This window comes from Medicago truncatula, chromosome 5, assembly GCF_003473485.1.
Source record: "Medicago truncatula cultivar Jemalong A17 chromosome 5, MtrunA17r5.0-ANR, whole genome shotgun sequence".
In the NCBI taxonomy this organism is placed as follows: domain Eukaryota; kingdom Viridiplantae; phylum Streptophyta; class Magnoliopsida; order Fabales; family Fabaceae; genus Medicago; species Medicago truncatula.
The window spans coordinates 15,480,103-15,552,191 of NC_053046.1; the positions used below are offsets into that span (position 1 = coordinate 15,480,103).

The following is a 72,089-nucleotide window of genomic DNA, read 5'->3' on the forward strand; positions in this document are numbered from 1 at the left end:
CAATGTCACTCAAGCATTTTCCGTATTCTCTACGCAAGTAGCCGTAGAGACTAGTCTCTCGAATCTCAGAAATTTCCTAAATACATTTACCATAATAATTAAGTTCGTTTTTTTACGCATCATGATTAAGTTCCTCAACTCATAAAATAGTTTGCTTAAAAAAAAACATATATTTTATAGCTGCAAAACATTATGCTATGTTACCCATGACTTCTTTTATTGGATGGAGTATAAATATATCTGGTCAATAAAATTACAGCTGATTTAAGTCCTCCCTAATATCTTAGAGGTAAACTAAATATCTATCTATCTTTCGTAAGTATTTATTGAGCTGTTTTTCCCATCATCATTATGACAAAATAAAAATAATAATTTGGAGACAATGGCAATAAGACCAATCAAAAGAAGGGTCCTTCATTGGACCGACTAGCTATATATATTTTATATAACACGCTAGTGGATGATTAATTATCCTAAACAAAATTCATTTTTCAGTCAAGAAAAAAAACACATTTGGTTTTTATTTTATTATAATATGAAAATGGTCTAGAATGATAACGTGGGACAAAATCTATATAAAATTGTGACTAAAATTGGAAAGCAACTTAATGGATTTATTTCAAAGCAAAACATAAAACCATCCATCTAACTTTTTAAATGATATAAAAGTATCAATTGAAGGGAAACTGCTCTTCCAATAGATAATAAATATTTATTCCCCCTTTAAAAAAATCTCTATTCCCTTAATAGGATTCAAACCCTAGTCATATGGTTAAAGGGTTCAAACTACTATATTGCTAACCACTTGAACCCACCTTGTTTGGCCCTAATTCTAATCTTAGCTATCAGAATAATTCGGTCCAAGCTCAATTTGAGTTATACTCCCTCATATTCTATTTACAAGAGAAAGTTGACTTTTTAGATACATTGAATAATGTATATATCTAATCAAGAACATAAACCAAATACATAAATTATTTAATGTATCTAAAAAGTAAATTGTCTCTTGTAAATAGGACCGGAGGAAGTATAAATCATGTAGAAATATATCACTTAAATAAAAACCATAATAAATAGTTTTGTTTTTTTGTGTTAACCTTCTGGTTTTTAGATAAAAGAGTCATGGTAATATGTAGTTCTTGATTGAAGGTAAGTAAAATGTGACAAAAAATTGTTTCACTCAGGAATCGAATTCAGGTTCTCCAGAATAATTCATCTTTGATGGAGTTCATTAAGCACTTGAGCTCAATTACTTGATTAAATAAGTTTGTTTGATGTGTGTCAACATTTCACATAATCCCTAAAAAAAATACTACACAAGATAAACAAATTATTTATTTCTCACTTTTTTCATTACAATGTTACATATTTTAAGTTTTTGTTACGGTTTAACATTGACTAATCTTCATAAGATAATTTGTTGGGTTCACGTGATAGATTTTCTTCTCTCAATCATTTTAATCATACACAAGAGTTTGAGATTAAATAAGTGATCCCTTACTTACTTGAAAGATCCAAATCACTTACTACTTTAATCGATTTATTTTTGGTAACTATATATTCAAAACACAATACAAGTGCTTCCACTACAATTTAAACTAATAAAAAGCTACACATAAAAAAAAACATTTCAACTAATAAAAAATACAAAAACATTCCCATGAGCATAACTCAGTTGGTAGTACAATGCATTGCTATATGTAGGGGTCGGGGTTCAAACCCAGACACCCCATTTATTCACCTTATAAAGTAAATTCTAGCCACACGCTACCTGAAAAAAAAAAAAAACATAAAAACAATCCAAAAAATCCTCACTTTTTTTTTTTCTTTTTAGTTATTATACTCCTAATTTATTTTGTAAATTATTATTTAACTCTATTTAATCTTTCTCTTCTGACTAAAATAGGAAACAACATAAGAGAATGTGCGGTTAATAATAAAATTTTTTTTTGGGTACAATAGTGTGCAATTACTATTTCTAATTGCGTGGAAAGTAGTGTACAAAATTTTAGATGAACGGTGGTGCTACAGTTCAAGCCACACATAAGACTGGAATAACACTTATAAAGGATCTATATCTACCTTCTTCTAAAAACATTAATGAGTCAAGGTAGCACATTTAGCTTGATCTAAATAGATAATTTTTGGAAGATTTCTATTGTGTGCAATTAGAAATAAATAATTTTTAATTGGACCTAAATCAACTTTTAAAGAAATAAAGCTCCATATAGATCATTGTGTTCAGCAACATGTGAACTAAAAGTTTTCTCACTCCGATAAGTCGGTTCTAGATTTTTCTCTTTAAAGTTTTTCTTCCGGTTTCTTTATTAAGGGGTGACTTTGAGTCAGTTTTTGACTTGAAATCATCCCTCTTCATCTTTTTCTCTATAATTCAATCTAAATATTTGATTTTTCACATAGATGTAGGTTTTTTCTTTGTGATTTCGTCACCCGAGTGTGGTGGTGTGTTGTTCGTCGTCTTATGCGGTGTTGTTTGATTCCCATATTGTTGTGGTGTTCATTTGATTCATATTGAAGATCTATTATTCAATCAAATAATTGGACGTTAACGTTGCACATCCGGAGTCATGTGTATTCCAGTCACTTTAATTTTATCATATATTTTTGTAGGCATTATGTCGTTATATGCTATTAACTTGGATGTTGTGAGTTTGTTCGCAGATTCATCCATTATGTTTTTAGTGGTGTTGAATGATGTAATCTATGGATTTGAATGAATGAATATCGTTTTGTTTTGTAAAAATTAAAAAAAAAAAAAAAAGTAATTGCATATGCTCCTCTGGCTGACCCTAGTTTTCTAGTGAGAGAAACTCTAACTTCTCTCCAAGCTTTCTTTCTCCTTCATTCATCGAGGAGAAATGGTTTTATGTCATTTTTTTGACCTAGAATCATCCATCAACATCTTTTTTCTCATTTCTTTCAATCTAAATAAGTGGTTTTCACATATATCAAGTTTTTCCTTTTGTAATTTTTGTGATTTCGTCGTCTAAGTGTGGCGTTGTGTTTTTTGCCATCTTGTGTTACGTTTGATTTCATGGCTTGTCGAGATGTTCGTTTAGTTACTATTGAAAGATCGACTTTAGTAAACTACAAATTCAATCAATGATTTGGGTGTCAACGTTGCAGATCCGGAAGCATGAGTAGTTCAGTGACTTAAATTTTATCATATTATTTATAGACATTTTTCCAGTTGTATGCTATTAACTTGGGTGTTGTGAGTTTGTTCGTAGATTTGTCCTTTACGTTTTAGTGATGTTTATATCTGATGTAATGTATTAATTTAAATGAATGAATACCGTTTTGTTTTTTTCAATTTTTTTTTCATACGCTCATTGAGAATTGATGATGAAATTTACATATGATTTAGGTCCAACCAGCATCAACCGCATCCAAGAGTATGCTGCTTTTCAATATGTTAATACCATGAACAAATTTTTCTATATATAAATTAATTCAATTATCCGGTACTGACCCAATAAAGGAAAACTTTACTATCCACTATATTTCAATATTCAAATAATATTAGAAAAGACGTAAATAATTGACTTTTATTTTTCTTTTCCAGTTTCCAAGCTCTTCATTTTAAAATTCACTTGAATTAATCTTAAAAGCTAATAAAATATCAAGAAATAAGGCCGTTCAAGGCATGTGTGTGGCGGCTGGTTATTTAAAAAATGATGAAAACATTGAGAGCTCTATTTTGTCTTCTAGTGTTTGACAATAAAAATATATATACGTGTGAAATATTTTTCTTTTGATCCTATGTTCATGTAATATATTCTATTAAAATTGAAAAAAATATTTTAGATAGTGTTTGGACAGCGTCTTAATGGTTAATTAAAATACTGACTAATTAAATTAAGGATCTAATATAGGGTTAGGTTTATCATGTAACCAACATGCATGAATGTTTCCAAAATTTCATTTGAAGCAAATAATCAAATCAAATCAAATCAATTTCAATGGTAAAAGCTTAGACTAGGTTTCTTGTTCTAGTAGCATATGGAACCCTAAAATAAGGCATTAGTTCCACCTATATACCATGATGCAGCGAATCAATAGTAAATTCTTGGTTTTAATATCAATGAATAGGAGAAATAAGACAAAACAATTAGATAGATATTTAAATGCTTATAGTATAATATACATGGTGTTTGCTACAATGAGAGTTTGCTTGTAATTGTTAATTGCTTGTAATGTAATTGTTAATTGATGATGAATGGGAAGGAGGAAGATGCATTAAAATATTAGGACATTAAAAATGAAGATATGGTAAGCAAAAAGGAAAACCAATATTTAGGTTAGAATAGGATAAGCACTATGACAAAAAGAAAATGATGCTTTTGAGCCTATCAAAAACAGTAAAGTCAAATTAACAGTAAAATTTATTTTTTATTTCATATTCCTATGTATTTCATAATGTCAGTGAATAGTGACAATGTAAAAGAGTATGATTAATCCCCTATTAAACTTCTTATAGTGGTGAAGCTTATGATCACATGTGTTTATTTAGATGAATTCCAGAGTAGTTCAGCCATGAACTAAATTACTCAAGATACTGAAATTCATTTATTTAAGAAATGATATCTTTTGGCAGATGTTTTTTTTGGTACAAAAGAAAAAAAAAACTAAGTTATACATAGATTCCTAAACATGCAAGTCTTAGAAATATCATAAATAATGAGACTTTGAAGTTTACTAGGTGGAGACTTCAAAACAAACACATTTCAAGAATCTAAGATAGGCTAAAATTAGCTAGTTAGTCAGTACATTCACGCCAAATGTGAATAATCTGAGTACGTAAATCTTACTGAAAGATCTCCTTAATACGTCTAACCAGAGAAGGGATGGTTTACAATTGTTAATAACAATATCAAGAAGCACTTTCGAGTCACTCTCAACAATTACGTGAGATAAATCCCAAATAAAAACCCGTCTCAGCATGTAGAGCATCACAAGCTCCGTAACTAGATTTTCTATAAAAGACTTGCTAATTATCTGCATGTTGATAAAAACAGGAGATGTCACCCCCAAATTAGACTTGGTAGTTAGTGAAAATTCAATAAGAGACTAAATTAAAGTTTGATATATAATGATGATTTTTCATGTTCAGAAAAACAATTTAATGGTAGTTACGTACTTTCCAAAGTAGGAATGCTTGAGACATTTGAAAGTTTGGTATACTTATCCAAATTAATTTGATGTGCAACATCATTAGATACCTTTAAATTACACCAGAATGTAACTGATTCTAATGGTTTGCAACAAGAGATTTAGATACACAATTGTGCCCTAACATCGAATTAATTGACCACATTCAATTTTAGATATCAGTTGTTAGCTTTTATTTATTTTTGATAGGTACTCATTGGTTAACTTGTTTTCTTAGACAAGCAATTACACATAGGAAAATTATTTCTCAAGTGAAATGATACTATAGGACATACCAAAATATATTAAAAAAAAAAATCATTATTATCACAATAGTCTCTATTATCATCCTACCTAATCTAACTACTCATGTAATGGAGAAACCTAATTTTATATCCCATTTTTATCACCATGTTCCATCTTGAAATATATACTTGTTTTCAGAATTTGACAGCCATATATTTTCATTCAATATGCTCTATTTAGTTTCCCTTTGAAGTTAAATTTGTTTCACACCTTTGACATGTGACATATCAACTAGAACTAATTTTGAACAGCCTATGTGTTACTTTATCTAATCAAATCATTGGTGAGTTTACCCTTTCTATCTGTGTTAGTATATTTAGTATTTTTTTTTTATGGAACTCGATGAAACAAGGACTGAATCTCTGTAGATCGTGACAGTAAGGCCGCTCTCCCAAGTTTTTATATATAATATGTATTGTGAAGATAAGTTTGTATCTGAAAGAAAGAATAAAGGAGACAAATTGTAAATGTAATATGAATGTATAAAACATTGTATATAATTGCCAATGGCTATATACCATAAAATAAATACACCATAATTAAGAATTGTATATATTAATGTCTGAACAATCATTGGTCAGTAGGGGCAAAGTCATGACAAGCCAACTCAAATGAATAGTGAAATTTTTTCTTCTAATTTCCTTTTCCTTGATGTTTGAGAATTGTTCATAATCAAACAATATCAAGGAAAACAATGAAACTATTACTTTGGATCCTATACCAAACTACGACCTTTTCAAAGAGCTTCTTATTGTATTTGACTGCAAATTAAGACCTAGTTGAAGATCTAAAGCTTTACTATGACTTTGGTTTGAAGAAGGCTTATCATCGTTGGAGAAAGTAAACATGCAAGTATCTTGTTGGGAAGGAGAAACATGAGAAGGAAGAGAATACCAACTAGAGTTAGTATCATGAACATTTTTTGACTTGAAACTAATTTGAGATTCTTCACTCAAAGAGAATTCAGAATTATAAGAAGAAGGGTCATAAAACCAATGAGTATGATCAGAACCATGGTAAGAAAAACCATGATGATTTTTTTGAAAAGGTTGCAAGTAATAGTTTATGCTAGCTTTCCTAGCTTGAAGTTGCAATCTTTTTTTCTTCAATCTTTCTTTCTTGTGTGCATTTTGATGGCCTCCTAATGCTTGTGAATTTGCAAATTCTTTGAAACAATATTGACACTCAAATTTTCTCTCATCTTGGTCTTTAGATGAATTTTTTTCTTGGACAATTTTATCTCCTCCAGATGAAATTGAGTTAGAGGAATTCACACTTTCATCTCCTTCATTAGACTCTTTGGCAACTCCTTCATTATTATTCTTTGTTGGATTTAGCTCAAAACCAAATAGCCTAAGCCTCTTCTCAACAGAAATATCACACATTTCCTTTTCCATGTTTTTCTCTTAGATAATTGAAAGAAGTATTTTTTTGAGGTAGAATTGCATTGATTAGTTGTTATGCATATCTTCCTTTTATAGTATAAGCTCTTAGGTTCAAACATGCACAGTACTTTTATTAAAAAATATTAATACTATAGTTTTATGGCACATTGGACAGCATAAGAGAAGCTAAGGTCAATAAATATATATTATAATACAAGCTTTAAAAGAAAAATGGGATAAAATGGAAGCAGTCTTACATGCAATGTTTCTTATTAAAAAAAGACTATTTAGTATTTATATTGGTGTAGTATACACCTCAAGGTTCTCAAATATAGGAGGAGATTCATTGTACTCCTCATCCCACAATAGTTGAGCTATTTGTAAAAAATATCAAAATCATTTTTAATTTTTAAGATAATATACATATTAGTTTTATTTTTTTTTCAACTTTATAATACTATATATGCTTCACTCCTAACTCAATATTTTCCACCCTAATATTATTTAATTTCTCGTATATATATATATATATATATATATATTCTCTTTGTTTTTCCTTTTTCCGTGTGAAATGGTCAAAATGTCGATTATTGTGTAACATTGATTAATTTATTAAAAGTATAATTAATTAGTGGGTCTATAAGCACTTAATAATATTTATATAGTTCCACTTGAATTTCTTTTATATTAACAAAGTAATATATATTCCTTGCTTAAGACATGATTAAAGTAATTTAACTAACTGTAGCTACAAAAAGTCAAAGGAAAAAAAGATGTGATCATCTCGAAGGAAAGATGCACTAACTTTATAACGTATCTACTATTGTACTAAAATTTGCATATCTAACAATATTTTAGTGACCAGCCAATGACTTTATGCCTTAATGTATTGTCCTCTACCTAAGCTTATCATATATTAAGAAAAAGTTTGCCAAATTAATATTGCTATAATGGGTGCTAAGCTATAGCCAAGTCCCATCTACTAGAGTTATTCAATTCAAGTTATTTATAAAATGCTTAACATCTGTACAAATTTGATTATTCAGCACTAAATATAGTTTCTTTTTATAATCTTCCCACCACCCACAATCACATTAAAAAACAACCTTAATATGTATTTTTTGACCATGTTTTTAATAACATTGTTATAGATACAAAATATCCATTACACCATTTATCGGTGACTATTTAATCTTTGTCGAAAATTTTACTGTATACACAAGATAGTTTCTTTCTCTTCAATCAAGTTTTTTTCATGTTAGAGTTATGAATAGAACTTCTAACAACTTATATAAAGACCCTAAAATCTTTGCCAATTGTATTATTTGATCGTTTAACATGTTTTTATGAATGATTATGAAATGGGGAGATTTTAAAAAAAAAATAGTAGAAGAAACTAAATGATGGAATATAAGAAGTGGGAAATGATGCAAGCATATATACTAATAATAGTCTTCCATAAGATCTTGGCATATCTTCATAGAGCAGGCAAAGCCTATATTTTATACAAATTATATTTTTCAGGTGAATCAAGTCATCAACTATAGTATTATTCTACAAATAAAAGTTGGACAGTTGTTCTAGTTGGGCCTACATTCTGTTAGCTTTTGGGACAATTTAGAAAAATCATTAGATTGTGTTTTATTCTAATGTCTTTTAATTTGATCTCCCATTGGTTGACTTCTTCCACCAATAAATTTCTCATGCTCATCAATTCCCACTCCTTTTTATCTATTTTCATGCTTTAATTTATTTCAAAAAAAAAAATAGAATTGTTGCTTTTGGAGGAGAATTCCAAGTAGGCATGCTGTCATCTACCATTTCATATTTCATTATCCTAACATGTGGAATAAAAAGAAGCCATGTGGGAGAAAATTGGGTTATGGTGGCTTAAGTGGGTGGGTTGGATGATTGATTGATTTTAGCCAATTCCATTTTCATTTCACTTTGGTTTAAGAATATCAAATCATGGTCCTACCCATCAGCTTCAAAAACTTGCTCTCTAACCATTGGATATACTTTTTTTTTGAGGGAAAACCATTGGATATACTTCTTCACCTTTTTTACAATGAAAATATTTTCATAAAAGAGGTAGGAGAACCAATATACTTAGCCGAAATTTACTATATAGTTCATGTACACTGGACTGCTCCCTCCGTTTCTAAATATAAACAAATTTTATTTTCTAGATTTATTTAATTAATGATATATGTGGTTCATATTATAAACCACGTACATCATTAATTAAATGAACCAAAAAAGCAAAATTTGTTTATATTTAAAAACGGAGGGAATAAGTCCTAATCCCTAATAGACTTCACAATAAAGGCATAGCTAAACAGAGGTGTGAATAGACTAAACCAAGCTAGACATCGAAAGGTTTAAGTTTGATTTGTAAATTTATTTAAGGTTTAAATCTAGTATGCGGTTTGTTAAATGCTTATTTTTTAAGCTTGAATTGACATTCTAAAAGTCTCATGTGACATGCTAGTTTGTTTAAAATCATATTTCATATGAACATTTTTAAATAGGTAATGTGATCTAAGTTTAATTAGTCTAGTTAACTAATAACTCAACAAGATTAAACTCCTTTTTTTATATTTAACATGAATTTTTAGAGAATTTGACTATATATTATATCATATTTCAATTCTAATTATAATATGTGCAAAAAAATTAATGTATATTAATAAGCTTAAATTACTTAAAATGTTTAAAAATTTATAATTAATTTAAAGTAAAAAATATAACATAATAATATTAGTAATATACAATATTATTCATATTTACTTAAATAAGCCGGTCTGATAAGTCTAAGAGGCTTTTTTTATGGCTCGTGGCCTGATACTTTTAACTAAATAGGCTTACAAAAAATCCTAAGACTTCTCTAATTAAGATAAAGTCTGATATGGCCTAATTTGTCGTAGGCTAGGTCGTAGACTTATGTAGGCAGATATAGCCTTATTCCCATCCCTAATACTAAAATGTTGTACCGCCAATGTACTAAAGTGTATCCCTTTTGGTAATCAATCATTGCATGAGCACCATCAGACTAGGATCCATCGATTGCGTCGAAAATCTCTCAACTACTGTAACTCACTCTAATTCGCCTAAAACTCCACTTATAAAAGGACATGTGCATTAAGAGAAACATACACAATTAATTCTTATAAACCTCCCACTATATTCAACCTCTCACTATATTCAATCAAATATTGAATTAAACATTGAAGTGTTTACATATACATCAATTTCTTCGAGAAATCGCGTCGCCATACTCAATCAAAACCACCAACTTTGAACGTTTTCAATCTAACTCCAATCAATAGCCTAAAAACAAATGATTTTTTTAATTCAAACCTAAGTTACGACCAATGAAGTACGATCATAAACACAAACAAGACACCAACTCATAGATACAAGTTAAAATTAGATAAATTAAAAGTGATTAGATGTATTATAAATGTCGATGTCATGTCTGTCGAGTACTAAACTTGCCTTCAATCTAAAATATCAATACTTCATAGCCCGAAGATTTATATCAGCCCTCACGATATAAGGATATAATAGCCTTCACTTTTGGAGAAATTCATATTAGTGGTTTTCTAATATTTTATGGGGCTTAATCCTTATAGAATGCCAAAACTGACTGCAGTCATATATTATAATATCAAATAACAAATAACAAAATACTATATATGTTACTTCTGAGAAAGAACATGTTTTGATTGAAATATTTGTTTATGCCAAATGCGCTCATAAATCAAATGAACTTGGGCGTTAAAAGTTAATGTAGCAACAAGGAAGATTCAACCATATATCTCTATTTGCTGACTCGCAGGATCGTAACTTACAAGACTTGTCCCTAACCTCTGGCAACATGTGGAGTTGATCAAGGAATTTTTGGTCTAAAGTGTTTAGAGTTAGGACTTGAAAATTTATAGGATAAGAGTATACTATATAAAAGATCACATCAATACAATTGTGATTGTTTAAGAAAAATAATACAATTGTGATTATAGACTAGGTATGTGTCTAGTTTAAATTTTCCAAATCATTTAGCTCGTACCAAAAATAAGTACATATTCTTTTGACCAATTATTAGAATTTTTTTTTTTTTTTTTTTATATAAGACAAGAGTCCAAAGACATAAAAAAGAATAGAAAACAGTCCAAAAAAATGGAATGTCTTACAGATTCCGGTCTATGTCAGAGGTACTCATATATATTATTAAAAAAAGGAAAAAATAAATACAAAAAAGAACTGGGGGACATAAACCTAACCTAGTCAATCCACACAAAGTATATATTATTAGAATTAATTTTAATTAGTGTTATAAATATAATTTTATTTAAATAAGTACATATCCAAGTCATAAGTGATAATTTGTGTTTCTCTCAAAAAAAAAAAAAGTGATAATTTATGTTAGTTTGGAAATTTATACAGACTTTACATCAAATACTTTTAAAATAAAATCATTTAAACTAAACTCACTTTCAAAAATAAATTTTAAGACCAAAAAGAAAAACAATTTTGTTTCCTTTTGATTTATTGCACTGCATTCGTTTTTCTTTCACTGTGATTTTATTTCATTAGGTTTTTTCATTAGGTTTTTGAAAAAGTTAAATTAACCTACTTGAATTGGTTTCAAATGAAATCGAACTTGAGATCTTGAGACCTTAAGAGTGTGTTTGGATGAGGGTAATTAGGAAATTTTAAAAAATTTAAAATTCTAGACAATTTAAATGATTCAATTAAATTCCTTTCATTTCTCAATACTTTTTGTTTGGATGGAGTAATAAAAAATTACAATGTCATACTTTTGAGAAACTTTTATAAATTTTAATTTTTTGGGCCAAATTTAAAATTAAAATTAGGGTTAATTTGTAACATACCACCACAAGTTTCACCAAAGCTCCTTTCAAAAAAAAAAAGTTTCACCAAAGCTACCACCATTTGAACATTAGTTAAAATTCACGGCAAATGGTTATTGACACGCAAGATTTTTTCATCGATCGTCAAACCAAACAATCACTTGAGTTTATATTTGGCATCATAGTGGGTATGACAGAATCACAATGATCCACCGTAATTTTTCAAAAGCTACACTTTATACCTTATACAAAATCACGATGGACCACCTTAATTCTAGCATACTCACTGTGATACCAACCATAATCTCAATAAAACGGTATTTTATATTCACTTAGTGCACTATAATATATACTCGCTTCTTATTACAACATATTTATCGAGACGTTGCAAAGAATAGCTTATAATTTTATAGGTGTGAATATAGTTGGGATGCCTTCTATGTCTTGTGATATTTTTGAACTTCAAAATTTTGCTTAAAAGAAATATGTTGGCAGCATTATTTTATTCTTTTTAACAATCTTCAATTATGTTTTAGGATACAGTCATCAAGAGCAGTAAGCCAAGCAAATTGTGTACCATTGTCGGAAACTATTGGGGTAAGACCACCTGGTTGGTAGGTAGGTAGGTAGGGGAAAACTACATGTAACACACCAAAACTATTTAAGGGACAACTTTAGAGCTAACACACCCCTGACAAATGATGATAAATTATGAAATTTAAAATCAATTACAGTTTTGGTACCTTAGTTTTACTTGCTTACAAAATTGATCCCCTCTTTTAAAAAGATATTTTTTGGTCTCTTATTCAGAATTTTGGATGCATAAGTAGTGTTGTGGCATAAACCTGGATACTATAAAACCCCCTAGATAATTCCAAAATGAAAAAAAGCATATATCCTGGTTCATGTTTTGGAACTAGGATATATATTCTTTGGTCTCTTATTCAGAATTTTTTGGTCTCCTAGTTTTGGGACTCTTAGTTTAATTATCAAATATCGATCATATTAATTCTTCTTAAAACTGTATTTTGCACGGATAACAAAATGAAAAAAAGCATATATCCTAGTACATGTTTGAAAACTCAGTGACTCACCTCCACCTCAAGGCCATTCGCACTGTTGAAAACAAGTTGGCATGATTATTCTGTCAATAAAAATAGTTGCCATGATTATGAAGAGAACCAAACACATATTTACTGTATTGAAGTAAACATAAGATTGAGTTAACCCTACAACGGTTCCTAAAGAAAATGAGCTCTAGTAATTCGGATTCAATCAAAAAATAGATAAAATCTATCTAATATTTGTTTAACGAAAAAATTAAACTTATATTCTCTCAAATAATTTGTTCCTTGTTGAAGTTCATTCACCAATTGAGCGCAATCATTTGGTTAAGATACATGTCAATCTAATAATAGTATACCCCATCAATTTTTAAACTTTTAATCTAATAAATATCTTACATTTTAATGGATTGGGTGTAATTCACAACCCAATTTAAAAATATGAGACAACGAACTAATTCTTAGTTTTAGTGCCATAACATGTGAATGTGACGCACCAAAAAAGAGCACAACGTTTTATCAAGAAAACACATGAAAATAATTAGTATTATAACGTCACCAACATTTTAATAGACAAAAAAAAATAAAAAAAAATACGACTTTTACTACCAAAAAATCATTTTCCGTATCTATGACCAATTGGGTGATTACCAACACGTTTTTCATGCAATGAAAATATGAATCAATGTAAAGAAAAAAGCAAACATTTGCAGATTCGCACCAAACATTAAGATCAGCAGTAAAGCTCAACATTCTTCCAAGAGCATCAATGAACTAGGCAGAAAATCTTCCAGACAAAGCACAAACATTTTTTTTTGAAGGAAGTCAAAGCACAAACATGTTTTATTATTTTGACAGAAAAGATAAACATGTTTTTTTTTTGTTCAAAAATGCTACTTTTTTATGTTTACTACAACCCATGATTTCTGCTAAACCAAAAATCCGACGCTCATAAACTGTTCGTGATAGGTTTGTGATAATAAATTTCGCTGTAAATAGCATTGCTGTTTATCTTTTTAATACTTAGGCAGACTTGTTCTGAACCGCAATAAACAACGAAAATAAGGCAAGGAAAAATGACAAGAAAATTTATCAAAGAAGAAAAACTTAGATATCTTAATACAAATCCTTCCTATGACAATATAGAAAAGCAAGAAGGCACTAATAACACGATTAGAGTTAAATTGATTCGGGTTTCTACTTCTTTCCATTAAAATAAGTACCGACTATATTACAGACCAATATTTCCAACAAAAAATTCAACCGATACTTAATTGTTCTTGAATGCAAAAATGTGACTGTGAATACAAGGGGCATTCGAACCCCAAACTGAACAAGACATGTATACTACTAAAATTTCTCAGATGTGTAATTTACCATCACCTAATATTTTTTATAAAATCCTGAGCTCCAACAATTGGTCAATTTCAGCATCAAACACAATAGACAGTCATCACTGTGGACGTTTACGAGGCAAGAGTGCAAGAAGAAGTTTTTTCCTTGGACCCTGCAACCCAAGCAGCCTTTATAAGTTAGATAACAAATATCTTCTAATAATCAAAGAGTGTTATCAACACATGCGCATGAAAACAACACATTCTTTTCGTACAAATTCACACCATTCTAATCTTGTTCTTGTTACAGGCTAATATAGAAGCAACTACACAGTCATAAAGGAGTGAAAACAACAAGAGCAAAAAATTTAAAAGCAGAATACCTAGATTGTCGACTTTCAAAAGATTCGGAATGCAAAACTTAAAAGGCTGAAGGTAGAGAACAAACAGAAGTTGTTTCCGTGGGTTACGCCATAGCAGAAAATAAAAGGGACAACATGACAATACTTACGGGGTGTCTGTTTCATGGATTGCAAATTTATACCCAGGAATATGACATTTGAAATCCTAGGTTCCCATGTTTGTTTTAAGTTTTCATAAATTATGCCTAGGGGAGGTACTTTTATTCCTAGGAATATAATTTACACATGACTTTCCTACTTTTTATTCCCAGTTAAAGGAAAAGAACTGTATAGTCTTTGGCTCATAACAAGCCTTGCCTAAAAGTTGTCATCGTATTGGAACTTTTCCCAGCATCAACAACTTGTTGGACACACAGGAAACATGCTAAAATTAGGGCAATCCAGCTAGAACTCAACCACCATCAGAACCAGAATTTCCAAATTCCAGCTGTGGAAAAGAGGGCTTGGGAAAATTGAGAACAGTGTTAATTAAGCTTCATGCAGTGGGATCCTGGAGGGACTTTTTGGTTTATTCAGCAGGTTCATATTGAGGACAGGGCAAGAGGAATGTTCAGTGGGAATATTGATAGGTAAGCCATTTACATGGTTAGTTAGTGAGTTTGGTAGTGGGTTAGGCAGTGATGTATATAAATGAGAAAGGGATTAGAAAATAGAGAGATGGGCATCTGAGACAGCTATGGCACAGGGCATTGGGATGTGAACATTGACATTGTTCTGCAATCCATACTTTTACAAAGGAAATTCAACCCTGAATTTTCTAATATGTTAAAGATACTAGTTCCTATCAGAAGGAATTGGGTGGTATTGAACAAGGCAGCTAGTACTAAGAAGATGGATGCAAATTTTTTTTTAACAAAACATAGCCAGAGATCCTCCAATGCAATTCCACTAATGGAACCCGTTCCACATTGTCTCAGATATGTACAACAAAAGAATACAAATGCCTAAATTCATATATTTAGTCTACTGTTCAATTCAAAACTTAAGCCTCATTGAACAACACCTGAATATAAGCCACAAATTTAAATGAAGACAAAAATTACCATAGGAATTCCAAGCTCTTTGAGGTCGTTTTCACCCATCTGCCTCAATGCAGTCATATCCACCTGCGAGGACATATTAGTATATAAGATAACTGGTAGTGCCAAATTAAAAATATTCATAGCAGAAATGTATAATAACTTAATAAATACCATACCATATTTTGGTATTTAATTATTCATATTTCAAGACTAATACAACACAACAACAACCAAGCCTTATACCACCAAGTGGGATCGGTCGTATTTCAAGACTTATATTTAAGAATTTTGTATGACGACATATGATCACTTGAGAACTCAACAAAATAAACTTCAAATTTATCTATAGTGAAGTTCAGTACAGGTGTATGGAACATCTAAAGTCAATTGAAGCTAAAAGCTTATTAATCACCAGCAAACAATAAGAATTATCCCTCACTGTTATTATAGAGGTAAGTTTTAGTTAGGGCAACATTCCCATGTCAGGTGGGGTTGAAAGCCAACCCAAGAAAGAAGTGAGCAACAGGCATTTAAAGTGATAATAAAACTTTTGAAGTAAAGTTTCAAAAATTAACACTTTTCTCCTCTTCATATTTTTGTTTCCTAAACAAAAATATTCTGTTATGCTTATAGTTTAACACTAGCGCAGATAGCATACACACACACACACACATGCAAGAGTATTAAACAAGTAAGTAATTTCTTGAAACATGTTTCCTGACAAGGAAAGAGGAAAGGAGGCTGAATAGATCAAACCATCTGAAGTCAAAACTCAAGCAAGAAATAAGTCAAATGACAAAATATTGTGTAAAACTATCCCTTGATTAATAAATTGTCTTCCCCAATAATATTCCAGGTTAGAATTCCTATAGCAGCCAAATGAGTAAACAATTTTGACATTTCATTCTACATATCATGTCACAACATATTCAAATACTTAGAAAGAAAAAAAAAAAAAACCAGTATTATATAATTTCTTATCGGCATAAATAAAGCATTTACATACTTCCTCAGCCTTGAAAAGAATTTGATATTTTTGTAATCCCAGTGCTTGTAACAAGCCATCAACAGTTTGTGGTTGCTGTTCATTGCCCTGCATGTAAGCAGGAATACCACAAGTCAGAATGAACTGCACACATAATTTGTTCAGAGAATTAAATAGAACAGAGAATCCATCCTCATCTATACATCACAACCTTCCATGACAAATCATAGAGACTATGATAGCTATAAAAGTAATTTACATAAATTTCCAGTAGTTCAGAATATTAGTGACCAGACTCCAAATACCAACAGTAACTCGGACAATGTTGCTCCAATTGTTTAATTGGGAAGTCAAGAATCAGTATTTTTAATACCAGCATCAACATATCTAAGGATACTAATTGGAAAGAGTAATTTTTCTTCTACATTACAGAAAACACAATGCAATTTATACATACATATCAATGGAATATAAAAAAGGAGAGTTTCTCTACTAGAATTCTTCCAGTTTTAAATAAAAAATAATGTTAGGCTTGCACATCATTTATCTTTAACATCTTCAATTCAACCAAGGATGTTACATAATATCAAAGATTCAAGTTAAGTTCATTTAACATGAGTATTATAAGCATTTTGACTACTTCTAACACTCCATAGAATAAACATGTAGGTACTGTACGGGGCTATAGAAAATCTAAGGGGTAAACCAATATAATTTTTTTAATATATATATATATATATATATATTTATATGAATTTAATATTTTGTATAAGCATGACCAAATTGTATACAGACGAAAAAAATTGAGAGGAAAAAGAACTTGAATTATATGAAGGGTCATTTCCCTTATATGAATAAGAGGCTAGAATTGATACAGAAATGTTTTATCAATTAAATCCAATCACTTGAATTTACACTAAATTCTGTACAAAATTAAACAGTTGACTATAGGGATTAATTATCTAAATTATTGCCCATAATCTTTCGAAATTTAATACATCACAAATCATAAAAAAAAAAAAAAAAAAAAAGATCAAGCAATGTATGCATTGAAATCAGGAAAGAGGATATTTACATAGCAAACAATAGGAAAAAAAATGTAAATAGTAGAAAATAGGTAAAAATGCCACAAGTAATATAGATATTATCAACAAAAAGAATGTAAAAACCTAGTTTTGTTATAAAATAAAAAATTAGTGAACAACAATTTATTTCTCAGATACAGTACACACCCAAATTGAAAACCCAATTATTTTGTTTGAAAACTATTTTTGGAATGAGACCACAAGTACCCAACACATAACAACATACCCAGTATGTGCACGACTTGAATTTAGGAGTACCCATGATAGACTATGATACTATTGAATGGCTAACTCTGACTCTTTGTTCAATCAATTTATGACTAAATTTTTCACACAAACTCGGAAAATAAAATAGCAATAAAACTCAAACAAGATTTGACATTAATAGGCAGAAAATTCATAAAAGAATCTTAGTACTTAGGTACAAGTCAACCCAACAAAATCAACTTGTGAAGTGAAGATTGCCTAAGCTTTGTAAGCTCCTAATTGTAGGCCACATCTCCAGCCAATGTGGGACTTGAATTTTCCCAATACACCTTTCATGCCTAATTCATTCACTGAAGCAATCACTAATTTATCAGAAACTATGATTGCCCAAAAGAGACCTTATGAGTAATCAGAATATCCAGATTGCAGAGAAATCACAGCTAACACGGTAATATAGTTATTATAAGGCAGATTGAACATCCAGAGTTTGTGAAAAATCAGCCTCCAAAACATTCCCCATAGTGGAATATCATGAATTAGTGATTTCATTTAATTACCCCCCCAAAAAAAAAAAAAAAATCTAATTTGCCTGTCACCATTGCTTTAGAATGGAATTCTTGAAGGGCATGTGATTTGGACAAAAGTGAAAAACAGATTCAGCCTATACATCCATCAGATGGTCATGGGAAAGTTTTCTACAAGCAACACAAAACAATAACGTTTGATAGAATGAATCTGGAGATAAGAGAATAAGTAAAACTCACCACAAATGGAGGCCTTTGTGGAACACTGCCTGATGGAGGAAGTCGACCAGGATGGGATGGTACAGGCTTGGCAGTTACTGGAGGCAAGGTAGACATTGTGGATCTTGGCATGAAAGATGAAGGTGCAGCACTTGGAGGCCTTGAAGTTTCAAGAACATCCCTACCTGCATATTGAACTGGTCTGACACCATCGTATGTCCTGTTTAATGGCCTTCTCTGCGGGTCTCCAGCATTTCTTTGGGGGGAAATCCCCCTGGAAGTACTTGGATACTCTTCAGGTGATCTTTGCCGAATTTGATCCAGTGTCCAAGGAGAGTATGAGTTTCTCATGGATTCCATACGCATTATATCATCAGAACTTCTAGCTGAAGGAACTGGCCTGAACAAGCTTGGTTCCCTTGGTTCCGGCATGTGTTGCTTTGAATTAAAACTGTTTGTCGGAGGGTGAGCTGTCTTTTTCAATTTTTCACGGAGATCGACATTCCTGTTATTGTCATTACTTTCATCTCTCCTCGACGCACTTTTTCGCATGAGTTTCAATCGGAGATCATCTTTGCCAATACGCCCATCTAAGCAAAGTAAGGAAAACGAAATTAAAATACAGAAGTCATTGAGTAACATAAATTTGGAAGGGTAAATTCACTGCTGAGCGAGAGTACTACCGTCAGGTCCATTTCGCATGCTTGCATCTCCTCGCTGTCTGCAGAGAATCCAAACAACATAAATCATGAAAGTTAACTTTGATTGCATTGCATCACACCAAAAACACAGGCAAACTGTTCTGACTCTAGCACTGATCATTTCATAGTCAAAAACATTATCCCTGGTGAATTTTCTGAACAAACTGAGAACCTGCTAGGGGTGTGTGTGAATGTGCCTAAATATAATGTTGCAGGTTCAATGACCAATACCACACTAGCTATAAATACCGAAAAGTTACAAACACACCGTTTATTGCCGCTGACTCCATTTCCATGCCTCATGGAACTATCTCCACTATATCCAATTCTGTCTCGTACAGACCGCTTAGTCCCAGCCGAAGACATAGAAGAAGAGTAAGGAACATCCACCGCAGTAACATCCCTCTTCACAACCTAAACTCAAGTGAAAAATATAATGTCATTCACACGAAAATCCCTTTCATCATACATCAAACTAAAACTCTACATTCCAATGTTCAAATCCATAAGCAGTGGTAAGAATAAAAAATTATACTCCATTCCTTTAATTCTCAACAAATAACTTAAACAAGGCAAAAAAAGACAGAAATGGAAAACATTGAACTTGACGTCAACAACAAAAGAAAAACTAACAACAACAACCATCACCAAGCCTTATCCCACTAAGTAGGGTCGGCTACATAGATCAAACGACGCCATAATGTTCTGTCATATACCATGTTTTTATCCAACTCATTTCTCTCTAAATCTTATAATAGTTTCTCTTATAGTTTTTCTAGGTCGTCCTCTGCCTCAAGCTATGAAGCACAGACTCAGACACTGACACCAGACACGTCAATCATAAATCTATGTAAATATGTAATCATACATGTTTGTGTTGTGTCATGTCGGTGTCAAAGACACGATACGTATCCGACACCACCGGGACACGCCTAATCTGAGAAGTATATGTGCTGACTACCCTCCATCTGATCTACTCTCCTTATTACAAAATCCAAGTGTCTTCTATCTACAAACCCAAATCACCTAAGCCTAGTTTCCACCATCTTTTCTTCTATAGGTACTACCCCAACTTTCTCTCTTATGCTATCATTTCTAATTCCAAAATGTCTTACTCATCAACAAAAACTACAAATACTATCATCAATTAACAGAATAAAAAATAATCAACCACTGTTTGATCAAGCAAATTCAAAACCCAAAAAAATACAACAAAACCAAAAATATAGCAAAATCAAAGTAGCAAAAAATGGGTGAAAGAAGTTAATTGAATAAAAGCACAAATTTGTTTGTACCTGACCACTGCGTCCAAGAGTAATGGTAATTCGACCCCTCGAAGAATTAGACATTTCACCTAAAAATCAAACGACCCCAAATGCACAAACCCTAAATTAACAATTAAGCGAAAATTTCTGCAACTACAATACGAAGTATGAAGAGAAACGGTTTGAGGATTGCGAAGTGTTAACCTAACCCTAAGCCTAATTTCATTTCCGCGAATTTGAGGAGGTGTGGCGGAGTTGAGAGGGTGCGGTGATGAGAACGGTGGAGAACGGAGTTTTTGGTTTTTTGAAATGGGGTTGGAAGTAGTGTTTGTGCGCAGGAAAATGGTGACTGTGTGATTGAACTAGAACCGTTGGATCTGTAATTCTGTATATGTGGTGGTGGGGCCAGATTGGCTTTTCAATTATTTTTGTCATTAAATAAAAATTGATTTTAAATGAATTAACTCGTTAAAATTGAGTCACATAATTATTTATTTATGTTTGAATATATTAATGGAAATGACGGTCATATGAAATCCTTATTTTAATTTATGGTAGAGATTTAGAGAGCTAATTCGTTGTTCATATGCTTGCTTAGTCGTGTTATTATGTTTGGTTCATATAACTATAATTGATTATCTCATTGTGAATGGATTGTTTGTCCTTTATTTAATGTTGAAATTTTTTTACCTATGAAATGTGAGCAAACCCCAAAAATTGAAAAAGTTGTAAGCAAATATGATAAGGGACTAGGGGTAGACACTAAAAGGAAATTTAACCCTCTAAGAATGGTGACTCTCAACCGGTCATTTCTATTAAAGATTGTTGATCCTTGATGTCTGAAACGTAAAAGACAACTAAACCCACTAAGATTAGTAATCATCACCTAGTTAACTTCTTTAAAGGTGGTTGATCCCCATATGTCTTAAAAAATCTAAATGATGCTCAAGAAAAATGGGTTGTAAAAAGGTAACGTGACATTTCAAAACAAATTTCTTTTGGCCAAAAATCCAAAACAAATTTCAAGATTTATTGGGCCACCTGCTATCAAGTTTCCGCTATCGGGCTACTCACCATTTATGTCCACGAACCAAACCCAATAGTGCTGGTCGTGAGGGGGTGTGTTAAGAGTCTCACATCGAATATGAGATGGTCTGACAATGGATTTATAAGTGGAGGGCAATCCTCACCTCACAGGCTGATTTTGTGGGGTTGTGTTAGGCCCAATCACGATAAATAAGAGTGAGGTTCTGCTAGGGTTTCATAGGCATCGTCATTTAACATCTCATCATTTTTCATGATAGTGGCTATTTTGTTAGCTACTGTGTAATTCATTATGTGCTTTGTTAATTGGTTTCCACTCCACCATTTGGTTCTCACCCTTGGAGATGAACAATTAATATGTGGTTCATTGCTCATCAAATTCCCAATCACAAAATCAACAATCTCCAACTTGTTTGGTTTGCTTTACATGTTTGGTTAGCTTATGTTGGTTTTCTTGGCACCCATAGAAGTTCCACCGTGCCATTCAATTTGGTGGCTTTGGTTTAGAGCACTGCCAAATATTGACGTTATTCAAGGTTCTACCCATCATGGTGGTGCCGCCTCTTATATGCGAAGTTTATTTCAATATATCATGTTTCGATTCCTCACTAAACAAAAATGTCAAAAACACTATTTCACACAAGGGGTGACAATTAAATTTGATGATCTTTTTTATATCATACAATTACCAAAACCTTGCAACAAAGGGTATCTGATTTGCATAAAAATCTCATATGAGGTGTATGATTGAGGTGTGGAAGCTTGTAAGAATATGGTACGTCACTCTAATATGGTATTATGACCACTCTTTATGATGTTTCCACCATTCTAACATCTTACTTCTTCAAGGGCATAAAGTGTAGAAAATGGATTCTTTTATTAAGATCATTCTTATTTTTAAAGAGACTATTATCTTAATAACACTCTTATTTTCGAAAGGGAAAAATTTATCGAAGTGACTATCTTCTTAAAACTATTCTTAATACCGAAGGGACATTATAAACTGAATGGACTATGACGTTAAGAACACTCTTTCAATTCGAAGGGAAAAAAAAAGAAAATAATAGATCGTTAACACGATTTAAAGGAGGGAGAAGAGAAAAAAGTTATTTGTTAACTCAAAAGAACTTTTGGGATGAGTGCAAGTGAAGAATGAGAGCTCTATTTATAGGTGAGGAGACAAAGATAAGTTACAAATCCAATGATTAGGATTAGTTGATCGCTACAATATCAATGACATGATCTCGCCTCATAAATGAGCACTCAATGGGATAGTCGAGTTGAGAATTTTTTAATTCACATATATGTACACATAAAAACAGTCTCCCATCCAAGTATGGATAAAAATAATCGATATTCCCCAAGAATATATGTTTCCACAAACTTTGTTTATGAAATTGAAATTGGGGTTGATACTCCATTGATGGTTGATGATGCAACGAAGAAGAAAGCTTTTGGTCATTATGCACGCATTTTAATTGACATCGACTTATTTAAGAGAATTTTTAATGATGTAAGGGTAGGACGTGAGGGCTTTGAATTCTATGTTGACAAATATATAATTTAATTAACGTAGTGTTAACTTGTGCCTTAAAGGCAAATGTTAAAAAACTTAAAAGAAATTATTTTCTCTAAAATTTTGTGCATTCAATTCATTAAAAAATTAAAGATTAAAAGGAATGCATACATCTCAACAAACTATTTCTATATTTGATTCATTAACTTGTGTCTTGCCTTAAGGGCACAAGTTAGCATTTCTCAATTAATTATTATTATTATGTAATATTGAGCTTGACATAGGGGATGATAAAAAAACTTGTGGAAAGAATAAAATAAGAATGTTATATCTTCATGGTAAACATTTAAAACCATCTGTTAATGGGATGAAAGATGATCAAAAAACAAGGAAATAACTTCAAAACTGATCGAAGCATAATTGATCTTATAATACCAATTACTTACTGTATCCATTGTCATGTTCTTCAAATTTGTTCTCAAGAAAAGATAAGAAAGTGTTTAGGGGTGAGGAGTTCTTAGAAATAAACGATATATAAACACCCCCAAATAAAGAAAAAAAGAATATCATGAATGGAACCCTACTTGAAGAAAAGGAAATGCAAGCATGATGATGAAACTGGGGTCGCAAACATTAAAGTCTAAATTCTCTACAGTATACAAAATAACAGTTTGGAGCAATCCAATTAACCTTAGCACTTTTATGAAGAATTACATTTATTATCTTACATAGATATGGAAATCCAGATCTATATACTTTCACAACTCACAAGTCTTCAAATCAAATTTACAAACAAAAGAAGACACAAAGTAATAAAGTTAACAAACAACCAAAACAATTTTTCATCCTTTTGTTACTTGTTGCACACTAGATATATACATATAAAATCAATCCATATATTATAATGAGCTATATATATATGTAACACAAATTCAAAGCTTGAAAAATAATAGCAAAAAATAAAAAGAAATCCATTTATATATATGTAGAGAGAGTTGTAACGATAATAGACTTGCTTGATCTAGCAAATAATCGGACCATTAAGCTTCAATTCCCTGAGAAGAGAAGAAAGTAGCATGATGATATTGATAAGCAAGAAAATAGAAGATATCACCCTTGGAAGCTAAGCTAGGGTTTCTTCTTCTTGTGTGAAGCCATCTTCTTCATCTTCTAACCTTTCTCTCTATCTTTTTTCTTTCTTGTAATTGTTTTGGTATTGACCTTATTAGAGATGGATGATGGCTTTGGTGCGGTTGGTGGGAGGTAGAAGATGCCGTAGTGATGATGACAGTGAGAGAATAATAATAATGATGAAGAGGACATGATGATTACTGCGGGTTGTATATGTGTTTGTTGTTTTTGCATTGAAGGAAGAGATAAATATCACAATTTTTTCTTCTTCTTGTAATTTTTTTTTTTTTTTTTTTTGCGCAAAGAGATATATGTGTGTCTAAAAAATGGTCTAATTTTTTTTTTTATACCCATTTTTGATAAAAATAAATAAATAACAAAAATAATATTAATTATACTTCTTAAAAAAAATATTATATTAAAATAAAACAATCCACGGTTTAGTCGGATTAATATCATGGTTGAGTCATGCTAATAACAAGTGCCTTTAGAGTATTATTTAATAATTCTAAAATTAAAATTATTTTTTAAAAGGTTAAATAATTTAGTTTTTTATGTACCAAATACACAAAATTTCATAGAAATATACTGTTTAAGGTATTTAAAAAGTGCTTCCGGAAAACTCATTAACATTTACTATATTTATATAAATCATTGAATTTTTTTGGTGAACACTCCAAAAAAAAAAAGACCAGAGTTTTTATTCTTGATGAAAAAGTTGAGTGTTGTTGAGCAAGATATTAAATCTCCAGCACTCAAATGTTATTTTTAATTTTTAATTATTTTAAAGTGAGTTTAAATTTAGCAACAAAATTCTTGGATACAAAATAATTCATATTTCGCTTGTTTTTTGGTTATTTCGCACGGTGTTAATTAACCTTTTGGGAGCCACCATGTTAGTAATGTCTTTTTAGTTCATAAATCATAAGAATAACGTGGGTGATGGGAATTGACGAGAGGAAGATCATTTCTAGCTAGGGAGGTGATGTAGGTCAGCCATGTTAGCTTTTACTATCTATGAATATTATTACAATGGAGATTTTCATCTCATATATCAACGATTTTAAAAATAAAAAATAAAAAAACTCATATCTCAGCAAGAAAATTATTATTTTTTAGATACGTGGTTACTTTGAAGTTTGGTGTCATGTATTTGGCACGAATAACAAATACAAATTTAGTACCACAAAAACAAATTTGTTTACTTTAAAGTATTATTCGCGACCAAAAAAGGTCTTTTGTTCTTGGCCAAAAAAAAGTTTTTTGTCCTTGACCAAAAAATTATTAGGGGAGCGAAAAATATTAACATAAAAGTCATATACAAGTTTACACGATTGGGATGAGCCAAATGAAGAAGAGTTTAATAATTTTCTTCAAATGTGAGATGCATTTTGGTATCTTCCTAATTTTTTTTTAGTGGGGGAGCCACTTCTTCCTTGGGTTCCTTAAGATCTCCGCCTTGTCTCTCCTTCTTCATCTATTTGTTTCCCTAATCCCCAGCCACACCTCTCTCTCTCTCTCTCTCTCTCTCTCTCTCTCTCTCTCTCTCTCTCTCTCTCTCTCTCTCTCTCTCTCTCTCTCTCTCTCTCTCTCTCTCTCTCTCTCTCTCTCTCTCTCTCTCTCTCTCTCTCTCTCTCTCCCTCCCTCCCTCCCTCCCTCCCTCCCTCCCTCCCTCCCTCCCTCCCTCCCTCCCTCCCTCCCTCCCTCCCTCCCTCCCTCCCTCCCTCCCTCCCCCCTCCAAGTTAGATTTTTTTATTCAAGATATTCAGGAAAGAATCTACTAATAAATCAAGGCTTGCATGGATATACTAGATCGAAGAATTTAGTTTTTTTATCTATGATCTTTGTTTATGTTAAATTATATTGTTTTACGTTGTTGTATTTATTTTTGTTGAATTATGATGATGGAATTGTTATGTTTATTTCTTTTTTTTTTTTTTTTGTAAAATTTGATTAAATGACTAATTTTTATATTTTATGTGGTCTGAACATTGGTCAAATTGTATAATTCTAAACATGCAAAAACCTTAAATCACAATTTTGAAACATTCTATACACATTTGATTTCACTCACTAAGATTTTATTATTTTTAAATAATCTATGCACATTTGATGTCACTTTCTAAGATTTTTATTTCTTCATTATTTTATCCCGAGGTTCATACCAGTACTCTAACAAAAAGAAGGTGTATATATATCCTTTAATTTGAATAAGGGTCATGCTAATTTCTACCCATTTGACATAAGTCAAAGAGCTTCAAATATCTTGACAAAAAAAAAAAATCTTAAAATATAATTAAGAAATAAATTTTATATTGAAAAAATAACTTTTGAAACTTTTAGACATTGAATGCACAATTTTAAAGAAAAAACTTTTATATTTGATTTCTTAACTTATGTCTCAAAGGTACAAATAAATATTTTCCTTTGATAAATGATAGTAATTTAGTCATTTTCATCAATTTTGTTAATCATTTTGAACATTTGTGACACATGATGTTGCGATTGAGTATCTACGTCAATGTCGTGTGTCATAAATATTGACTTTGACTAACAAAATAGATAGAAATGACTAACTTGCTACCATTAATTCAAATGAAAGGATCAATATGTACTTCTTTTGTTTTTGTTAAGGGACAAATATAATCCTCACAATATAGGTAAGAGACCAATGTTAAAGCCTAAACAAAGAATAGAATTTAGACAAAAAAAATAAAAAATCTACAAGTATTTATTGTCATATTTCGCGTATATGACATGGATTATTCGAACAATTAACCTTATTATTAATTCCCCTAAAAAACATATTATTAATTAATTCATTAATTAATACAATTAAAAGAAGTTGCTTGTAATAAGAAAATAAAAAAATTAAAAGAATTTGTCAAAAAAAATAAAATTAAAAGAAGTTGCAGTTGTAAGTTGTAACTTAACAAAAAAAATAAAGTTGTACTAGTAGTCAACTATTCATGAGAAAGCGAAAAACGACGGCGTAGAGAAAGTTTTGAAATTGAAGGAGATTTAATAACGCGTAGATAATTAACAATAAAAAATAGTAACTATAAACGAACAACAGCAACAGTACCACACTACACAGAAGAGCTATGACGACGGTTGTTTCCGGCGACGGTAATAAATCTTCTCGTGAAGAGGATTCTTCTTCTGACTCTGTTTCCACGGCCCTCGTTCCCGTCGCTCCTTCACATTTCACTCTCAAAAACATTGCAAGTCAAATCGACCTCTTGGATATTCTCATCGTAGCCGGAGTTGGTACTGTACTTCCCTCTCTCTCTCTCTCATCATCTATGCTATGCTTCGTTATGTTATTCTCATTTCACTCCGTTTGTTTCTTTAGGTTACGCTCTCAAAACCTGGAAATTGCTCAACTGGATTCGCAAACCCTGGATATGTAACGTAGACGCGTAATGATTACTGTTACTATTATCGTTTATGTTGTCTCGTCACTTCCTAAATCGACATCTTTGCTTTTTCCATCACATTATGGCTCTGAACAGCTGTTGATAAGCTAGCTTATGGCGGATGTCAGATGTACTTATATCGAATACATGATAAGCTAGTTTGTTGAGTTTGTAGTGTTAGATAAAACTAACTGTTGAATTAGCTATAAATATGAAATGACATAAAAAATATGTTTAATTCGTATACATTGACAATGTAAAACTCTTTTACACATGCATCCAATCACATCACTTTATGATGCCAGCTTTTTAGGTTAGTTCCTAAAATATTTCGAAAAATACTTATTTGAAATGATTTGGTTGGATGGTGGCATTATCTTTCTATTGGATTTAATTTATACACATTGACGGTGTAATTTTTTTTTACACTAGCATCTAATCACATCATGATGCCACCTTTTTAGGTGAGTTTTTAAAATTGCCAAATACTTATTTAAAGTGATTTGATTGGATGCAACCGTCATTGCATATAAATTTATCTCTTTTCAATTGAGATAACATTGTAAAATTGAAATAAAAAATGATAAGTTTTTTTTTGACAAAAAAAATGATAAGTTATAAGCTACTGGAAGTTGCTTATCCAAAAATGTTATAAGCTAGTAAATATAAGCTATAAGTTTGTGAGAAAATGATGATTATCAAACGAGTCTTTTTAATCATATGAGCTTATATGAGCTAGCTTATTATGTTTGACAAACATATTCATAGCTTTCACAAATTCAATTATTGCATTATTTTATTATTAGTATATTTTTTTGATAAGTTCTTTTCTTAACTGAAACGCACCGTTTTAGGATTTTTTTAAAAGAAAAAAAATAAAAATAGATAAATAAATCAGCAAATATAAAATATATAAATATATTTATATAAAAGGAAACCCACCGAACCTCCTAGATATTTCTCTTTTCCCTTTCACATTTCTCTTTCCCAGTGTATCCTTCCCTTCTTCTTTCTCATCCTCTTTCTATTCTTCTTCTTCTTCTCATTTTAAGTTACAATTCCATTTACAACTCAAACTCTAATAAAGGAATTTTAAGTCTAAAGCAAGATTGTGTCTAGCTCTACAATTACACGATAGAATTTTGGGATTAAGGTTATTGCTTCATGGAAGGAGAAGAGTACCCATCATTGGAAAGTTGTTTATTAAGACTCTTTGACGTAAATACACAACCCATAACTCAATTAAGGCATCTCTAGTCATGGATAGTTTGATTTAGAAACTTATTTTAGAGTTTAGAGTAGGTATTAAAGGAATTTAGGACCGCATATGATTAGAAAAGTTTTAGAATACTCATTTTAATCTTGAAATTATTACTGATGCTCAGATTGGATAATTGGTACTTTGCTTGCTACTATGGGAGCAGTTGGAGAGAAAATGTGGTTGATTCGACATTGCAGTGAGTTGATGACGATCATTATCACTTATTTTCATTATCTTTATTATTAATATTTTTATGATTTTATATGTTAAAGTATTTATAAAAATGGGGAACACACCCTTTGAAGATTTTTCCTCTCATTGATACTTATGTTAACAGTCATTGATATTATTATGGTCTCTATTAATTATATCTTTGATTTATTGAGCAAAGAATTTGAAATTGAGATTTGGTTGCATATACAATGACATGAGTTTTGTGATGTGGGAATTACGGTTTTGAGATATATGTTCTTGAGAATTTTCTATGTTAATATGTGCTTCATGTGGATTTGGATTTTACTTGTGATTTATAAAGTAAAGAAATTGAAACGGAGGATTTGATTTTATGTATATTCGTAGTTGTTTTGATATGTTGTGAAACGTGGTTTTGAAATATGCGTTTTTCAAAGGTTTGATGTTAATTTGTATACGATTTGGATTTTGATTTGGATTTGAATTTACTTATGAATCTCAGTAGTAGATTTTCAATTGAGTTTTGATGATACGTATTTTGAAACAAGTTTCATTATGTTATGAAATATGGTTATAATGACGACGACCTAGGTGCACCTAGTACGTGATTTCAAATAGGAAGAGTTACTCCGTTAGATGTAGCCGCCCCAATGGAAAGACTGCCATTAGGAGGAGAGGGCTATCAATGAGAGGTAAACTCCCTGATTAAAAATGTTTTACACTTTGTTTTTAGTCGAGAGAAAAGAGCTATCTGTTGGATGGAGCCGCCCCTATGGAAAGGCCACCATTAGGAGGAGAGGGCTATCAACGAGATGAAGCTAGTTCTCAATTCACCCATTTTTTATTATTTTCACTACACAAAGTTTTCTATATTTTTACACTTTGTTTTGAGTCGAGGGAAAAGAGCCATCTGTTAGACGGAGCTACCACTAAGGGAATGTCCACTCTTAGTAGGAAAGAGCTATCAACGAGATGGAGCTAGTTCTCGATTCATCCATTGATTATTCTTACTCAAGTTGGACTTTATGCTTTCTTTGAAGTTGATTATTTTGGATTCCAATTCATTAAATCCGATTTTTATATTCTATTTGGATTTGATTATTTCGATTCCTTTCATTATACGCGATTTCTATATTTTCTTTAAAGTTGTGGATTTGGATTCACCTCTTTACGACATTGAGATTTTGATATAGTCTTATTTCGTTTGATAAATTTAAAAGGTTTTATGAATTTTCATGTTATAAGGATTTTCAGCAATTTATTTTTAAAGGCTTGTAATTTTATTTTCATGTCTTTACGATGTTGGATTTTCGTTGAAGTATACCTATTTGATTGGAAATAGTTACAATGGGTGGATTTTCATGCGTATAAACGGTTGCGGATTATTAGAATTTCATATGGCTACTAGATTTGTAAATTGACATTAGATTTTGAGAAAAGTAAATAATCGTGCCCATGTGTGTTTCCCTTCTAGTTGGTGGTGGTTGTTGTCTCTCACTAAGTCCTTGTGACTTACTCTTTAATTTTCTATTTTTTTTCCAGATTTCCAAGCAGCTAAGTAGAGAGCTGCTGGTAGACTCAAAGTTCAGCCACGTCACTCTTTTTGGTAGGTTTCTTTGATGGATGTCTCTTTGTTCATGTATGTGTTAAGTCAGAGTATCTGCAGCTGTTTGGAGTCTATGAATGTTTTATTCTGAGATGTACAATTATGTAAATATGTTATTTTGAAAATCTGGATGAGAATACAGGTTGACAAACAAGATTAAAATCTTGGAAAATATTGAAAATACAGAGAATACTTTGTCAAAATTTCGGTAGATATTATTTTGAAGTGAAATTCAAATTGGAAATAGTCTAAATTTTTGCGTGTCAAGTGTCGTCAATAGGCTTGCCGAACTAGGATGTTCTAGTTCGTGCGTCCGTCACGATTTTGAGTTTTTGGGTCGTGATATTAACTAACAATGTTATTTTCTTTATTATATTTGTTTTGGTCCTAGCTGCTGTTGAAAGGATGGATAGATTCTGGTTATACTGGTCCCGAAGATGAGTTTGACTCAGACTCGTCAGACTCTTCATCTGATGATGAGTCAGGAAGTGGGTTAAAATTGTTATGTTTTGTTCATTCATTTGCGGATTAATTGTTGACATGGTTATCTAGTTCTTACAAAATAAAAATTAGGCTAAAATATGCTTTTGGTCCCTACAAATATGGCGAATTTGGGTTTTGGTCCCCAGTAATTTTTTTTTTTGAAATTCATCCCTGCAAAATTTTTTGTTTTTTAAAATAGTCCTTGACTCCACTTTACTGATGATTTGGCGCATTTTTGCCTACATAGCATTCGCTGACTGTTTAATCATGCACATGTGTCAAACATCTGTCATTTAACATATTTTAATTATTTATATATCATTTTAATAATTTAGAAAATCTATTTTCAAAATTAAAAAATAAAAAATGTTATTTTTAGAAAATATTATTAAATAAAATAAAAAAGAATTGTTTTTAAAAATTCTTTTCTTCCCCTTCATCATATTCACCATTAAACCCAACAAAATCAAAAGAAAAACATTAAACATTCATCATCAGTCCAATTCTTTTTTCTAATCAATATTCTATATGATTTTTAATTCAACAGATGGAGGTTTTACTACATTGAAATGCGCCTGATGATCTTGTTAAAGATCTTATAGATTTAACATCAACAACTTGAAATATTTGTTCTTTGCTATAATTTGGCTTTGGCACACGACTTCCTTTTGTAACTGCGAAGGCGGCTCCGTTTTCAAAAGCATCTTTTACCGAATGAAATTCCCATTTGTCTTCATTTGTATGATCAATTTTTCTCCATGTTACCTAAACACATTATATAATTAGAAAAGGAAAGTTTCGAAAAAGTGTGTTAATTTGTTTTAAAGTGAAACAAATATATTTTATATACATAAACTTATATTCATTAGTCATTAATTAGTTTAAATTAATGGATTTGCTAAATAAGCTTACCTCTTTACTCCCAACTTTAGGCGCTATGAAGAGATTAGATTCACTTTTGAGGCTAGGCCCCATGCTTCCGCCGATGGCATATTGCATCCATCCTAAGTAAAGATTGTTGGCTACATGTGCATATCCGTGACGAATCCTGAAATGTTATTTTACCGATATTTTTTTTTTAATGTTGACTAAGAAATTCACATTTGTATATTGTATAAATTCAATTTTTCTTGTAAAAAAACTTCATAAATAGTAATCAATTACCTTGGCATTCGTTGGTTGCAGTTAGGTCCAAAATGATTGTACACAACAGTAACTTTCATGTTTATGTCCCTCAGATACCCATCATCATGCCCAAGAAGCATAACTTTATCTTGTTCTCTAAACCAATTATTTGAAACAGTCACATTAGTAGAACCTCGTGTGACATCAAGAAGACCATCTTCGCAATCATAAAGTGTATTATGATCAATCCAAATTTTTGAAGCGGTGACTAATCTAATTGCATCTCCATCTACTTGGCCCAAATGAATTACCTTCCCATTTGGCCCCATCACCATCCCTGGGGTTTGAGCTTTGCAGTGATGAATTCGAATGCTATGAATGATTATGTCGGTGGCCTAAAAAAAAAAAAAAAATACACAATTGTTACAAATTTGAGAAATAGAATTCATACTACATATAGCAACAATTAGAAAATTAACTTTAGAGAGAAAAAATATAAAATTCCTCTCTAAATACATCTCTAAATTTAGAGAGAGGTTTTTTTTTTTTCTAGTATTTTTATCTTTTAAAGCTCAATTAATTATATTTGGTGATTACCTTGGATATCATTAAGCATGCATTATCAGCAATGTGCACATTGACTCCGCGACCATCAATGGTTGTGAAACTGCTGATGAGAAGGGGCTTTATGAGTTTAATGTTCATGTCTTTTTTGAATGTGATCCACACTTTACCTTGAATTACAGAAGCTCCATATCTCAACGTACCAGGTTGAGGTTTTATAGGATCATCATTAGGGTCAGTAACTTTATAATGGGTGAGACCCTTACCAATGTTGTTTGTCATCTTTCCAGCATAGCCTACAGAGCAAGTTGCTAGTTGTTGTCTATGTTTTCTCCATTCAGGATTTGGTCTCCAACATCGATCAATCATGTTCATTTTTAATCCCATTAACTTGGATTGTTTTGCAAAACTAAATTTTGAAGTGAAAAATATCGTAATTACAATGGCCAAAACAAAATGCCATCTGAGGAAATTGGGACCCTTAAATACCATGATATAGTATAAATATTCTTGACAAACTTCGAATGATTGAAAGAAAAAAGAGAGAGATGAGAAATAGAAATGTTTTTTGTTGTTGTTTATATTGGAGAAGTAGAAGTATAAGGAATTGATTATATATCTTCTTGTCGGTTAAAGTTGTTTTAGAGGCTATAGATAAATGAGTGTCATGTGCTAAACAAAAGTTATGTATAGAAATAATAGAAAAATCCAGCAACTCTTACCTCATGTTGTAAAAGTTACCTGAATTTAGGTAGTAATTATAAGCGAAGTTAGTTATTCTAACATACAACAATAATATTTTCAAGTACACCAAATGAAACAAACAACAATGTTTTCATTGGATGACATTCAATATAAAAATTAAATAATGTTTTATAACCAATTTATTGTCATCAAAGCTAATTTAATTTAATTAACGGGAAAATAAAGAAACATCACTATATTAAAAAAGGATAAAATACCATTTATTTTAACCCCAATATACAACTTTATATTGTCACCAAAAATATTTTAATTTTAATTTTATAAAATAATATAAATTATGAACTATATTTTGATTTAATTTTAATCCAATCACTCAAATATAATCAATTTATTTAAAATAAATTCAATCGTGACCTATGTATATACTTATATTTTTTTTGTATAAATTGTTTTTAGTTTATCATATATGGGAAGAGTGAACGTAAGCGATGAATTTACTAAAAAATATGAGATTTAAGAAACAAATAATAGGAATAGAAGAAATGAGACAACATTATTGTATTTGATTCAGAATGAAGGAGAAATATGTACCTTTTTGAACCCTTATGAAATATTGTTTTTCAGCCTTATGCAATCCCAGGATAAAGCAACTCTCCAAATCTTAATTATGGCTACTCTCTGCATAAAAAGGACTCACCAAAACAACATAAAAACTTGCTTATTATACTACCCGGAGTACAGAAATCAACTCTCTATTATAGGATCGGATACCGAGTTTTAAAAAAAAAATTGAGTGTTGTACAAAAAAAATGAATTATTTGAGTGTCATTTGAAATGATACCAAAAGACATCAAACTAATACTGCTATGTACATCATCATGGATTATATGCTTATATTTACCTGTTTTTGTTCTTTCTTTCTTCCATGTATTCTATTTATATTTAAGGGGATGTCATTGCCTCAATCAAAATTATGCCTCTTCCCATTCCCTTGATTAAACACGCCTGATTGAACATTCCCTCAATATAATGAATTTTTAAATGAATATTTGCAAACACTAAGTTATGTTACTACTTCCTTTTCTTATTGAATAAATTTCTTTTGAAACTAAGCTGTTACATGTATGAAAAGTATATATTACCTTGCAAATTCATCTAATAAAAATGGGCTTCACTAAGGCCCCCAAAATTCATTTATTGATTCATGCAATCCAAATGCCTTGTTGTATTCATTCTAAAATAAAAGAATGGCATATGAGTTACTATGGAATGGTTGAAAACACAAAAAATAAAAGGAACCAAAATGAAGAATGCAAAAACACATATCAATTACTTTGAATCTTTCTATGATCCAACAGATTCATCTCTTTTGTCTGATAATTTGAATTTGAGTTTGAAGGTTAGAGAAGAGTTTAAAGGCCATATTTGTGTATGAAGGTTGTTGTTGTTTACGGTGGTGGGGGATGAGTGGAGCATCTTTGTGAAAATTAGAGCCTTTTCTCCTTCTGTGAATAATGGGGATGAATGAGTTCAGATTTGGGTTAAGAATGAGGAGAAAACACTCATCTGACAAGAATATGAAAGATAGATTGAATATGTGAGGTAAAATTTTGACAAGGAATGGGTGAGATTTCCGATTTCATACAAGGCAAAGAAGGCAAACAAATTAATAGATGGAAGGGAAAGTGATGCAAAAAATGATTTCCAATGAAGAAGAAGATTCACGGAGAAGAACAATGGTAGTTATGAAGAAGAAAATTTTATCCCCTTTTTGTATTTATGTTGTTGATTAAAAATTGAAAAATTATTTTCTGTTTTACCTATTTATTTTATAAATGTTAATATAATTTTTAATGGCCACATTTACAACTTATGCACAGTCAGCGAATGCTACATAGGCAAAAATATGCCAAATCATCAGTAAAGTGGGTCCAAGGACTATTTTAAAAAATAAAAAATTTTGCAGGGATGAATTTCAATTTTTTTTTTACTAGGGACCAAAACCCAAACTCGCCATATTTGCAGGACCAAAAACACATTTTAGTCTAAAAATTAAGTAATGTAGTAGAATGTGAACTGGAAAGAGAGTTTAGGAGACACAATGAGAGAAACAACGGATGGATTATTTCGAAATTATGATCTGTAATTGTAATTAATTACAGTAGTGCAAGTACAATAACTGTGTCTGTGATTAGTGAAGTAACTTCTACAATAGCATTGAACTAACTACTATCTGACATAACTGCTGCAATAGTAGTGATCAGATATCTTGCGGAGTATACCAAGTGTGAACTCCTATTATTTCATATTTCTAAATAAATGTCTTCTTTCTTTGGGATCCAATTATTGGGTTTCTAACAGATGAGGTAAACTTCTCATGTTCCCCCTTAAGTTTGGAAAGTTGCATGTAATTTTGCAATCAACTTTTTTGTTACTTTTTTCAAAATATCTTTTAAAATTTTATTTTATATCCATGTCGCATTAGGCTTGTTGTAAAAAATATTTAGTACTGGTATCAGTTCTGTGCATGGTAGATCATGGTATGAAAATGGGGATAATTTTGTTATGCCTAAAAAAAAAATACTGATTTATTAGCGTGGTTGCAGGGTTTTTCAATTGGATTCGAGTGGACATGGCGTAAATTTCATACTGATTGTATGCTTAATTATACTGTTTTCTTAACAAATATTAATTAAAAAGAAATAAAAATTTAAAGCCGATTTTAATCGAATACATGGTCATGCTGGTGCAAGAAAGATCCTTTCGTAACAACATGCATTTCTCGTGTTAATACCTTACTCCTAGTGTCGAAGGATGTACTGATCTGTGTCGCTGTTGACGCTATATGCTATAAGGTGTTGTGTTTCTTTAATCTACATCTACTTTTCAGGTAATTGATTTATGATTCACTCACCTCCCCTTTGTATATGTTTATGTTTGTATGCTTGTGACATGTACAGCGGAGCTTTAACGGTTAGATAACCAGTCCACGGATAACAAGGTATGCTAATTTGATGAAATTTGACTTGAGGACTTCTTAGTTCTTTCTAATAATTTTTTTATGAAAGGATTCAATCAGAATTTTGATCAAGATTTTAAATCAACTTTTCCTTTACATGTTGATTCTTATCATGTGAAGCTTTCTGTAAGATGTAGGTAGCATCATGAATTGCATCTTGTTATGCTTTTATGGGATCATAGTACTTTTTTTTTGAAGGATTATTTTCTGACGAGTTTCCTTTCAGACGTAATCTTTTGTTTTTTTACAAAACTTTCAGATGTAATCGTCTGAGTTTTAAACCACTAAGTTTATTTATGAACCTTGATGATGTTTCTGATTAGTTTAAAGCGCTAAGAATCTTTGAGATGCTTTTGCATAGGTAACTAAATAAACCAGTTTTTTTTTTGACAAATTAAATACATGCATTATTTTCCTCTGGTATTATTCTTTATGTTCAGTCAGTTTATCACAAAAATAATTAGAACTGCAAAACTGGATTAAGAATACTGATTGATCTCAAGAACTTGATATCTGTTCTTGTTTCTTATACAGTACTCATGACAGCTCTATCTGCTTCTGCTTGCATTATTTTAATTTGATGATGCTTTGATTTTGCAGGAATACACTTCAATTAGGTGTTGATGGCATTGGCAAGGTCTTTTCTTATACCTATTTGTTTGGATCACTTGTCAAACCATAATATACTTGTCATAGCAATCGTGGTTAATTTTCTTCTATCATTTTTAGTCTCTAAATTGTCTCAATAGAGAGAACATGTTCTTAAATATTGAAACTGGTGAATTGAGATTATCTACTGCAAACAAAATTTTGCTGGTTTAGGAGTTTAATTTGATTGGTGCTTTTGAATCTTGCATATTATCGGTGGCTTGTTATAAGCTTGTTTAACGAAATTGTAATCACTTTTCCTCTCCCAGTGTATGGAATCACTAGCCATGTTTCAAAATCATCTGTAGTTTTACATTTTATTTTTGTTTCAAAATAATTATTATTTAAAATTCAAGATTTAACTGACATTTGTTTTTCAACTATACAGACTACTATTATTTATGCTCGTTGTATTGAAAAAAAATGAGAATTTGTGAAACAAAAATGATATTTTTTTTTTTGGTGGTGAAACAAAAATGATTTAACTAAAGGTATTTTGGTATAAGTATACATCAATTAACTCGCATTGTAATTCACTTGGGTTGGCATGACTAACGATGTTGGTTTGAGACCTTGGAGAAAGTTCCTTTCAAAGTCTCACGTTCGATTTTCTTCCGAGTCAATTTTAGTGGATTAATTTGACTTCTTCAGAAACAAAAAAGTTAACTTATATTTTAATTTGTATGCAAAAACTTTAAACAATGTTTTGAAAATTGAACTTGCCTATTCGTCTCGTTTGATTAGACCCTTTATCAGTAGTAACGTAAAAAAACCGGTCTAAGCTTGATTAAACCGGTAAAACCCAATGTAGGTCTTCTGTTTCAGTGGACAGTAAAAATGGAGCGATGTTTGTTATTATTTCTTAATAATTTTACCAATTTTCTATGTAAAGGATCAAGGAATTCAACAACACAAGAGTGTAATCAGATTATCATATAATTTTACATGCTGCTTAAGATTACGGGTACAAACCGATAAAACTCTTGTACCCATATTCTTAAGCAACATGTAAAAAAATCATATAATTCTTGTAAAAAAAACTGTCATATAATTATATGACTAAGAAAGGAGTAAAATATTTTAAAAAAAATATAAATAATAAATAGGAGTGCTTTCAACACTCATTTAAGTTCCTTCAAATAAAAAAAAACCACTCACTTTAAGTATCTAAAATATTCTCTTATTAGATGAAGTATATTCTCTTATTAGATGAACTCGATGTAAGTATCACACTTTAAAAATAAATCTTATATAAAGTAGTAGATTTTACATAAATTTCATCCAATAAAAAATGGGCGTTCAAAAGAGAGTGTTCACTCAAAAAAATCTCCTCTTTTCTACCAACATTATGAATATACGATAGCATCGCCACCAACTTATCACAACTCCATTAATCAGCACCCAATGTGCACACAAAAAGTGAATGAAATTGTTCAACAAAACTATAAGTTCTAGGAAAGATTTTACACAATACTAGTGGCTGGAACATTTTTTCTAAACGATTTTAACTACGGTTATAGCAGTAATACTAAGTAAATTATCAGTACATCAAGCAGTGGCGGAACCACATACACTTGAGGGGTTGCTACTGCATCCCCTGGATTTTATAAAGAGAGAGGCTGCAACATTGTATTAGTGGCAATATCATTATGGAGCAATGAGGAACCTACATTTCATTGTTCTTTCTGTGTGCTTATCGTGAAAATCTAGCGATGGTTTACGTAAGTTATATCCAAAATCTAGTGAAAATTTAGTTTCAGTCTTTGGAGGATATCTTAAATCTTTGTGATAGAGGCTAGTCACTTCAATTCAAGATGCCCTAATCGATATCTTCAATGTTATTTGACAATCAAGAAATGCTGCAAGATTCAACATAAGATCTATTTCATGAAAATCATCAGTTGCTCAGATTATCTCTAGTGTATCCTTATCTACTAACAACTCTTCACTCTTTGTGGTAGCTCTGAAAACACAGTGTTTTCAAGCGTCTTGCTTAGTTCAATCCAGTATATGTCTCAAATAATAGTATAAAAAGATCGTATCCACAAGAACTACGAAACTATAGCTTTTTATAGCTTTAATTTTCTCGGATAAACTTGTTTGCAAGAAAATAAAAACAAATCATTTAGTGAGTGACAATAAAAATAAATATTAAACCAATAACCGTTTAGGAAAGTAGTGAACAAGACTTAAAAGTTCTCAAGATTAAAAGAGTGGTTTAGACAATGAATTAGTTACGATAGAGCTTTGCTACAATATAGTGAGATATAACTTGCTACAATATAACTTTCTATGAGCGGTCCTTATCTTATCCTTTTGGTTCCCACCATATTTTTTATTTCTCGTACTACAATGATTGGAGCCGACTCATAGAACTTAGTCCTTAAGCAGAGGTAGACGATGGACCTAAAAGAGTAAAAGTTCATACATTTTTATGACTGTGCTACACGATCTAGAACAATACATATTTCTTTCCAACGTTGTATCTTCTTGTATCGCCAAACAAAATTCTTAACCTCTTCCATAAAACAACAAAAACGAGCATTACTACTTCAAAAAGATTAAATAACACTAAAAGCTATTTAAAATCATAAATTCCTAAATAGTCAATTATTAGATGCTACATGTCATGCAATCACTCAATTTCTCATAGATTATAGAGGATAAGTGCAATATAATAACCTACAAGTTTATCGGTTATCACTTTGTTATTTCTTCATTGATGGAATTTACAATCTTAAAAGCTTCTGAGTGCAACATCAATCCTCTAAAAAAAAGTATTGTAAAAGAGGTAGTTTGAAACCCTCCAATTTTAAATTGGATCAAATGTAATTGTGATAGTGATGCTATTGGAAGTCCTTGTATCTGCTCTTGTGGGGTAATATTCAAGAACCACAATGCTCAATTCTGAGGTTGCTTTGTTGAAGGTCTGGGAATTGAAAACTCTTTAACCACTAAGTTATCAGGTGTAATAGATGCATGGAAATTGAAAAAAAATGCACTCATCTTTGGCTGAAAACTTACTCAATGTTAGCAGTATTAGCATTTAAGTCAGCTTCCATTGTTCTTTGGAGATTCAAAAACATAGAATAATTGTATGGAACTTGATTGCTAATATCAATTTTATGGCCACTAATATTTACCAGGAAGGAAATGTGCGTGCATAAAGGTGATGACGGGTCATCTTATGTTATTTTCATCATATTTTTCAATCATTCTGGTTATGATTTGACTGAAATAATAGGAGTTTTGGAACAATTTGTTATGGTTTAGGGGGCATTTTGTAATGTTTTCATATTGAGTCATGTAGTTCTAATTCTTCCCTAAACAAAACAATTCTTAGGTGATTTTGATGTATTTCATTGAAAAATCATGTAATTTGAGAAAGCAAGACACCTTATGAAGAATTGGGAAGACATGGAATGAAAATTCAAGAGGCCTCTAAGACATTACAAGTTGAAGAAATTCTATCTAAAGTTCCAAGACAAGATTGAAAGAAGAAAACACTCAAAATGTTGAAAAAAAAGCAATTAACACGTCGGAAATAGGTGCCACGCGCCCCGGGTCACGCTCCCCGTGTGTGCAAAACAATGCCTGCACAGCCCCATGCGCAAGGCGCGCAGGCCTACGCGTGGCGTGCGTGTGAACTCTGAAAAATAACAGAATTTTGTTGTTTTTCCCATGCGGGTTTGAGGAAAAAGCCCATTTTTTCAGCTCAAACCCACTTGGAAGTCAGCCTATAATACAACTCCTCTCAATGACAAATATTGATTTAACACGAATCAGTTCGAGAGGAAGGCAGACTCTAAGAGCATTAAGGGAGTTGTCTCTCCTCAACCTTTTGTAATTTGTTTTTGGTTACCATGAGTAAGTAAATCCTAATTGGGTAGAATTCTAAGATGAACCTATATTTGCTTGTTGGATCAATTTAATTCAAGTATATATATATATATATATATATATATATATATATATATATATATATATATATATATATATATATATATATGTATATATATATATGTATAATTGGTAGGAGTTTTATGTGGTGGTTTGCTCTAAACTAATTAAGTATATGAATCTCGAAATAAGATACCCAGTTATAAACATGAGAACATCTTGAATAGTAAAAGATACTGAACTTTCATCTAGATTACTCATTGAAGCAATTGTTTACAATTTATTATTGATTGGATAGAAAAAAGGAAAGAAAGAGGCACCACATTCATCAAGAAATTTAACTATACTTATAGAAAATAATAACATCAATTGTTCAAAATGAGAAGCTAATCATAAACTTAAATATTATTCCAAAGAAAAAAAACTACAATTCAGAGCATTTTAGAACAAGGAATCCACTTAAACAAAATATCAAAATAGAGACAATTTTTTTGAATTCATTCCTTTACTTGAGCAAATTCATTCAAATATATCACCATCAACAACTTTTCAAGCTTTTCCATTTTTTCATCCCCTTCTTGCACTCCACCTGCATCAACTTAAGAAATCACATGTGTTATAAGAAGTATTAGTTAATTTGACAATAAGATCATCAACTTAATATTATTTACTATTTCATATAAATTCAACAACAAATACCTTAATATTATCTTGATCTTTGTCAATCATATAACAAAATTGATCCATATTCCATTTGCGTCTAACACGTCGCACAATTGGACTTTCACATCTACTTCCTTTATTGCTTCCTCTTAATTTCTTTACTCTCCACCCTCGTCCAGACAAGTATTTTGTGAGGTCAACCATCTCACGACGAACACCCCATCGCAGCTCAGACAAGTATTTTGTGAGATCAACAGTCTCACGAACTCCCCATCTTAGATCAGATAAATATTTTGTGAGATCAACGATCTCATGACGAACACCCCATCGCAGCTCAGACAAGTATTTTGTGAGATCAACAGTCTCACGAGCTCCCCATCTTAGATCAGATAAATATTTTGTGAGATCAACGATCTCACGACGAACACCCCATCGTAGCTCAGACAAGTATTTTGTGAGATCAACAGTCTCACGAACACCCCATCTTAAATCAGATAAGTATTTTGTGAGATCAACGATCTCTTCACAATCATGTGAAACCCTTTTCTGAACCTCCTTCTCACATCTCTTGAGTAAACCCCTTCTACTGGGAAGAAACATTTTGCAACTCAGATAGAGAGAGATAGCAAGAGAGAGAAGTTTTCGGTGCTACTAGTTAATTTGTGATATCGGGTAAGTATTTATATCAATTATGACTTGAAATTTTTTATTTTTTTGGTAGTGAATGATGACTTGATACGTGCATGATACATTTGAAAAGTAACCAAAAAAAAAAAAAACATTTGAAAAGCACAAAAAGTGTGAAAAATAATGGTTAGAGTAATAATTTATCGAAGTAATTAAACAAATTCGAGAAAAAAAAATATAAAATGATAAGCATAACCTTGTTTGTCCCATCAATATTATTTTTAATTAACTACAAAAAAGTCAACCAAATTATATTATTTATCATTTTCAGTTTTTTAATTCAATTAATAAATGTAATAATTTATTGATATTATATTAAATTAAAATATTAATACATTTATTTGATCAAATTAATTAGTTGATTTGATTTTATTATTTATTTTATAATAAATTTTTATTGGTTTAAGTTAAGGAGATTTTTTGTATTTATGCTAAGTGTCTTCTATCTTGATGATAAAATACTAATAAGCTTACTAGTGTGTCAACATGTATTAATATCAATAAAAGTTCGTCTCCAAAAGCATTTTTTACTTTGAACTCGAATATTGGGTAACCACAAACTATGAATATAATGTTATAGATTTTAGAGTAAATTACACCCCCTTTTTTAAATTATTTTTTGAATTACGCTTCCATCTCTTATGTTAAAATATACTCTTCTTTCCTATGAGATGCTTGAATTATAACTCCCTTCCTTAAAAATTAAATATGCACTACACTTTAATCTTTTTAACCACCATTTAAGAAAAATAAATCCAGTCATTTATATTTTAAATTTCAATCATAATTAAATATAGATCTTTTGTTATTATTTTATAATTTAGAGTTTAAAATAACCATATTTTAGTAATTTTTCACATATTTTAACTTTAATTTGTGATGTTTTAAATTTTATAATAGGGTTTAAAACTATATACTAATGAAATTATGAATAATAAAATATGTATTCAAATTTTTATTATATTGAATGGACTCGCAATACTATTTTTATTCAGAGTGTGTTAGATTATATTTTTTTGCTAGATTATTAGAAATATTTTTTTTATTAAGGGAGTAAAGTGTAGATTTTAACATAAGGGGAGGAGAATGTAATTCAAGCTTCTTTCAGAAGAGGGAAGTGAAATGTTTTTTAATATGTTTTGAATAAGAGGGAAGGTAAGTGTAATTCAAGCATCTTTCAAAAGAGATGAGTGTAATTTACTCTAAATTTTAATACCATTGAACAAAATAGATTATATTGCTCCCTTCAACGATTGCTCCCTAATACCTAGCCCATAACCCTCGAAGGGTAAACAATATCAAGTAGTTATTATATGTTCTTGCTTGTAGGAAATGAGAGATAGACGAAAATATAGTAGGGGTGATATGTATGATGCTACTAGAAATCATTATTTTAGTTTTAAAGAATAATAGCAATGCTTGCTAGGAATAAACACAAACAGTTCATGAACTATCATGGAAATGGATTTGTCATGAATCTTATTGTTATTGGATTCTTATTCTTAATTTTCACAAACTACGCTATTGAAATCATATTGTCATTGGAATAACCTCAAACTGCTTCATGTAATGGATTCTCATTCTTAATTTTCACAAACTGCTATTGAAATCATATTGTTATTTGAATAAACACAAACCTCTTCATGTTCTCATACGATAATAATATAGTTGTTGTCTAACTTGACATTGCAAATATATCAGAAAGTAATTATAGTTTTATTCCACGATAAGTTAGAATCCATGACTTTGGTGACTTTATTGCTTATTTTTGTTAATTTGTGTATCTTATATAATCTTTGATTTGTTTTTAGGTGGAAAGACTTAGAACCACCAAACAAGAGCATGACATTCTTTGGAGTCTATTCATCGTCAGTTGATCAAAACAACTTCCTCGTGAGAGAACATCTACATAATTGATTAAATTTTCATGTAGGAACTCAAGAAACCTAATTGTATCACTTGTTTGTGTTTTATAGAATCATTTTATATGAATGTAAAATTCATATTTTAGTTTATGAATTAGTTCATATTTGTTATTTATGGATTATAATTTAGTTGTCATAAAAAGATGATAGTAAAAAGTTTATTAAAAATTCATGAAAAAACTGCTTTATTATTTTTTTAAATAAATTAATCAAACTGCGATAGTTCCAAACTGCCACAATGGGTTTTTAAAAGTATTATTCATCAATTGCGACTGTTACAACCTATCGCAACACCCCTTTCAAACAAAACAAAATTGTACTTTGCGACTGTTCTGAACCGTCACAATACGCATTGCGGCAGTTGTAGTGACTGTTTTGTGAACTGTCGCAAAATGCTGTTGCGACCTCAACATCCCTGACAGTTCAAGAATCTTCGCAGATGTGGATCTGCGACCCTTAGAACAGTCGCAATCCATCATTTTAAGGGTCGCAAAATGCATTTTTTCTTGTAGTGCTTCCGTTAGTTATAGATTTACAGCATGGAGAGACTTTTAGATCGATCCCCCTCCTATTTGTTTTTTGACTTAATACATGCTTTGATCCCTTAACTTATTTTTGGATTTCATTTTGGTCTTCTAACTATAAAGTGTCTCAATTTGGTCCCATAAATCTTCTTCCGTTTACTATTTTGGTCCTCTCCGTTAATTTTTTTCAAAATCTGTTAGCCCTTGTCCACATGTCATTTAAGATTTGTGATCAATGGCTAGATTTGAAAAATACACAATGGACTCACAACATATGATCATTTCTATTTTCCTGAAAATAAAACTTTAAAATCACCATCAATCTTCATCTTTTTAAAAATTAAATATTTTCCAAAATTTTGTAGGAAATTTTTTAAAAAACATTTATTTCGAAAAAAAGAAACTGACCTTTTTTTAAAATTTTGTAAACAAGAAAAATCTGACCCTTTTTTATTCGAAAAAAGAGGTTTTTTTAATTTTTTCCTACAAAATTCAGAAAAAAATAAAAAAAATGTTATTCCAGAATTTTAAAAAATCTTTTTCAAAATTTAAAAATTTGAAAAAAAATTATTTTTATACGAAATTTGTAAAAAAGGGCAGATTTTTTTTTCGAAAAAAAGGTTTTTTAAAATTTTTTCTACAAAATTCTGGATACAATTATTTTTAAAAATATATAAATAATTCATATTATTATAAAATCTGAAAGAAAACAATTCCAGATTTTTTATAAAATCTGTTTCAAAATTTTTAAAAAAGATAAAAAAAAAATTCTACAAAATTCTGGAAAATATTTTTAAAAAAATATGTAAAAAATTCAGATTTTTATAAATCTGAAAAAAAATTATTCCATAATTTTTATTAAATCTTTTTCAAAATTAAAAAATTTGAAAAAATAATTTTTTTATGAGATTATGAAAATTTTACGAAATTAAAAAAAAAGGTTTTTTTGAATTTTTTTCTACAGGAAAATATTTAATTTTTAAAAATATATAAAAAGATGGCGTTTTTTTTTTTTTTTTTAGAAAAATAGAAATAATCATATGTAATTGTTGTGCTGACAGGTTAGCAAATAGGGGTCACTCCATACATGGCTCTGTTTGGTTGGATTCGTTGCCTACAGAGATGCATATAGATTTCTTTCGGGATAGAGTAGGTTTGCCTAATTACAGGTTTCCTTAAGTTCCTGTAATTTTGCTGTTTTTTTCTCTGTTTTCTTTTTGTTGCTTCAGAGGGTTTTGGCCTAGTCCCCCCTCTTCTTGTACAGTTTTTTCCCCTTTTTTTTAATAAAGTTTTAGCGATTTGCGGCATAGGATGGAGGGTTCCCGGGGTGCCAACCTAGTTGGGATGTCGGTGTTCCCTCTTGATGCTTGTCCTCTCTCCCTGTTTAGCAAAAAAAAAGAAGAAATAATCATATGTTGTGAGCCCATTGTGTACTTGTGTACTTTTCAAATATAATCCTTTGATCACCAATCTTAAATGACTTGTGGACAAGGGTTAACTATTTTTGAAAATAAACTAACAGAGAGGACCAAAATAGTAAACGGCAGAAAATTTATGGAACCAAATTGAGACACTTTATAGTTAGCGGACCAAAATGAAATCCAAAAATAAGATAAGGGACCAAAACCTATATTAAGCCTTATTTTTTTCTTTCTTTCTAGGGTTAATAGGTCTTTACCCCCTGTAATATAGGGCACTTTTGGTTTTGTCCCCGGTAAAATTTTTTTTTTAGATTCCGTCCTTGTAAATTGAAGATTCTTCAAGATTGCCCCCTGAGCCATGTGACTCAGCAGAATCTATGATGTGGCACCTACATGGCTTTTTCTTTTTCTTTATTATTTTTTTTGCTTGCCACATGTAAAAAATAGTTTACACGTCATTTTTATTTTAAAAAATTAAAATATAAAATAAAATTTAAAAAAACGAAAATCAAATTTTAAAAAATCTGAAAAAATTCAAACTATTTTTTTAAATCGAAAAAAAATTAGATTTTTTTTCCAAAAATTAAAAAACATTTAGATTTTTTCCGAAATAGAAAATTGTCTTATCTTTTTCGAAATTAAAAAACATTCAGATTTTTTTCGAAATAAAAAAGTTTTTTTTATTTTTTCTACAAAGAATGAAAACTCTGGAAAATATTTTAATTTTTAAAAATTTGGATATAAATGTTTTTAAATTCCAACTATTTAATCTGAAAAAAAAAATTTGATTTTATTTAAATTTTTAAAATCTTAACTTCAGATATTTTCGAAAATTTTAAATTTAGAAAAAATTCTGATTTGTTTTTGAAATTTTTGATAAAATCCAGTTTTTTTTTTTTAAAATACTTCCTAATTTCAGAAAAAAAATTATTTTATTTTTGTTTTTTTAAATAAAAAATGCTTTTATGGTATACCATTTCCATTCTCGAACTTAATATATTTCCAAATTTTCCAAAAAAATCCGAATTAAATTAAAATTATAAAATTCGAAAAAAAAAGAATTATCTATTTTTTTTTTAATTTTTAAAAAATATTTGAATTTTTTTCTAATTATTTAATTTCAAAAAAGAATTTATAAAATTTATGGAATAAATATTTTGAAATATAAAATATATTTTTTATTTTAAAAATTAAATTAAAAAAATCTGAATGTTTTTTCTGATTTTAACAAAAATCCGGAACTTAATTTAAAAAAAAAAATATGCATTTTTAAATTTTTTTAAAAATATCTGAATTTTTTTTCGATTTTTAAAAGGAATCTGGAATTAGGAAGTATTTTAAAAAAAATCTGGAACTTCATTTTAAAAATAAAAATTTCAATTTTTTAAATTTTTGAAAAAAAATTTGTAATTTTTTTTCTGATTTTTAAAATATTTTTCGTTTTTAAAAAAAATAGATTTTTTTATTTTTTTTTAATTATAAATGAGATGTAAATTATTTTTTACACTTGGCATCCAAAAAAAAATTGAAAAAAAAAAAAAAATGCCAGATCATAGATTCTGCTGAGTCACAGGGCTCAGGGGGCAATCTTGAAGAATCTTCATTTTACAAGGACGGAATCTAAATTTTTTTTTTTACAGGGGGCAAAACCAAAAGTGTCCTATATTACAGGGGGGTAAAGACCTATTAACCCTTCTTACTAATATATTTTTATGGTTTTGCTTTATACACCCTTTTTATGCGACTTCGTTGACTTTCAAGCTATTCTTTTGTTCAGAAACATTCCTTTAACATTCTGAACAACTTTTTCTTAAAAAAAACATTATAAACAACTTTTATTAAACATTTTTTATTTAAAATAGCAACTCACATATATATTTTAAAACGTTAAAACACCTGTTGATTTGTGTATGGCTATGTTAGGAAAACAAGATTTGAAATTTCAGATAACTTGATTATGTTATCTCTCGTATTTACAATGCGTGGTACTTTCCTTCCCGTAGTTACTTGACGTTGAATCTAGGTCGTAAACCTAGCTATGTAATGAGAAGTATTTTGAAGGTTTGCTTCATAGTGCACAACAGGGCGCATTGGTGTATCAGTACGGGTCACTCTATATCTATACTTGATGAACCATGGTTAGTGAATGAGGATGACATAGATGGAAATATTGTGGGGGTAAACTTTGTGAGGGATTTTCATATGAATAGTCTGATGAATTCCTCGTCGAATGGCTAGAATGAGGAAGTGATTCAACAAGTGTTTAGTTTCAATACAGCTGAATTTTTTCTTCGAACATTGTTACTCGATCAGGTGGTGGATGATAGGTTAATATTGAAATCCGAGAAGAATGGTTTATATTCTGTTAAAAGTACTTACATATTGTGTGTGGAAGAATTGGTATATGTTTCTCGCATTCAACGATCGAGATATTGGTATGATATTTAGAGACTGAAAGTGCCTCCAAAAGTAAAGAATTTGATCTGGAAAACGTATCGTGGGTGCTTACCAAACCAAGTATGGTTTTAAGATAAAGGAGTGAAATATTCCCCAAGTTGTGTCAATATATTGTGGTGGTCTTCATGAGGATCTTGCTCATATTTGTTTCGAAATTCGAGTGTCCTTTAACTATGCAGGTTTGGCGTAGGGCTCGTCTTTGGAATGTGGTTAACGAAGCGTTTCTCGAAAAGAATTCAGTAGTTGATGCCATCTTTGAATTGTCACATAAGCTCTCGCAAGAATTTGACCAACGAGTTGCAGCTATCCTCTAGAGCCTTCAGAAGCATAGAAATCTTAAACTTTGGCAAGATGTCACATAAACATGTGCTCAGATAGTAGACCGAGCTTGTCACCATATGGAGGATTGGTATGTAGCTAATGCTACTATTCCGGTAGCTATTCACAATAACATTTTAACAAATCCAGTTCGTAATGATCATATAATAGCAATAACACCGGCAAGACAAGGCGATTCAGATATAACTCAAAATTCTTCTATTACAACTTCGAGTGATATGGCTATGATCAATAATTTCCATCCCTTGTTAACTTTCACATGCAACTAACGAATATTAAAATAAAAAAAAATTGAATTTGAAAAATGTATTTATTATATTTTTATTTTTGATGTACTAAAAGTTTTTCTTTTTTATGAGTAAATAATCATTTTGATTATTGAATTGTCAAGTGCTCTCAACAAAATCCTTGAATGTATTTAAATTTTAAAAAAATATCCTTGAATGTGTTGTCCATGGTGAATTGAATTCTTAAATGCGTTTTTTGTTAGTTAGTTTAGTCATCAAATGCCTCTTCCGTTAATCAATTTAGTCCGTGAATTCCATATAAAAAGAAAACTTAAGTTTTTTTTTTTTTGTTGTAATTTCAATATATTCAAAGATTTAAGTGACATTGTCTTACACGTCTAAAGACCAAAAGGATGATTTACTAATTTTTATATCATTAAACAAAACCATTAATTAATTGTTTCTGTTTTTCTCTTTTTGGTGTTAAACCAAGCGAACTGGATAACATGCCAATCTAGTAAAAGCATAGATAATGAACAATGAACATCTAAACTAAAGTTTAAAAAAGGACATCATTTGCACCCTTAAGCGAGATCTCTATTTTTCTATTCAAGGTGACAACTAGCCAAATGATAACTTGTGATTTAACATAACCCTGTCTAGTGTATGTAAATTCTTTCTTATTAGCTATTCTTTTGTATATGCCTTACCATTTGGAGCCTAGGTTCTGCCTACCTCACGACACGGAGGAACGATTCTTGACGCGCAACTCGAAGAATGGTAGGGTGTCCAACCACTGCCTATCTCGTGGCATGGAGGAAATGGATTGTGACGTAGACAAGTATTTTTGTTTTTGTTTTCTTGGTCTCCAGGTTTTTTAGGGCTAGAGGAACTATAAATACAAGGCTCGGGTTTTGGTGAGGGGGGAAAGATGTTAGTCTTGGAGAACCAATAGAGGATTTTTAAGAAAGCGTTTGTGCCTTTTAGGGAGGGATTCATAAGCTAGAAACACATGAGAGGTGAGAGTGAGACAAACTATGGGGCGTGAAGTGCTAAAACTCTTAGCAAGAGTTTGCTGCTATTTGAGTTCCCCAAGATTCAAAAAATTATTCTCCCCGCTTGTGCCTGAAAGATACTTGATTAAAAAAAAAGGGTGTGCAGAAAATTATTTAAAAAAAGAGTTGGAATTAATTTAATAATTCATCCATACAATACATGCTCTATAAAGATTCAAACCATAATCATACTTTAGTGCGAAAAATATATGAGGATGTACATAAATTAGGATCTGCGGCATGTTTCATTTATTAAAGATATTAAGAGTTAGGAAAATGTGGCTGAATTAAAAAACACACACAGAGAGAGGGAGGGAGGGAGGGTAACATGAAACACACAACAAAGAATAACTTTTGTTATTCCTCAAATGGAAATCTTAATGCCTCAAACACTCTTGAGAATGAGAAAAGAGAGAACATGCTAGTGTACTGTGTATTGAGGACTAGCCTTATATAGTGTGTGATGACCAGTAAGATTTTCTATTATTCCGTTAATGGACCATCTAATATCCATTCATATTGAGTTGATAACAATTAATCAAATATTCAATTAATTATCCGACTAGAAAATCTAATTAGTCTTAGCCTTTTACTTTATTTGATCATAATCAATTAAAGCTGCTAATAAATAGCTAGCATAACTATTATAAATTTATTTTCACATATTGGAATTTAATTAAATAATAAAATATTCCAAAAAAAAAAATCCTATTAGACTAATTTAACTGTTTTTACCTACTAGATTTTTTTTTTTTAATATAGATCAAGATGATTGGTTGGTCCAATATATACTCTTACATCAAAGCTTGATTATAAAAAAAATACCCCTGCAAAATTTATAAAGCAATCCAAGTTTTATATCCACTTTAAAGGGATTAAGGAAATACATACAAGTTTAATAAACTTGTATAATCATTATAGTAAAGTACCAAAATGAAGGAAAGTATAATAAAACAAAAAAAAAACGACACACAATAGTTTGACAATATCATAAAATAATTTGAAGTTCAAGAGACTTTGTCAACCTAATTATTCTTCACCGCTGCTTAATTCTCTTCCTTTATTTCGACCTAAAATATACATGACAGAAACTATGATCAAACAAACGTTTTGGTATGTGTTATGGATCGGGCAAAAGGATATTTGGCCTATTTATTCAGGCCTAATACAATCCAAAGTCCAAACGCCACGTTTGACAAACTTACTTGCAACGCACCCCTTCCTTGCAAGGGGGTGTACGGAGCGAGCGAGACGGGTTCAAACGAGCCACAACGTCTCTCTGCACGTTCCCACAATAAACTCTCTGGCGGTTACACTTCCCACAATTTCGTAACCGTCAGAGCCAAGTGTGCCATTACAACAGCTCTACAGCCCTTCACCTCTATAAATAGGGGACTCATAGCAGTCCCCAAGGTAGAATCTATCTCTTCCTATAAAGTCTAAACCCTCACTCCCTTATCTCTACTTACTTGAGCGTCGGAGTGCCTGCATGTACACACCCCCCATCTGCTCCAAGAAGCATTCTGACTCATTCTACCACCACTTAACCACCGCATTCAAAGCACCGGCAATCACCTTCTGATTAGGTACGATCAATATGTCTATAAGATAGTTTTTCATGTCAATCAATAAATCATAAACTATAAAGTTATGATAATTGTATTTAACATTTTTTAAAGGCAATAAAATTGTGTTTACCCATATTTTTATAATTATTTAGATTTAGAACCGGTGAGACCCGAAAGTTATGGTTCCACACATTATACTATTTTGATCACAATGAAAATGAAATCTAATTACAATAGCAATTAAATCATTGAGAATATTGATTCATAACTCAGCCAATTTATCTTTTGGATTTGATTCCGTTTTTTAACATTAGTATTTACTTCATGAAAACATATGATGACTATCTTTTTAGTAGACTAACAAAGTTTTTCCTACTAGATATTGGAAGGTTTTGTAGTATAGACACCAAAAAAAGATACGGATATGTATACTTTTACTTCCATATGTAATTCTTTTTTTTCTTTGCTGCAGTTGATCCCTCTTCTATGTCAGCCTCTTTCTTACCAGTTTTCTGCTTTGAAAGCTTGCTTCAATTGTAAATAGTTTATAAAAAGTTAAATATACTTTCATACAAGATAAACAAGATAAACTAGAATATTTGCAGATATAGAGTCCCACAAATTGATATACTTTCATACAAGATAAACAAGTTAAATATACGGTTCAGTGGCAGTCACATTGACTTTTTTAGAGTTCCATGGTCTACCATCTGTTTTCACTTCTTTAATAGTCTAAAAATATATGCCATTAAAATTAAAATACACTGATGCTTATTTTAAAACAAAGAATCAGTTTTAAAGATGATTAGAATCAAAATTACATTACATAAAAGATAATTTAATGAAGATAGACTCTCAGTATAAAATAGTTTTACACTGACATTCAATAAAAACTTATCTTATTGGCAGTTAAACCTACATTGTGACATTATTTGAAATATAATTGTAAGTTATTCATTTCATATTGAACAACTTTATAAAACTATTGATACTACATCGTCCATCTTCTCACATACATGTGTGTGAGAATAGATACATGTATACGTATATGCCTTAAGAATACATAAGTCTAAACACATCCATATTATACATATACAAATAGAAAATATAATAGTCCCTCTCTCTCATGATTTGTACATTATGGTACCTTCCCTTTCCTTAGGACGAATCTCCATATCTACATATCAATATGAACTTTAGTTCACTGTAAACTATAAGTTGTCAACAACTTTTTTCTACACAGTGTTTTTAATAGTCTGAAAGGTTTTTTTATTTTTATTTTTTAGATTTATTGAATTTAATCATATAAATTAATTTAATTTTCTCTATAGTAATTCTAGTTTGATTAACCAAAGTAAATAGTTTATATCTTAAACACTAACGAAATTCTCTTTCTTATGTTTTCTTATATCTTTGTCAGACATTTGATATCTCTCTCTTTCTCTCTCTCACACACACACAAACACAATCACACGCGCACGCACACTCACACACATCTATATTTTGTTTCTGAAATTAACCAAGATTTTTTTTGAGAAATAATATTTGTATAACCAATTTGTGACAACTTCTGTACAACTTTCTCTCTCATACTCATATGATGGTCTTATCCTCTCTCTTCCTTTTTCTCTCTCCATTGTTTTTGACCAATAAGAAGAGAGAAAAACAAGGTTGTCACTAAAGTTGTCATGGAATGGATGTACAAATATCATTGCTCATTTTTTTTTTATATTTTGGCAAAAACCTATATGCTAATTCAATGTTTTCGTACAATAGATCAATTCAATATTTCAATTTTAAATTTGATTTCTCTACTTTCATATTATCCACCTGAGATAAATTCAAATAAATGAAAAAAAAAAAACAATTTATTTTCTCATACAAATACTCATGGTTTAATCGAACACAAGAGTCATATTAATAAACGAAAATTGTAAAAATTTAAAAGAAAGATAGTAAATACACGAATTTTATCAAAATTGAATATTATTCAATGAATCATACATAAATATTATATATTATATGATAATAAATGATTTACCTTCAATAGCAAAACATTGAGCATTATTGATAAAGCAATTTGTCCATCATCAAACTGAATCATTGATGAAATCTTTGAGACCTAATTAATAGTAGTTTATATTAGTGTGATCAACTATAGTCAGATATATTATGTCTCAAAAATGTTTCCAAAATGAAATTTGAATGTCATAAAACTTTTGGCCCAATAATTAATTGCCAAGATGTAGATTAATGAGAAATATATATTTATTAACTATATAAAGGAAGAGTATTTGTAGTCTGTGAATTGGTTGTTCGGTGTGAATCATTGATTGAACCCTTATCTTTTGGGTGAATCATGTGTTGTTCGCAACCTTTATTTGATTATCACTTCATTTCGGTGTTGGTTAATTAAAGTTGCATTGTTTGCTTGGATTAGTGAGTACCTAGGCCAAATTATGCGTACACGAAATCTTTTGTTCAGGTTTTTCTCAAATTCTGATGTAAAGCAAAATGAACCACTTCCTCTTTTAGAGGTTAGAGGTTAAAGGTGATTCACTTTGTATTAAGATAACTCAGCAGGAGTGTGAAAATAATTTGAAGGATTGTCAAGAGAAACTTCATGGAAGATTGGTGCTTAGCAAAGAAGACATACCATATATAGCAAGGGAAGTATAAGTGAAGTTATTACAAATTTGGAACACCGTGCTTCCTTGGCGTCTCATCTCACTTGGTAGGGGTTTCTTCGAATATACATTTGGTTTGGTGGAGGCTTTGAGGGCAGTTTGGTCACAAGTCACGATCAATATGAAGCCAGGTTTGGTTCGGCTCTCAAATTGGACAATGAATTTTAACACACACTACCACAGGCAAACTCATGCACATGTATGGATTCGATTGTTGGAATTGCCTCAAGAGTATTGGAGTGATCGAATTATTCGTGAAATTGGAACTCCTTTAATTATTGACACCGCTCCTCAAAATAAAATCTTTGGTCACTATGCGTGAGTGCTAATGGATGTTGATTTTTCTTGTCGTATATTTGATGAAATTATGGTTGAAAGGGAGTCCCCCCCATATCTAGTGTTATTTTATTTGGTTTAATAAAGTTAACAAAGTCTATATGTTTTCTCAATATATAAATTTTCTTTATTGGGGACCACATCGGGTAATACAATTGAAATATATCAGATGCAGCAGTACCCATAATTGCATCAGGCCTCAATTGACATAACATTGTATATCACGGTAATAACCACATCAAATACGTAAAAGTTTAGTACGTTGTTTTCATCAAAAACATGCAAGAACATTAATTTTATGTATAGTTTATGCCTAACCTCTGTTTTTATACCAACATCATCTTTTTTAACACATGTACTTGAAGTTATGCTTTGAACAACATCACTTAAAGAAGAACCTACATCAACTATAAAGAAAATCAACTTTAAAAATTAGTCGATTGAAGTTTACATTTTTATTTTAGTATAAATACAAACGTGTGTATATAATAAACATACATGAAATTACATATAAGCACTAAAAATACAATTGTGCACTAATGTTAACCTTAAGTTTATTAATGAAATTTCATGCAGGTAATAGTCTTATGTTATTTGTCTTTATATCTTTTTGTTGAGGAAATCATTGCTATTGACATGAAATGATTTTATTTAAGTAATTAAACTATAACGATGTTTTATATATTGGATCTAAAATAAAATAAAATAAAATAAAGTTATTTTCTTGTAAAATTTAACTGAGCACAAGAATTATCTAGACAAATGAAAATTGTAAAAATTAAAAAGAAATAATAAAATTCCTAAATTAATCGACCATGCATAATTTACCTCCAATAAAAATTCGATGGATAGGAAATCTGGACTTTTTGTTTAGGACACATTGGGTTTGTGTCCAAATCGGTGCGAACGTTGATGACTTTCTTCGTGAAATGCCGTAGTGAATCTTGAGGTGGAAGAGATCCCCTCAATGTGATGATACCTCGTCGAGAACAACAATTGACGTTGTCAGATGCAGCGATAAGGATCATGACGACGGAAGGTGTACAACGAACCATGATGTCTAAAGAATTTTAGTCGGCGAGGGGAAATCCCAAGGAATTATGTATGATATTTACGAAGTTAGGACTAAAGAAAGGAAGTTTATCATCGTACAAGGGAACAAACTTCAAGGATTCAACGGTTCCATAACCTGTCCCTAGGGTTTCATTGAACTACAAGTCACATTTGGCGAAGAAAGCGCGAGGAGGAGTTTGGCTGTCCAATTTTTTGTCGTCTCATGCAAATCCGACTACAATCACATTTTGGGGATACCTACTCTGGCCTGGCATTCTTAGGAGTTGTGCCCACAACTGTCATTTGAAAAATAAAGTCTCATAACACCAAGGACAAGGTCATGACTTTGTGTGGACCTTATGCAAGCAAGGAGGTACCAGAAAGCTTTACAAGGAAAACCTAGATGTCGCCACTATCTAGAAGAAATGAACTCCAAAGGAAGTAAGCTCCTCAGTATACCAACCAATTGACGTCAACCTCACGAACTTTCACACACCTCTAGTTCAAACTGAGAATGATGAAGAGAAAGGCCTAGAAAAGGTCACCCCCCTCAAAACAAAGGTGAAGTCTCATAGACCTACTTCTAGTGGAAAGCTTGTATTGTTCAAACGAAGGATGATCTTGCGGGCACGGTCATGATTGAAGACCAACCCGTAAAATAGCCAAAGACCGGAAAAGGCATATCCTCAAATACACGGGATAACAAATGCGTACACCCTCCCCGACACCATGAAGATTTAACAAATAGTAGAGGGAGTGAAGCATACCCAGTCCTACGAAAAGTCAAGAACATAAGTTTGGAGTTTCTCTTTGCTTCTCAAGCTAAATACCTACCACCAATAGTCAAGAAAATGCAAAACATAATAAGGCCTTAGAAGCCCACTCATTAGCCAAGTCCACTCATTGTATTTTGATTTCTTGTTTTCTTTTTGGAAGAATGGACCACATGATGTGTTTTTCCACGAGCATTAATAAAATGAGGTGTTTTTTTTTTGTGAGCGAAAGGACAAAGGAATGTGTCCAACTTCCCATGCGACACTATGTGCTCGAGTGAAAATGGAGAACCAAAGACTCCTATATAGTTGGCACTATGTGCTCGAGTGAAAATGGAGAGCCAAAGACTCTTAGTTGGTACTATGTGCTTGAGCGAAAAAAAGGAGAGCCAAAGACTCCTAGCCAACATTATGTGCTCGAGCAAAAATGAAGGGTCTAAGATTCCTAGCTGAAAAAAGGATGAACATGACTTTTAAATTGAAACAGTTATCTGTGACGGAGAAGTTGGATCTTAAAAGGTTTAAGAAGTTTGTTCAGGACCTTAATCCTGACACCTTGATTGATGTTGTAGCCTAACAGGAGTTCCATGTAACTTTTTAATGAACTAATCCCATTATTTAAGAGTCAACTATGCTGTTTTAACATTATTTCTTGAGGCGTTTGAATAAGTATCATTTTGTTTTGCTTCTTGTAGTTTATACTTCTCAGTTCTCACTACTACAGTGGAGTTTTTTTAACATAGATGGAACAAAAACAATGGGAAGTTAGTACTTCCAAAGAAGGTCACTGTTCTCTGCAATAGTGTGGAAGGCATATATTTTCCAAGCCTTCACTTGTAAGCATAAACTCATTCAAAATTGTTTTACATAATTTGTTTTTCCTCTATTGTGTTTTTCTTATCATTTGCTTTCTGTTATAGTCATTACTTATTAATTACATATAGTTTATTTGTTTGTGAAATATGTGGTTGCGACTTGCGACAACCATATTCAAGCCCGTATTTAGAGAACGACTATAAGCTAATAGCTAGATGAAGAGATGGATGAGGTTAAAAAGAAGAATACATAAATTCCCGCTGCAACAAAGACAAACGCATTGTAGTTTCGACATAAACTTCATAGGACCAAAGTAATACCAGAAATTATAATTTCGAAGGATTCATTGACATTATAAATTACCTTATTATTTTATTTCTACTTATACGCCTCCCTGCTTGACGGGGCCAACCTTTTTTAACTCCACGTCTGTACAATTTAATTTATTGTCGATGTATACAAATTAAATTCATGTTTTGATCGTATATAACAGGCGAATCATGCACATGTAAAAATAAAAACCTCTCATATCAGTATAACGTATAAGTCACCTTTTTTCCTCTCTAGAATTGAGAAGTGATTGAGGTGAACTCTCAAAAGAGATATAACAAGTACCATCTGTATATCTATTTTCAAGATAAGAGCTTGAATCCATGATATCAAATGAGGAATATGCAGAGTGCAAAAATTCATCAAACCCCTGTTGTGGATCAATAACTCCTGGATTACTCAAATCATCAGGCAACTCAACTTCTCCATCCAAAATCCTCATCACTTGTCTCATGCTAGGTCTAACAAAAGGAACATCATTTGAACATAACAATCCTAATTTCAACACAAGCACTACCTCACTTTCATCAAAATTTCGATTCAATTTACGATCCACTACTTCAAGTATTCTTCCTTCTTTGTACTTTTCCCACACCCAATCCACCAACACTAACTCTTCTTGCAATGCCTTAGGCTCAATAGGCCTTCTCCCACAAGCTACCTCAAGCAGAAGTGCACCAAATGCAAAAACGTCTGAACTCGTTGATGCTCTTCCTGTTCTAGGTAATTCCGGTGCCAAATAGCCTAAGGTTCCCACCACTCTTGTGGTCCCTGGATTAGCACCGTGTTCATATAACCTTGCCAAACCAAAATCACCTAATCTTCCGTTGAGTTCAAAGTCTAAAAGAACATTGCTAGCCTTAACATCTCTGTGTATTACAACTTGCTCATAGCCTTCATGTAGATACAAAAGGCCTGAAGCAACACCCTTTATTATCTTGAACCTTTGTTCCCAACTTAACACAATTTCTGTGTTTTCAAACAAGTACTTATCTAAGCTTCCATTAGCCATGAAGTCATACACAAGTAGCAGGTCGCCTTTGCAGCGACACCATCCAAGTAGCTGAACTAAATTCCTGTGACGAAGCCGGCCTATGCTGGCGATTTCAGACACGAATTCCCTAAGCCCTTGTTTTGATTCATGTGAAAATCTCTTAACAGCTACTTGAATATTTGAATCTGGCAATGTCCCTTTGTAAACTCTTCCAAAACCACCCTGCCCAAGTAGCTCTTTCTCCTTGAAACCTTTTGTAGCTTTGTTGAGCTCTTGATAGGAGTATCTATGTGGCCCAACTTCAAGCTCCCATGGTTCTATTACATCAGCATTCTTGATTTTTCTAAAAATGTAAATACCAATTGCTATTGAACACAATACAACAAAAAAAACTGTGACCGAAACACTGATTATCATAGAAGTTTTTTTCTTCTTTGGTCGAGGAGGTTGTGGGAGTGAAGACAAATCAAGTGGTGGTGCCGGTCCGTTGATTTTAAAGCTCCAACCCAAGATGTAATGAGAGCTAGCAAGCTGTAAACCAGTTGATGCAGAGAATCCAACATACATAGTATCATGAAAAATAGGCGATAGATCGGTATGAAAGGACAAAGTTGGTTTTTTTGGTTTTGTTGAAGTTGGAGAAAGTGTAACACTAACAAGATTTATTGAAGAATCATAATCAACCCAAGCTAGAATTGGTTTCCCACTTTTGATATCAAGATGTTGTTGTTTGGTTGAATCATTATCAATATAATAGCCAGCAGTAACATATGCTTTGGATTTCAAACCATTGATGTCTATACCAACATGGTTATCATTAATATCATCAAACCCAAAGTCTAAGACAGTGTCAAATTCAACAGCAAAAAGATGGTTCGAAAAATTACCAACATTACTCGAATTGAAAAGACCAAGATACTGAAGAGGCGAACCTTCGAGATCCTTAGTAGTTGCTATTGTGAAAGCCATGCCATGACCACCTATATTAGGATACTCAGGGACAACAGCAAGAGCAAAAGATGAAGAAAATGAGTAAGCTTTACGAGTTGTCGAGTTCCTTAGCTGAAAAGGTAATGAGTAAAAAGCATGGCCCATTTCATTGTTTGTGTGATTTGTTAATCTTATCATCCCATTTTTCTCTATCTCTGCAAAACCATTCAAGGTAAGATTGTTGGGACCAACATCCTTGAATCCTGCATACAAGAACTGGTTAACTTGGGATAAAACTGACACAAAATTGAACAATAGTAAAACTAGTATCAAGAATTGAACAAGGGTTGGCATGATGAATAAGAGAATTCAGCTAAGGGAATTGCTTGCAATGCAAGGTAATGAATGGTAGAGGATAATAGAGGATTTGTTTACTGACAAAATGTGGAATGAGTATAATAGTAGCTTTCATAACTATACTTTTCCAAGTGTGAAGTTACGGTGCACAATAAAGTTTGAAAGTTTTGATGCTTTGAATTTTTATATGTCCCACTAGAATAAAATGACTAGAAATCATAAATGAAAATTTGGTAAAATCCAAAACATGACATAAGCAAATAAATGACTTTGCTGCTACTAGCTAGTTATTTTTCTTTGCTAATTAATTATGTAGTTTGTACCGTCATTTTCTATGGTACCACGCCCAAGACTTTTTCTACATCTTAATGGTCGTTTTTGAGGAATTTATACATTAAGAAATCTAATCAGTTTTGTTATTCTTGATGAAATTCTAGGTTTTTTTTTCTCTGTAATATCCTTAATCATTTACTATTTCATTATATTATTTTTCTCTCTCTACAATAAATAGGTAAGTATATCGTTGATAAATTAATAATTAATGCTGCATTGAAATTTAAAAATAACAAGTAAAGTGAAACAAAATTATTATAAAAAAATGACATGCAATGTGAAAAAGAGGAACTATCATTCAAGACTCTAATGAACATTGACTTGAGATCACGTCGATATACATCTGAATATGAAATTATTTGATTTTTTTTTTTTTTGAGATAACGGTCTTTATAAAGCTGAATTTTGTTTTCTTACATACCAAGAAATAAATGCCATTAAAAAAACAAAAATAAATATGGCGAAAATAATAACATTAAAAAAAACATAAAAAACTTACCTCAGAAACTTACCTCATCAGGTGTGGGACCTAAATCAGTCAAACTTTACATTATGTGTTTTTTTGAAATTGAGTTTATCATTTATAGATTATCAATTCGTATGATTAAAAAAACAAGTTTATTAACTGTCATTTTTACACGAGTATGATATACCAAAATCAATAAATTAGTGATAATGCATTAAAATAAAAACAAATTACTGGTGATATATGATATCACTATATCAAAATGACTAGGTGAATGGTGGGAATACCATACTGAAATTGCAAAAAATATAAGATAGAGCAAGTTAGCTGCACAATCATCCACAACTTGTGAACCTTAAATTTCTTCTCTTCTGGGTCCCTGAAAATCTGTTTATTTTCTCTCTTTCTCGTTATGTTCTCACTTACGCAGGCAATGTTGATTTTTTCACATAACCAGGGATTTTAAGACCTTTCTTAACCAATCATGGGACAAGCCCATTAAATGTCTTTTTCTTTCTTTCTAAATTTTGATTCATGAATTATTAGTCTACATCCATAATGCATTGCCACATTGGGTTGTCATTTAAGAATTTAGTTGAGTTAGAGTTTTTTTTACACTCATCCCAATTGTTGTAGTTTACTTTGCAGAATTCTCTAGATAAGCCAGGACATAAAATCATTATTATGACCATTTTGAAGTTGATGGAGCACCATACTAAGTCATTTTTAACACCCTTGCAAAAATAATCAACACCCATATAACACCCTGCATTCTCTTTATTTCTCACCATCACCTATCCATCACTCCTCTCTCTTCCATCTCTATATCTCTTAAGGTGTAGAATAGCATTTGGGTGTCAAAAAAAAATATCCTTGCCATTTACCAAGAATGATAGTTGTTACCAGTTCAATGCAAGAAAGAATAATTTAATGCAAGAATCAATGCAAAAACGAAAATACATACATATATAAGAAGAATTGGCGAAAAAATTGAGATTTATGAAAACAGATAAGCGAGGAAATTTGGTAAAGCCCAAAGAAGAAGATACAGCTAAGTTAAATGCGACTAATACCATGTGAAAGGTTAACCTTGAACTCTATTGATGAATGAATATATAAAAGCTTGAATATACAAGAAGCTAATGAACTGAAAAATTGTATTTACAAAATTTGAATTGTGCATTACATACAGTGCATATGCTCTATATGACTCTAACTAGAATTAGTTATTAATCCCTACTAACTTAGAAAATTGTCTAACAAACGCAGTTTGTTAGCTAGTCAACTAGTCAGTGACTTGCGATACAAGTAACCATCTAAGCTTTTTTAATTCCACAATCAACACACATACTCTACTCTACTTTATCAATTGCATGCGGTACTGAACTCAATAAGGAACGCTTGACCAATAATACATGCTTTGCATCTCGCAGAGTAAAGTATCGCTCATTTTGGTGAATGCCATAGATTGCACACGTAACTAATTTGATAATATCAAGTGCTCGTTAGGGTATTCATCTCCAAGCCACCAAGGACTTTTCCCACCCTTGATCACGACTTTGGCATCTCCCTCATTCTAAGCTTTAAAAAGGCAAATCCGTTGCTTACTACAGTTTCTGATGAAGAAATCTCTCTTTTCAGAGAATGGATCGGATGTGTTCGATAAGTTAAAGTCTCAATTAAAAAAAATGTATGTTTCTACCACTCCCCTTGTAAATGTTGTGAACTTTATCCAATGATTGACACTATATGTTTGCAATCCGGTTTACACTGACCTGTCGTGAAGACTCCATAGGTTTATCCAATGTAGATTCCATAGGTTTAAGACCCTGTCGGTTAAAACAACATCACTATGCATGTAATATGTATTAAATCTCAAATTTTTAGCATTAGGAAAAAAATAAAAATAGATAACAAAGTAAGATATAGAGAAAAACCTTCTGATCTGGAGTTGCAGAATTTTTGTACAAAGCAAGAGCCTCTGGCGGAGCCAGGAATATTGTAAAGCCCAGGCAAAAAAAAATTTACAACGCATTTATAGGGCGTACATAAGAAATTGCAAGCAAATAATAAAAAATGTAAAGAAATTGTCCAATTTATAGGGGGTTTATATAAGAAATTCATAGGGATTTATACAAGAAATTGTAAAAAATTTGGCCTGGAGCCCGGGCGAGTGCCCGGGGTCGCCGGGCCTTAGAACCGCCCCTAGAGGCATCCCTACAAGTTTCGGTTGCTTCTGCACGAATATTCACTGATTAACGTTAGACTATTATCCAAACAGGAAAATACAAGAGATAACATTGAAAATTATGCCTCAAGAGGAATGAGGAAAGCTATTGGGCATTGAAATTTAAAAGTCAGCACTGAATATAAGGGCTTGTTTGGTTTCTGCTTCTGTTTTCTGTTTTAATTACAAAATACTACCTTATTTTCACTTAGTTTCTTTGAACTATGTTGATTCAGTAGTTTTCTGTAACAAAAACAAAAAATTGAAAACAGAGTACAAAGTGGAAACTTGTAATTAAAACTAAAAAGAGAAAATGTTTTTGAAAATCAAACAACAAGATCTTCAAGCATAGTGCAACTGGATAGTTCAGAGTAAATTAGATATTTTGGGAAGATAACCGTTGAGACATCCTCGACAAGCAGTTTGTTGTTACCTGAACAGGGCCACTAGGAGTTATCAATTCTTTGGCCAACAACTAGGACGACAAAAACAAAGAAAATAACAGCATTAGTTCACAAAAAATAAAGAATAATGCAACAATGGAACTTCTGAAACCTATGATCATAGAACTGATATACGTACCCCTAAAGTGTGAAACAATTCGGAGAAATTGGTGTATTTGATTAGCAAGGTGATATATATGGTAACTTTAAGGAAGGGAGTAGAATGAGGTGAGCAATGAACATAACATAAAATAGATGAAGAAAATAAATAATGTGCGTGAGAGAGGGAGAGAGACACACAGAGAGAGATACAAGCTCCAGTAAAGAAGTAGACATCGAAGATCTTGATTAAGAGGGTGTCGAGGACGAGGAGAGCATGAGAGGGAGTTATTTGAGGCTATGCGTCGATGAGAGCAAGGGAGGGAGATTGGTCGGAGTCGGGCATCCTGTCTGTGTCTGTGGTATATCAGTATATGCTGCTTGGTTTGTATTGCCCTAGTAATTTATCCAATATTTGACTAATTTATGATGGTAATGGTTTGGGTTTATGTAATGCCACAGATTCCAGAAACATAGGGACATGCACATAGCTCCTCCAGCTGAGTTAACATCATTCGCTTCACCATGGCCGTTTGCTTGGTGTGGAATCGGTCTATCGGGACCATTCCCCAAAGCTATGGGACAAGTCAACTACCTGGTGGTCGTAGTGGATTATTCGACGAATCCCTAACAAAGATCACGGCGAAGAACATGCTTCCTTTCTTCAAAATAAACATACCCGCAAGGTTTTGAGCAACATCCCTCGTGATTTCTAACAATGTGACATAATTCACTGATCGGAAGTCCCGAGATTATTTAAAAAACTAAAACATCTAACAAAGTTTCACCTCGGTCGAGCATCCCCAAACAAACAGGCAACCAAAGTCTAATGATCGAGTCATCCTATGCGGAATACGACGACTATTAGACGAAGCTAAGGGAAATTGGGCTGAGGAACTTCATATTGTGTTATGGGCATATTGCACCACTCCTCGTTCGACCACAGGCGAATCTCCTTTTCGGCTTACATACGGAACCAAGGTCGTCACCCCTATAGAACTGAACGAACTCAATTGGTGAATGAGAGAGGAAACCAACTTTCAAGCAAACACTGAAGACTTGCGAGAATAGTTGGAATTTGTTGAGGAAATACGAAATGAAGCCGCCCTTAAAGAAGTAGCACTCAAGCAAAAAATAGCTTCCCGACACAGAAAAAAAAGTTATCAAGAGGGAGTTTGAGGTAGGTGACCTCATCCTCGGTCAAAATCAAAAGGATTCCGAAGATAGAAAACTTGTAGCCAACTAGAGAGGGACCCAATCAAATTCGGTTGTAAACAGGGACAGAAGCTTACGACCTCGAAGACTACCTTAAAGGAACAATCCTTCAAACATGGAATGCTGAGAAACTAAATAGGTCTTACAAGTGAAACTAACAAGTAAGCCTTTAAACTTCCTCTACGAATAATTTCTAAAGTCTAGACTAGTTTTTTCACTTTTGTTCATCAACAAGTAAAGAGACGTTGAGTTCGTAAAGGACGAACACAGTACACATCTAAAACTAACTAGTAGATACAACATAAATAGACAGTCATGCCAGTCTATATATGCAAAACACATCAATTAGGTTGGTGGAATCTATTCGACATAACCACTCTCTCCTCAGTCTATATATGCCAGTCTATATCTACCAATTTCTACATCACTGCCTAGCATGTAAGGCAGAAACCCAAGTCGTGATAGGACCTTCACACCTCAGGGCATAGAACTCAAATTTTGTTTGTTTGTTCATCCATTAATCCCCGTTCAAGCAGCATCTTCAAACACATGTTTGAAATTACATCTTCTGGACGTGAAAAGCTTATAATATATACTCTGCATAATGATTAGAACGACCATGCCTGGATCCCTTTATAACCAACACATAAGTCTTCACTTCAGCAAAACTGAGAGGAAGCTTGGAGGAGGAAAGGGTAATATAGAATGATATGCACCCTCGAAATTTACAGAACTAAAAGTCATTACTTCATACATGAAGCAACGACTTCGGGGTGAAGGAGGCAACCCTTACATATCGAACGTATTTTTGATTCAAAATCATTCCAATAAAACAACTATCGGATATGAACACACTAAGACATGGAGATTACCAATCGTTTAAACTTCAACCTAAATGGTTGCGCAAATCACTTAGAAATAAGACATACATTTCATACAAGTGCTTTACGAAGTAATATAAGGGTAATAAATGAGCATACAAAGTATAAATTCAAGTTATCAACAGTTTGTGCTTCGAACGAACCGGTTGCACAAAATACTTGAAAATTAAAACATTTCTAAGAAATTATGGAAGTGAAGCATAATGCGCATACAAATTAAAATAAAAAGAAACGAAATTAGATTATACAAATTTGGTGTAAACCGCAGAGGGCTACACATTGATATGAGCACTACGCCTAGGTACATCAAAAGTCATAAAATAGAATATCTCACGTCTTTCAAATAGTGAATTCTAGTGGTCACGAGTTTTATTCCAAGGTTGATAGCCTTCATGTGGGCCACAAAATATTGAATCCATGGCGAGTGCCCTCCACCAAAAACTTTTCAAATTGCTCGCCCTTGGCTATAAGTCCTGCACGGTCCAAGTCACCAAGCTCTTCCGACTCATTCTCACCTCAAGCACTTGACACCTTCAAAGAGTCCTCCAGGCTTTTTTCTCGCCCTCAAGGGCTTTCTGCTTGTTCTGCAAGTCGTCAATGGCTTGGAGGTTTGTCTTTACCTTATGCTCTAGGAACTCAATCTTCTCATCCTTCTCGACACACTTCGTCGCCAAACCTACTTGGATGTGCTACTTGTCCTTGTTGGAAAAATCATTATCCAGCTTAGAGCATCCACAATGGAGACCCTAAATTTGAAGGTCTTAAACGGGTCCCACCTGTACACATCAATTTTTTTTTTATTTTTTAATAAGAGTACCTAATAGGTACTCATTCACTCCAATGGAGACCTTTTGGCAAAAAGTTTAAATGGGTCCCACAACTAACTCTTTCTCATTTACATTCCACCACTAACATATTATTTTAAGGATAAAATATGGTTTTAGTCCATGCAAATATGTCTTGTTTTGGTTTTAGTCCCTGGTAAAAAAAATAATGTTTTTGGTCCCTGCAAAATTTTTTGTTTTTGAAAATAGTCCCTGACCCCACTTTTGTGATGATTTGCATACGTGGCACATTATAACTGAACCAATTTTGTAGTTTTTGGTCCGTGCAAAATTTTTTGTTTTTGAAAATAGTCCCTGGAGGGACTATTTTCAAAAACAAAAAATTTTGCAGGGACCAAAAACAATTTTTTTTTTACCAGGGACTAAAACCAAAACGAGGCATATTTGCGGGGACTAAAACCATATTTTAGCCTTATTTTAATAAAAAAAGTGTGTGGGGACCACTAAACACATGGAGGTCTTAAGTTAGACCCTAGGTCTTAGAAGACCCACGAGATTTTTCCCCACAATGGGAGTACCTATTAGGTACTAGGTCTTAAATGGTGAAGACCTCACCATTGTGGATGCTCTTAGTCACCCTTGCAACCACCTCAATCTTGTCCTTGAGTATCTTGTTAGCTTGAGCCTTGTCCTCGTTCTCATCATTGTTTAGGAAATGGTCACTCCCAACACCTTCACCGCCCCTATTATCCCATCTACCACCTCCTGGATCCTTCCAGCCTGTCCCAAGTGGTTGATGATGTGTAGCTCAGAGTCGTTCCAACGGAGGGTGGTGTGGGAGCCAAGCCTGTCTGGACTAGACCAGACACTCAGCAAGGTTAGAACTGGGCCATCGGAGGTGTTGAGCATCCCTTCACTCCTTTTCCACATTCCCTATGACGAGTTCTCCACTCACATCCTTTTGGAAGGGTGATCCTCTAGATCGTTCACCGTCTGGTGCGAGGACACCACCGTGTCAACCCACTCGGCCGTGTTGGTTGGGGAGCCTACACGTGAGGATGAACCCATGATGCATAAGAGCAAGGTGTTGAAACTTTATGGATCCTTCTTCTCGAATCCATCAAGCTTTTGGGATCCCTTCTTGTTCAAACTTTTAAGAGTTTCTTATAGATCTTCCATGGAACCTTCAAGCAAAAAATTCAAAAAGAGTTATTAAGCCATAAACAATCAAGTGCAAACACAAAAGTACAACAAAAATTCAATAACAGGCCTTTCAGATATGACAATTTCACGAGAGCATGGGTATTAATGTGACACTGGGTTCAGACGTTACCCTTAGAGTCGTGCATCACATTTCCATTCTTGCTGACTATAGTTTATATGGAAAATTGTGTAAAATAAGTCCATAACTTATCGTAATCGGCAACCTCTTGGTTGGTCAAATGCCCATACTGAAAGAGGAAATTAAAAGGAAGATATCTAAAGTGGTTCCTACAACAGTAGAAAGGGAACGAGGGAACGCGTTCAGGGACTAGAGTGCCATCCTCTTGAACATTATTCTCCATCATGAAAAAATTTCTAAGGCACCCTCGTTATTTTGCCTAACAAGGAGATATATGTTCTTGAAGTTTCGAACGAAATCCACAAAAATGCTGAAGAACTTCATCCCTTGCCTCATAGACACTCAACTTTTTCTCATGTCTTTCATTGTCACTCGTTGCAGCACAAAAATCGAGAAAAAATAAGTAATGGTGGGAGTTAGCTTTAGATACTCGCGCACCAGCTCAAAGGTGCAGATGAAGGAAATAGAGTTGTGATGCAATTGAGAATGGGGTAGTAGAAGCAATTGGAATATCTCCTTCAGAAATTCCAAGAAGGGGAGGCGGAGGCCCATCTCCTTAAACACGACCCCATACATGGGGGATTATGTTTTCTAGGTAGCACGAAAAAATCCTGCTATTCGTCGTAGGTAGGCACACCTCTTAATCAACTCCATTCTTGGAGTTGTCATCGGCCAAGGGAAACTCGACATTTCTTGATAAGTGTACACGCTTGTAATATCTAATGCTTCATCCCATATCCAAGAGGCATCCAATTCCGCGTGGAGTATCTGATTATGTTCGTTAGAAATATCAAACTTGAAAGGGGAAGAGGGAAAACAGTGAATTCGACATTCAAAAAGGAAGAGTCAAATCACCTTCGTGAACAAATCGATTCCAAAAGGAAAACGAAAAGGCAATACCTCTACAACTTGCATTACCACACTCACTGCGGCGCTGAACCACTCACGACGGTTATGGGTTAAAGCTCTAGTAATTTACAACCTATCAAACATCAGTTTACAAACGAAAATAATCGTCTTATCATTCAAATAATAGTCTTCAGTGGTTCTACACAGTAAATGCCAAAAACTACGACAAACCACTACTTTTATCATTTGAAACTACCATTATATCTAGCTTCTACCCTAAAATCGTATGTATTTCAGTTCAAACACTGGAAACATAAAGAGGGAAGAAATGGAAAGGGATAAGTACCAACCTAATGAAGTGTAGACGAAAAGATAGAAGCAAATGCACTTTGCAAAAAATCTTGAAGGAAGAAAGTCAGTAAACTCGGGTGAACTCTTGAGCTTTAAAACAAAGGAGAAACTTAAATGATGATGCAAAAGTGTTTTGAGTGAACACTCAAGGCCTTTTATGTTCCTCTCAAGACTTTTCAGAGTCCACAAGCTCCAATCCATTACAACGTTCCACATGAAGCTTACTATAGTAAAGACGAAGCTACGGTTCATATCAACCTTTTTAAATTCATCCAACATACATGACATGATTAGATCAACGGTTGTGATGGAACATCGAAAACCAACTCTGAATAACCCACTCAAAGGCTAGGCAATCAAGTACATAAATAGCCTTTACATGTGGCATTTAAGAACCAAAGGTCATGTCCCCTCAATCTCCTCCTTGAGACACTCACATTAAATGCTGAGAGGACCACCTTGTTAAAAGAATCAAATTGTCACTCCACTGGCAAACCAGTTCGGTGAACGAAAGGAAAGCTCATCCGATCATATGTCACTAGACTCATCTCTAGCGTTTTTCTAAACATACAGAGACACCCACAGAAGAGCTAGTACCCCTACGAACATCTGACGCCCTCCCGCGAGCACAAAACATTTTTACTATTTATCTACTTCTCGCGAGCATATCAAGGCCTATCAGTTCCGAGCACTGACCATTTTGAAAATTCCCACCATCCTTAAACAAAGTACCATTTGAACAATATGTTTGATACCTCTCAGTCTCTCATGAGCATCAGGTTTGCCGCCGCACAAACTATTTCGCTTAAACTTATCACTCGTATTCAAGAGCAACGACTTGGGGGGGCTATTGTTCTGGATGAGCAACCGGTTATAGCCTAGGGGGTGCTCGTAGAACTTAAGTAGTCCAATTCAAACGATCTAGTAACGGCTCCTTAACGTGCTCTAAAACTTTGCCTTGACTGTTACTACTGCCACGATCTTAGAATCCTCGAGCGCTACAGGTGTGCCCCATAACAGCTGCTGCACTTCCTCACTATATAAGGTAAATGTCAGGATTCCCGAAAGGTACAATTTTTTTCTACCTTAACCACCATTTTCTAAAGATTTCACTGACTTGAGTGTCGGAGTGTCTGCCGATACACCCCTTTCTGTTCCAAGCATACAAACAACCAAACACAACCACACCAATCATCATCGTCTGATTAGGTACAATCATTTATGAAATCATATAGGTTACTTGATAATTTGTGTCGAAACAAAAGGAAAGGAGCCTACTTGGTTTATTTTTAATCAAATAAACCTACTTACTTAGATCATAACATGTTTATGAAAGACATTCTTTCGAAAGAAAAAAAATGTTCATCAAAGACGTCTACCAGGGCCGTACCTTGAGGTGTGCAAGGAGCTCAATGGAACTGGAGCTCCCCAAGGTATGGGCCTAAAAAAAAAATTATAGTCCAGTAGTACTACTAAGTACTACCCCACTAAAAAAATTACTTATTCTCTTTCTCTCTGATACCACACGTTCCATCACCATCACTCTGTCGAATTTTCCCTTTCTTCTTCCCCGATTTGATTTCCTTTTCCTCTTCCATTATCTTGTTGAGAAATGATATTTGTACAACCATTTGGTGACAACTTTTAGACAACTTTTTCTCTCATACTCACATTATATTCTTACTCTCTCTCTTCCTTTTTCTCTCTCCATTGTTCTTCACCAATGAGAAGGGAGAAGAAGAAGGTTGTCAAAAAGGTTGTACCAAATGGTTGTTCAAATATCATTGCTCTATCTTGTTTTAGGCCTATTAGAATTGGGTCCTCTTACTTTTGGTGTTAGGTGAGTGTTTTTTTAGAGTGGTTTAAGGTTCCTTATGTATACGACAGTGATTTTCATCTTTGGATGTATCGCATATATACGTCACCTTGTATTTATCTTTAAAAAAAAAAAATAAATTGAACATTGTTCTTTAAAAAAAAAAACATTTTTATTTATTACGGGCTTATTTTCACTTATAGAACCGAGCCTCCAAATTCGTAAAAAGGCCTCTGTCCTAGGATATGATAAATCCAAATTGGCAACTGTTGATCGAGTGGTATGACATAAATAATAATTGTCTGGGTCCACGACCAGATAGATGTACATACATCATAAGTCAATATAAAAACATCGTGAATGATCATACACCAGACATGCCTGATTTCTATTCGATATTTATTATCTTTAATTAGGAGCTTCCAAATTTCATCAAAAAAGTATAGGTTAGGAAATTTCCCAACTTGCATATCATTCCCTTTTTTGTGGAATCATCTGGCTTTTTCTAAGGATAACCAGCTAGTGGCATCACAAATTAAACTGCATAGTATCTGGATCACTAATCTTGTGTGCTGGAAAGTTGTTTCCAACTTGTTCATGGGACCAGCAATTAAAAATTAATTTGGACGGATTGCATTTTTTCTCTAAAATTTCAAATCAATTTCCACGTTGGAATATCTCCCTTTCTATCTGATTTCACTCTCCACTTTGCAGCCTAACTTATTGACTCTATTAATTTGATTTATCAATTGTCCAAATCATATTTGACTTAAAAGGTCAAGGAAGCTAAATACACGTTTTTTTGAAAAACTTCGTCCGAAGGAATCTATCAAATTATTCCCTCTATATACTCCTTCAAAAAATTATGTTAATTAACTAATTTGTTTTCTACAATCAATAATAATTTCAGTTTTATTCAAATTATGTAAATCAATAATAATTATGTAGATAAAAAAAATTAA

General features: G+C 32.0%; 4 protein-coding genes and 1 long non-coding RNA gene across 7 annotated transcripts; 1 reads left to right on the forward strand and 4 right to left on the reverse strand.

The window, feature by feature from the left end:
* Positions 1–5,942: 5,942 nt before the first annotated feature.
* Positions 5,943–6,934, reverse strand: LOC112421792 (zinc finger protein 5). The gene has a single exon (XM_024783494.2). The coding sequence runs from the start codon at positions 6,873–6,875 to the stop codon at positions 6,204–6,206; it is 672 nt and encodes a 223-aa protein (XP_024639262.1). The 5' UTR covers positions 6,876–6,934; the 3' UTR covers positions 5,943–6,203.
* A 7,040-nt stretch (positions 6,935–13,974) lies between these two features.
* On the reverse strand, positions 13,975–20,923 carry LOC11408091 (uncharacterized). 2 transcript variants are annotated; one of them, XM_039834446.1, is made up of 7 exons: positions 20,596–20,923; positions 19,569–19,714; positions 19,283–19,320; positions 18,621–19,189; positions 16,586–16,660; positions 15,601–15,663; positions 13,975–14,308 (listed from the first exon to the last, which is right to left on the reverse strand). In XM_039834446.1, exons 1-7 carry the CDS (start codon positions 20,647–20,649, stop codon positions 14,255–14,257), a joined length of 999 nt encoding a protein of 332 aa, XP_039690380.1. In that variant the 5' UTR covers positions 20,650–20,923; the 3' UTR covers positions 13,975–14,254. The 2 variants fall into 2 exon arrangements, with proteins under 2 accessions (XP_039690380.1, XP_003613372.1); XM_003613324.4 differs by having other exon boundaries at positions 16,586–16,672; positions 20,596–20,649.
* Positions 20,924–28,657: 7,734 nt separating this feature from the next.
* LOC112421863 (uncharacterized) lies at positions 28,658–31,261 on the forward strand. 2 transcript variants are annotated; one of them, XR_005646262.1, is made up of 3 exons: positions 28,658–29,132; positions 30,671–30,734; positions 31,126–31,261. It is a non-coding gene; the product is annotated as an uncharacterized lncRNA (long non-coding RNA). The 2 variants fall into 2 exon arrangements; XR_003012212.2 differs by lacking the exon at positions 31,126–31,261 and having other exon boundaries at positions 30,671–30,987.
* A 496-nt stretch (positions 31,262–31,757) lies between these two features.
* On the reverse strand, positions 31,758–33,278 carry LOC11415726 (probable pectate lyase 16). The gene is made up of 4 exons (XM_003613327.3): positions 32,940–33,278; positions 32,382–32,737; positions 32,130–32,265; positions 31,758–31,982 (listed from the first exon to the last, which is right to left on the reverse strand). The coding sequence occupies exons 1-4, from the start codon at positions 33,273–33,275 to the stop codon at positions 31,758–31,760; spliced, it is 1,053 nt and encodes a 350-aa protein (XP_003613375.2). The 5' UTR covers positions 33,276–33,278.
* A 24,837-nt stretch (positions 33,279–58,115) lies between these two features.
* LOC11412863 (L-type lectin-domain containing receptor kinase S.4) lies at positions 58,116–60,414 on the reverse strand. Its single transcript, XM_003613333.3, has one exon. It carries the CDS (start codon positions 60,315–60,317, stop codon positions 58,257–58,259), a length of 2,061 nt encoding a protein of 686 aa, XP_003613381.1. The 5' UTR covers positions 60,318–60,414; the 3' UTR covers positions 58,116–58,256.
* Between the last annotated feature and the right edge of the window lie 11,675 nt (positions 60,415–72,089).

Coding starts and splice junctions, on each gene's coding strand:
- LOC112421792 (XM_024783494.2), bottom strand. CDS start 6,875: ATGGAAAAGGAAATGTGTGATATTTCTGTTGAGAAGAGGCTTAGGCTA.
- LOC11408091 (XM_003613324.4), bottom strand. CDS start 20,649: ATGTCTAATTCTTCGAGGGGTCGAATTACCATTACTCTTGGACGCAGT. Junction 16,673..18,620: donor CACAAAGGCCTCCATTTGTG/GTGAGTTTTACT, acceptor GCTTACATGCAG/GGCAATGAACAGCAACCACA. Junction 14,309..15,600: donor AAGAGCTTGGAATTCCTATG/GTAATTTTTGTC, acceptor CTTGGGTTGCAG/GGTCCAAGGAAAAAACTTCT.
- LOC11415726 (XM_003613327.3), bottom strand. CDS start 33,275: ATGATTGATCGATGTTGGAGACCAAATCCTGAATGGAGAAAACATAGA. Junction 32,738..32,939: donor CATGCTTAATGATATCCAAG/GTAATCACCAAA, acceptor TTTTTTTTTTAG/GCCACCGACATAATCATTCA. Junction 32,266..32,381: donor TGCAACCAACGAATGCCAAG/GTAATTGATTAC, acceptor ATAACATTTCAG/GATTCGTCACGGATATGCAC.
- LOC11412863 (XM_003613333.3), bottom strand. CDS start 60,317: ATGCCAACCCTTGTTCAATTCTTGATACTAGTTTTACTATTGTTCAAT.